Source organism: Rosa chinensis, chromosome 5 (genome assembly GCF_002994745.2).
Source record: "Rosa chinensis cultivar Old Blush chromosome 5, RchiOBHm-V2, whole genome shotgun sequence".
Classification (NCBI taxonomy): Eukaryota; Viridiplantae; Streptophyta; class Magnoliopsida; order Rosales; family Rosaceae; genus Rosa; species Rosa chinensis.
This window is the reverse complement of record NC_037092.1, coordinates 74,747,300-74,819,388: the sequence shown is the minus strand read 5'-3', so window position 1 is coordinate 74,819,388 and position 72,089 is coordinate 74,747,300. Positions and strand designations below refer to the sequence as shown.

Here is a 72,089-nt window from a genome sequence, read left to right as displayed (position 1 = left end):
AAAGTAAGAGAGATGGAGATGAAATGGTGTAGAAAACAAGAACCAAAATTAAATTCATTTCTCTGAAAGTTATCGTGTTTCGTGTGGTGGGTTTCGAGACCACATGCATCACTATAGAGAGCACGGCATTGTTGCATGTAGGTTTCGAAAGTTCCATAATCTCTAATTTTTGGATGATTTTGACTCATTTGTACGTGTTATTGTGTATGAGCCTAGAATTTATGGACTATAAGTTTAGTTTATACTTAAATGGGAATGCATGCAAGAGAATTGTATAAACCATCTGCATAACCCTAAGGGTACGAGTTTGTACAAGAACACACTTATATGTTACATAGTTTGAAGTAAAATCGTCTCTTTAACTGTGTAACCTATAGCAACTCTGAAGATGAAGGCAAATTACGAATCTTGTAAACAAATTGCCTTTATCAATTAATGCCATCTACAATTTTGCCCTTGTTAGAAAGATCAAAAGGCCTCAGTTCTTGACGATCCACTTTCTCCCATTTGCTCGTAGAAGACTAAAGATGAAATCAATAAGTTCATGCCAACTTTGAACTTTTGTTTTAAAACCATAAAACATAATTTGGTTCACGAAATGAAATATTGAATCCTCCAGGAACGGAGGGGGCCAAAGGTTTTTAACAATTTCCTTCATTGACGTCAATGCATGCAAGAGATTTCTTTAATTTTCCTAATTTTGTAGTTGGTTACTTACTAACAAACAATTATAAGGAATTTATTTTCTTACTTTCAAGTTTCAACCTCCAATCCGTCAAGGAAAGAAACCCGTTAACTATCCGGCCTCTAATGACGTGGGACTCATATAAGGGCAGATGGAAGTGAGAGAGATCGCGCTAGTTTGCTCAAAAGGATTCAGTTGGTATGTGTAATTGTGTAGTGTAGTTACTCCTCTGTTTCTACAAAATGCAATGAATGGAGTGTTCAGGTCGGGACAAAGATTCCCCAACCTCTTAATTTATCATGTCCACCAAAAACCATCGTCAACAAACTGTAATGGATCAGAGGCCGTTGGGAAAAGTAAGAAAAAGACACTAACAGAACTGAGAAAAGTAACACCCAGAAAATAATAATGATTGCAACAGAAGTTCAGCTACGAAACGAAAACCACACACCATTTGTTCACCGTCACAACTGACTCAGGAGAAAACAAGAAAAACTAAAAACGCATATCACCACGGTACCATTTGACCAACAAGCTAAAACTTAACCATATTGGTAATTTCCTGCATGCCCAAACAGAACGAAAAGCTCCAGCCTTCACATTTCCAAGGTGACCCATTAAAAATGTTGGTTTCCTAGCTGGCTAGGTACTGGCCAATTGAGAACTTTGGATCGTTCTTGGAGATCAATAGAAGCTAGTAGTGTTGGTACCTTGAGCAAACTGAGAAGAAGACGAAGAAGAAACCATCTCAATCAGATCCATCTCTCTCCTTTCAGTTGCAGAAGCTGCTTGATGTTGATGAATCACCAAATCAATGTTCATGTTATAGTAATTACCCATATGATGATCATGATTCGCGGAAGATGATGATGAACTGGCTCCTCCATTTAAGAGGTAAGAGAGGTAGAGATCAGAACTGGGATGGGTAGTAGGGGGATTAATGGATCGCGGGTCTTCTGTAGAATTCCCTATGTGAGATTCTACATTGTGAACAGCTGCTTGGAAGTTTCTGTTGGTGTACATGTTTGGTTTTGGAGTTGAAGTGACAAACCAATCAGTAGAATCCATTGGATTTGCAGTAAGGCCATTATTGTAATTGTCGATGGGTAATGGCTGCTGCTGCTGATTATGATTGTGAACATTATTGTTGTTGTTGAAGAAGTTCTGCATGAAGAGAAGTTCCTCATCACTGTAGGAATCAGCTGTAATGTTCAATGGAGAGTGTTCACAACTAGATAAGTCCGATGGGTCCGAGAGAAAAATGTTGAAGGGGATTTTTGAAGGTTCGTCCTGGGTGAGAGTGGAGGAGCTGGTAGGGGTAGTGGTGCTGATATTGCTTGGGGTAGGGGTAACATTGGAAGAAGAGTTGTTGTTGGCTTTGTTATTGAAATTCTTGCTTCTTATGTAGTTTTGAAGTATGGAAGGTTGAGGAGGCTTATTTGATGATGATGATCCATTTTTGGCATCTGTCTGTTTGTTCTTTCTCCTTGAATTCTGCCTCCTTTTTGTAGCATTCCAATGATTCTTTATGGCATTTTCGGTTCTTCCCGGAATGCGTTTGGCAATCTCTGCCCAACGGTTCCCAACCTCAGCATGAGCTTCTACTAATATCTTCTCTTCCTCTTCAGTCCAGCTATCTTTCTGAGGCCACAAAAAAAAAACAACAACAACCAAGAAGAAATTGGCATATATTTAATTGATCTCACTCTACAGTTAAGCTAAGGGAAACCCAAATTATGCAATCAATTTCTATAATTTTGTACTGTTCAAATTAATAAAAAAACCCTAGGAAAATTTGTAAAAGAACCCTAGGAAAGTTGAGTTACAAAAAACATTATTTAATTACAAATTGTATGAAACTTTGAAGATATAAGAGGGAATGAACAATATAAACCCTAGTTTTACATTATGAAATTTGACTTACCCAAATGGAAAGAGAGAAAAATCTCTTTAGATATAACCATAGATCCTTATAATGTTCACAATCTATATTTGCCCAGTTGACTTCGCGGACTTAGAGCATAGATTTATCCTAATAGACTACGAACTAGCTAGTAACCAATTAATTATACCAAAAAAATCTAAGAACTAATCCCAAAGGTTTTAATTAGTTCATAGATTTTAGAAAAACAATTGTGAGAATGAAATTTATAACAACATCATAAAAGATTAAGAACAAACCTTGATATCAGGGCGCAAATGATTATGCCACCTTTCTCTACATTGCTTCCCAGCTCTACCCACAAGCTTCTCAGCTATCTGTGCCCATTTCCTCACTCCATATTGCTTCACCAATCTCATCAGTTTTCTGTAATATTTGAAACAAAAACAGACAAGACTCATTCTACATCAACATTTACAGATAAACAAAAAACGGCATGGGTTAAAACATTGTGTAAATGCAATTTTACCTGTCTTCTTCATCTGTCCACTGTCCTTTGATTAAAGGCACAGATGAACCCTTTTTAGCTTTCTTTCCCACCCCTTTAGAACCCACCTTCACTTGATCTTCTTTGAACCCCATGTTAGGGTTTTGAATTTTCTCTGGAGGCCAAGTCATGGCCTCACCATGATCAAGAAAAAGCAGTTCATCCAAGCTAGCCTCTCTGAGACTACTCGGCGGCCAATTCGAACAAGCCTGCAGATCACCCATTGCACCACCAAATGAGGAAAACCCATTTGAGGAGACGAGTCTCTCTTTGTTCTTTGCATTGTTTTGAGACCACAGGAACCTGTCTATGGCTTTCAACGGAGGACCAGGCCTGAAGAGTTGGTTGTGATGCTGATGAGGAGTTTGTATGTGATTGTTTTGAAACCCATAAACACCATGATGATGGTGAAGATGATCAGAAGCAGCACCATCTTCTCCTTCCATGTTTGGACTGGAAGGTTCAAGGAAATTGATTAGAGGAAAAAGGAAAAAATTCAGGCTTGAATTACTCCAGGGGAGGTTTTTGTGGGTTTGTTTGGTTGTTTCTCTGAGAGAGAGAGAGAGAGAGAGAGACATACACCATACCAGAGCTGGGGACATAAGTTTGAACTAAGCCTTGTAATGAGCCACACGGATTAATAGCCGTTGATCTGGAGGTTGATCCAGCGGTTGAGAATTGGTTGAGGCTGTAACTCCTGAGCTTCCTCTATTGTACAAAAGTAGTAAGAATTGGGGGGAGAGATTAGTGGGTTTGTTATTAAACGTAAATCAATTCTATTACCAAAAATTATTTGAAAGTTGGATAAAATTAAGAATAGAAATTTGGGCAGCCCTGAAAATGTTGTTCCTTTTTGGCGGTATTGTGCTGGAAAGACAGATCCATCCCTTACCACTTTTATATCTGGTTCATTTATTAGGAATTTTTCATTGCTCTGAAAACACAAAATATAGAAGAGAAAATCATGAATAAATGGCACTTAAAAAAAAAAAAAAAAAAAAAAAAACCCCACCCCAGTCCCACCCTTGATGAATAAATGGCACTTAAACATTCTTATGATCGATGAAATATGTATTTTAGTAAAAAATGATGTAAACGACACTTTCGTAACAAAAAGGGTTATGTAAGCGTACAATGTGAGTAAAGAAGTGTCATTTGTGTTTTTGTGAGAAATTTACTTCAATTCACAAATGATTTTTGTATCAATATATGAAATATAAAGTCCGATATGTGTATATGAAATTATGAACTCCTTTGGTTTTTACCTTCCAAGAAAGAAAAAAAAAATCTTGAACATAATTGGAAATGCTGGATAGGCAATACAAAATTTGTTGTTATTGAGTCTTTTATGAGATTAAATATAATTAATTAGGAAGATGAATTCAATACAAAATTTGTTGTTATTGTGTCTTTTATGAGATTACATATAATTAATTAGGAAGATGAATTTTGGCAGAATAATTTGCCTTTTATTGTCTGTGTATGGCTACTAAATGCTATAGCAATTGTTGAGGTAATATGCTTGTGAACCCATTCCAATTTCTGTCATTTTAAGCTCCCTCTTTGTGGTTTCGTTTTTCCATTGACTTTAGTCTTTTGGGTTCTATTTGAGCTTTTCTCTTAATTTCAAAAAGAAATATTTGGCTTGCATACTGCCTCCAAATAATCACATTGACACTGTAGGTTAACTTGTGAGAATTCAAAAATTCGATTCACGATTTAATCTTTTTAGGACATTATCAAGTCAGAGACTACAGTAAATATTAATTACTTGGACGTTATTGGAGTAGATGAAGAGATTTTAATTTAGAAATGAATACCATAATAGTGGTTGATATCCAGCTGAATGATTACTCAGAAAATTAAAAGGTAACTTAGAGTAGTTAAGTCTAAAGTTATATTTGTTGTCCCTAATAGGTCTGGTTTGGGTTGGGGATTGAAATTCATGGGAAAGCTATTACTTTGTTGGGATTCCCACAACACTGATAGGTAGCAACGGAAAAGTAATAAGAAAGAAATAGTTGAGACTGCTCAAGTAAATCTCTATTTGTGTGTCTGGCTCAAACTCTAGGTTACTTGATCTAGTAGTAATAGGATTTAATTAGAAGAATCTAGATATTCCTATTCAATGTATGATTACCTTTTCTTGTATGATTCGGATTCTATGCATTGTAATCCTCTATATAAACAGACCCCCATTATCAATGAGAATATACAACGTTTTTCTCTCAATTCCCGTTTCTCTAAAACAAGTTATCAGCACGAGCCCTAACCCTAAAAGCCAAAAAATACTTCACCAGATTAGCCTTGCCGGTGCTATCACTGCCCCCGCAACCCCCGCATTGCAACTCAATGCTAACCCTACCAGGTTAGCCTTGCCGCCCCTGCAGCGCCCACAAGCCCTCCTTGCCTTCTACCCCCGCGAACACTCGGCTTTCCCCTCGAACACTCGCCTTTCCCCGCCCACGCTCGCGGCATCTTCGCAACATCCTCGCGGCCCCACGACATCTCGGCAGCATCCTCGAGACCTCACGAATCTGCGACCTCGACTCCGCAAACCTCCACCAGTGCGACTCCGCGAACCTGCTGCCTTGCGAATCTGCGAACCGGCGACCCCTCGATTCCGCCACCCCTGTGACTCCGCGACCACGCTGCAATCCTACAAGTCTGCTTGCTTGCACTAGGACTGAAGCTCGTCTCCAAATCCTACGACAAGGACCAAATACATTCTGCAATCCTAAGAGGTAAACTTTTCTAAAAGTTCCTGTTTTTTGAAGTTTTTATTCTTTTCTCTTCTTCTTCTCAGGGACTTGCAACCTCCCTTCTTCTACCCCCCTTTTCTTCTTCATAGGGGAGACCAAAAGCCGAACTATGGGGGTTCGTGCTCACTCCAAGTTTCTAGCTTGTAGATTCCTCCAAACTTAGAGTTTGTTGAGATGAAACGATCGACCACAAACATCATTGTTTCGATCTAATCCAATACCTCTTGGAATTGAATTTCTTGAAAGCGATTATGCTAAAAAATTCCTAATTTCTTGGAAGCGACTACGCTCAGAAATTTTATATGTTTTTGTGGTAGCCTTTTACGCTAAAAAACTAACCCTTTTTTTCTTGTTCTCCTTCAGGATGAGTAACCTGAACAAATTGGACTTTGCTCCATTGGGAACAACTAGCTCTGGATATCACAAGTGGGTTGGTGATGTCCGCCAGCATCTCAAGGCTGATGAAATCCTGGATACGATTCTCGAGCCTAGCCAGGACGTGCTAACTGTTGAGCAAGCTCAAGTTTTGGAAGCAAATAGAGAAGCCTTATAGGCAAATAAGGCAAAAGCCACCATCTTAATGACTCGTCATATGGATGATTCGCTCCAGTACGAGTGTATGAATGAAGAAAAACCCAGAAGGCTGTGGGTCTTACTCAAAGAAAGATTTGGTGACTCCGTAACTCCCTGCTTCCTGACCTAGAAGTGAGATGACATAGCCTCCACTTCTGTGATTCCAAGTCAGTTCTTGACTACAACTCGGAAGTACTTTGCATTTAATCCTTAATGGAGTTCTGTGGTAAAGGGATCACATATGCGATGTTGATTGAGAAGACTCTCTCTACCTTCCCTGTCTTTGCATTGATGGTTGCTAAGAACTATCAAATCGATGTTACTGCAGGACGGATCACAAGGTTTCATAAGCTCATTTTAGCTATGAATATCGCTAAAAAGCATGACAACATCCTTGTGAAGAACTATAATTTGAGATCCGTGGAAGCAGAGCATATTCCGGAGTCCAATTATAGTCGCGCCCCTAAGAGAGGACGCCAAGAGTGAAACCCTAATCTTAGGGATACTTCTGGACGTTCTGGTCCATATAATCGCTCTACTTGGGAAGGTAACCGCCAAAATAGGTGAACACGGAACCGAAGAGGTCAACATGGAAAGAAAGAGGGAGACAACATCTCTGGCCATGTTGGTGGCGCCACTAACACTAAGAGCTATCTAAATGACTCTTTCAAAGCGCCTCAATCAATGAAGTCTGAGCAAAGAGATGTATGTTCTCGATGTGGAGTATCTGGTCATTGGGTACACATTTATAGAGCTCGTGAAGAAATTGTCACCGCCTACAAAAGATATTGTGAAGCAAGAGAAGCTCACTATGTGGAACAAGAAGATCAAGAAGATGATCTAGAGTGAAGGGTTGAAGACTACAAATCTGGCTGGGATCAATAGATCACCAATTTTGTCTAAGTCTTTATTTTTCCAAGAGATGTAATAGGCAATTGCCATATATTTTGTAGTAGATGTCAATGGTTTAGTCTTTCTTCAAAGTAGGCTCACCCAAAGTAAGTGTGATGTCTAAGAAGGTTCTGAGATTAGTGGTACTTAAGTGAGCCTTGCTCCACCAACATCTCTTTACTCACCTGGTCATATTTATTTTTGAATTACCGAAAGAAGTTTAGACGACTACCATTGTTTTGCATTAGATAATTTTTTGGATTAGATTTTCTTTGGTCATACAGACAATGATGTAACTCCGTTGGCTTATGAATGAAATTTCGAGTTTTTTTCAATATGATTCCATTTTGATTATGAGTTTATGACTTTGTGACTACGATCGCTGGGCCATCGGTATTAATTCAAGAACATGGAATAGCCCAAGTTCCCCTTGCCAAATGGCACATTTATTACTGTCACAGAAACTCTATACGCTCCTAGGGCAAATTGCACCTATGAATAGCCAACGGATTCCATGCGAAAACACGTGTAGAGAACGGAAATGAGTTCATTTGCAATACCTCTAATGATTGTGAACAAAGACGCATCTTAGAGAAGTTTATGTGTCTCTCTAGTGGACGCTATGTCACTATTCGAGCTATTAAATCCAATAAAGTTATGAGAGAAGATCTCTTGGATTTAGATACATATTGGCTTTGTCACGACATGATAGGTCATCCTGGTCATAATATGATGATCCGTCTACTAAAGACTTCACATGGACATCCTTGCTCTCGAGCGAAATGAAGCATGAATCAAAAGTTGATTCCTGGACTAAGTGTGACCGACGCTGCTGCCTAGGGCATCGCCTCCGTCCACTACCAGCCTAGGGCTGGCATAGTCCCCATCCATGACGCCATGGATGGCGTCCATCATGGTGATGGCGCTGCAGGTGATGCTGTAATCACCAACTTACTTCAAATAGCATTTCAGACGCTCAGGCCTAACCAAAATTCTCATTGGTTGCTTCTAAAGCCACTCGCTCGTTTTACAAAGCCCGTTCCTTAGGGAAATTAGGACTAAGACATTCCTATGCAAAGGATATGAAAATACTCATTATGTTCTTACATAGAATCCATGGGGATTCTGTGGACTAGTTCAACCAACTTGCGGACGTTTAAATATCTCATGATATTGGTTGACACGCAAACACGTTGATCATGTGTTGTGCCATTGTCCACTTGTAATGCTGCTTATACTACATTCCTAGCACATATCATACAACGACGGGCTCACTCCCTGGATCATCCTATTCCGTTAATTGGACTTAACGATGCTAGAGAGTTTACATCGAAGACTTTCGATGGTTATTGCATTAGGACTAATGTTGGACATTATATTCCTATGAACACACCCAAATGGTCTCGCGGGAATGACTATGATGGTAATTCGGACATTGGTAATGCGCACCAATTTCCTTATATCTACTTAGAGTGATGCAATATCGCATGCAGCTATGCTAATTCGTCTATGACCCATTGCCACTAAATCTACCTCTGCGTTACAGCTAGTGACTGGGTACAAATATCGTACTTACGCATATTTGAGTGTGCCATTTATGTGTCAATTAAGCCGCCACAACGCTCTATAATCGGTCCTTATAGACGAATGGGCAACTCAGTTGGATTTGAGACTCCAACAATTTTCTGCCACTTAATGCCCTTGCATGGCGATCTCCTTACCGCTAGATTTGCGGATGTCACTTTGATGAGACAGTTTTCCCGTCGTTAGGGGGTGATAAGAACACAAATGTTTTGTAGGAATGACAGGAATTGTCGTGGCCTGTCCCCACTATGTCTCATCTCGATCCTTACTAAAGTGACGAGATTACACATCTGCTGCAAATATGCCTGCAAGGAACTACGTCCCTATGAGAGGACGTAGCGAGACCCTACAACGGAGGTAGGCATGGCACCAACACCAAAGAGAGTGGCACTCTGGCGTTATAGGCCATGGCCCCAACTAGGATGCGTGGGAGGCCCGTGAGTTCGAATGATACTTTGGCACATTCCAATCCTTTGATCATCGACACTCAAAATCCGTCTCATGAGAATCTTCCAGATTATGGTTATCATTGGGGGACGCCTCAACGTCAGAATCTATTCTTGAGAATGTAGAGCTCTATGAAAATTACATTAGTGTACATGAGACGTGGGATAAAAACTCCATCATAATTGATGATGTAGTTGCGCATTTCATTGCGCATGAGTTTGTTGAGTTCGATGATATTGAACCACACTCCGTTGATGAATGAATGCCAATGTACAGAAATTTGGCCTAAATGGAAAGATGCGATCCAGTTTACGTTGGATTCTCTAACGAAGAGGAAGGTTTTTGAGCCAGTGATGCCAACACTTCCAAACATAAAACCTATTGACTAATGGGTCTTCGTTAGAAAGCGTGGTGAGAAAAAGAGATGACAATTTTGCCTTATGGCACAAGGCTTCTCACAAAACACCCTGGAATCGACTATGATGAGACATATTATCTCGTAATGGATGTCATTGCACTCCACTACCCTGTCAGTTTGGTAGTTTCCGAATAACTGATTATGCAGCTTACAAATGTGGTCACTACGTATCTCTATGGGGATCTAGATACGGAATATACGTGAAGGTTCATGGTGAACTTCATTTACCCAAGTCAAGTGGCTCTAGACCACGGAACGTGTTTACAAAGAGGTTGAAACGCTCACTAAAGTGACTACTGGATTGGGAAGGGATATACCTGCGCGTTTCCATAACAAGTTTTGGATTCTATCGCGGTTCATGTTGGACATGATATTCACTGAAAGCCCTTAAAGAGTTAAGGGAAACCGCTGAACATTAGAAATCCAAGTTTGAGATGAAGGATTTTGGGAGAACACGATTATATCTCAGTTTGAAACTTGAGCATCGTGTTGATAGATGTTTAAGCATTTTGACAAGGTCAAGCCTTCAAGCACCCCCATGATCGTTCGTAGTCTTGATCCTGAAAAAGATCCTCTTCGTCTGAAGGATGATGGCAAAGATGTGCTAAAGGCAGAAGTATCTTACATGAGTACAATAGGCTCATTATTATACTTACTCCAATGCACAAGACCGGACATCTCATATGTTGTGAACTTGTTAGCTAGATTTAGCTTTGCGCCAACACGACGCCATTAGATTAGTGTAAAAGATATCTTTCGGTACTTGAGATGTAAGATTGATATGGGCTTGTTCTATCCCTACAGAGACATGATGGATTCGAACACATCACAAACCAGGAATGCCGCCAACACTGGCCTGCGTCCACTATCCCCATCCCAAAACGACATGTGTTTTGGAAGGTTTTGCTGATTTTGGGTATCTCTCTAACCCATACAAAAGTCATTCCCAAACTGGTTAAGTGTTCACCATGGGTAAAGACCGTGATATCTTGGAGGTCTACGGAACAGACCTTAGTCGCTATATCTTCGAACCATGAATAGATTATTACTTTTCACGAAGTAGTTTGTGAATGTTTATGGATTGGATCCATAATTACGCATGATCGAACAATTATGGTTTGAAGTTTACCATTGATGAGCCTACGAGCATTCAGGGTAATGCTGCTTGTTTTGAACAAATGAAGCAAGGCTACATCAAAAGCGACAACACCAAGGATAATCAGCAACAACAGACTCTCCTCAAAATCAAAGTGAACTAGGTTCAATCTGAGGACAGTATGACAGACTTGCTCACTAAGTCATTGCCTAAATTCCACTTTCGAGAAACATGTTGGTAGCATCGTTTGGGAAGTTATCCTAACTCCAATGACCTTAGTCATCAGGGGGAGATGCAGACATCAAGGGGAGGTGTCTACATGTATGGTCTCGAAACGTGAAGGGTGTGTTGTGGTCTTTTTCCCCTTCGACCGAGGTTATTTTTGTCCCACTGTGTTTTTGTTACTCGGCATGGTTTTTAGCGAGGCAACGAGAGAAGCACCACGTTTGGGTGACACAAGGGGGAGTGTTCAAGTAAATCTCTATTTGTGTGTCTGGCCCAAACTCTATGTTACTTGACCTAATGGTAATATGGTTTAATTAGAAGAATCTACATATTCCTATTCAATGTATGATTACCTTTCTTTGTATGATTCGGATTCTATGCATTGTAATCCTCTATATAAAGAGGCCCCTATTATCAATCAGAATACACAATGATTTTCTGTCAATTCCCGTTTCTCTAAAACAGAGATAAAGTTGATATTTGTAATTGCCAATAAGAATGGTTTACTTATTAAAATGGTGTTTTAAATGCTGAATGTGTGAAATAAATGTCAGAAAATTAGAAGGGAGTCAAGGGACACTAAATTCTGGAAATTATTCTATTCACCGACGGTGCAAATGACCCAACACTTATAAGAAGATCTCAACTCTTGATATTTATAACTTAAGAATATATTTAATATAATCTAAAGTGGAGGGATTCAGCTTTTTGGATCCAGCTCCTCTAAAGTGAGAGGGTTGTGAATTTATTTAAATTTCATAAAATCTACACCTTTTGAGTCATCTAATGGTCAAAGAAATTGCCACATCAACTAAGAGGATTTTTATTGCTTTTCCTCTCAAACAGACGTTTATTTCATTAGACTAAAAAAAAAGGGACACTTCTTCTTCCACGGTTTGTTCTCAACTTTCTTCTCAGGCAAAACTTCATTCTTTTGTCCTTCTTCCTATTTCTTTTTTTCTAAATCCCTCCACAACTAAAATAAAAAAAATAATAAAAAATAGAAATCATTGCTGCAAATCCTCCAAATTGCATAGAGCAGAACAAAATTACAAGAAAAAGAAAACAACATTAATCTATAATCTATTAGCCTATTGATGTCTAAAGGAAAGCTCAAATCGAATCAAAATTACAGGAAAGAGCCATACATACATATATATATATATATATATATATATATATATATATATATATGGACAACATAGCCATTGAGATTCAGAAAGAAGATACAGAATTTAGTTTCAATTCATGAAAGCAGGATTAATTTCGTTTGTTTTGGTTAATAGAGGACGACTGCATTTTTTTTTTTTAATTGAAGAGTCAACGACACCGTTAGTGTCAATTTGAGAAGGAAACCATAAAGTTAATTCAAACTGAAGTGGCATTTTTTTTTACCATTGGTCAAGATCTGTTCCACATGTTCTTGTAAATTATGAAGCGGTTTTCAACGAAGGTCAATCCGGTGGGGTGACACTTCTTTGGGCTGATGGTTTGGATATTCGATTCTGATCGAAGTCGTTGTCCCATGTGGATGTGGAGGTTAAGGCTTCAGACGGTTCCGGGATTGCATGGAGACTGACGGGGCTTTATGGTCATCCGGTTACAGCGAATCGACATCTTACTTGGACGTTACTTCAAGACTTGGCTGTTGATTCCTCGTTGCCTTGGGTGGTTATAGGGGACATGAGTGAGCTTCTACATGCTTCGGAGAAGAAGGGTGGAGTTGTGTGTAGGGAAGGGCAGATGCAACCTTTTCGGGACGTGTTGAACCATTGCGACCTGGTGGACTTAGGTTTCCATGGTGCTCCGTTTACCTGGCGTGGTCAGGGCATGAGAATTCGACTTGATAGTGCAGTGGCCATGCCATCTTGGTCTGATTTATTCCCTGCTGCCCGGGTTACTCATCTGCCTCCTATACACGGATTCAGATTTGAAAGTTTCTAGGTACACCATCAGGATTGTCAGAATGTGATCACGAGGGGTTGGGTTAAGCCGGTTCTTGGGAGGCCTATGCATCAAGTCTCAAAGAGAATCATGCATACTAGATTATCTTTGAGTAATTGGCAGAGGAGTGTTTTTGGATGCAGAAGTCACGAGATCGATCAACTCCAGGCACGTCTACAAGTTCTTTTTGATTCTCCTTTGACCGGGGAGAACCAAAGCGAGAGTGTTTCTCTCTATTCAAAATTGGATGGTCTGTTGGAGGAGGAGAATGCTTATTGGAAACAAAGATCCAAGGTTACCTAGTTAGCTGAAGGTGATAGGAACACCAAGTTTTTTCACCGGAAAGCATCTAACTGTAGGGCAAAGAATAGATTGCTTGATCTTTATGATCATGAGGGAGTTAGGAAGGATTCTATGGAGGGGATGGAGGGAGTTGTGCTCCAATACTTTTCAAAGATGTTCTCTGCTGGGGAAATTGATTATAATCATATGCAGGCTACTATTGAGTTAATCCAACCCCGTGTCACGGCCAGGATGAATGCTGAGCTTTGTGCTTTGTATTCAGCCGTGGAGATTCGTGCTGCTCTCTTCCAGATGTACCCTACTAAGGCACCTGGCCCAGATGGTATGCCTCCATTGTTTTTTCAGAAATATTGGGATATTGTGGGTCCTGATGTTGTGGCTATGGTACAGAGCTTTCTGGCTTCAGGGCAGTTATTGGGTGAGATTAATTTTACTCATATTTGTTTGATACCCAAGTTAAAGAATCCCGAGTCTGTGGCGAACTTGAGACCAATTGCTCTCTGTAATGTCATTTACAAGATCTGTTCCAAGGTGATAGCTAATAGATTGAAGAAAATTCTGGATGTTATTATTTCTCCTTTTCAGAGTGCTTTCATGCCTGGAAGATTGATTATAGATAATACTTTGATTGCAAACGAGGTATCTCACTATATTCACAATTGCTATTCTAGTGCTGAATGGGTTTTTTCGTTGAAACTTGACATGAGTAAAGCGTATGATCGGATGGAATGGAAGTTTTTGGAAGCAATCCTTTTGAGGCTAGGCTTTGATGAATCCTGGTTTGGGATTATTATGCAGTGTGTATTACAGTTCGTTATGCGTTTCTGATCAATGGCCAACCCCAGGGCTACCTTACTCCTTCTAGGGGGCTCAGACAGGGGATCCACTCTCTCCTTATTTGTTTTTATTATGTACTGAGGTTTTCTCCCCTCTCTTGGACAGAAAGGCTTCTATGGGAGCTCTGGAAGGTATTAAAGTTTGTGAGAATGCCCCTGCCATTCATCATCTATTGTTTGCTAATGATAGCTTGCTTTTTGGGAAAGCGACTGTTGCCGAATGTAGTCACATTAAGGAAGTGTTGTTTGACTATGAATTGGCATCGGGACAACAAATAAATTTTGCTAAGAGTAATATTGTGTTCAGTAAGAAGGTACCTGAGCTAGATAAGATTCTTCTAGCAGATTATTTGGGTGTGATGATTGAGAACAAGCATGAGAAATACCTGGATCTGCCTACCTATTTGGGCAGAAATAGGACGGAATCTTTTGCATTTATTAAAGAAAGTTTGAGTAAGAAACTTGTAGGGTGGCAAGGAAAATTACTTAGTGGGGCTGGTAAGGACATGTTGATAAGGGTGGTGGCACAAGCTCTACTATCCTACTCCATGAGCTGCTTCTTATTACTGAAGGACTTTTGTGATTCTTTGCACCAAATGTGTGCGAGGTTTTGGTGAGGCAGTAAGGATGCTAATCGTAAGATTCATTGGTTATCTTGGGAGAAACTTTGTTTGCCTAAAAGTGAAGGTGGGATGGGCTTCAGAGACTTGCATGCACACAATTTGGCGTTACTTGCTAAGCAGGGATGGTGCATCATCAAGAATCCAAACTCTCTGGTGAGTCGTTTATACAAAGCAAGATATTTTCCAAATTCTTCTTTTCTTCAAGCGCCGTGTCCACGTTATCCTTCGGCATGTTGGCGAGGGATCTTTGGTGCGTAGGAGACTATAGCTAAGGGGCTACGGTGGCAGATAAGGGATGGCTCATTAGTTCAGATTTGGGAGGATCCATGGATCCCTCGGCCCTATCTTTTCAGGCCTTTAAGATTTACAGTTACACCTCAATCTCAAGTCAGCGAGCTCATACAAAATGGTGAGTGGAACAGAGAGTTGGTGACAGAGATTTTTAGCCCGGAGGATGCCCTGTTAATTCTTTCCTTGCCATTAAGCAATAATCGGGTGGCTAACCGCTTAATTTGGCATTATGATTCTAAAGGGCGGTTTACGACCAAAAGTGCATATCACTTGGCTTTTGGCTCGGTTGACTCTTCATTGATGGAGGCCTCTAGTTCCTCTGCATCTCCTAGTTTTTGGAAGTGTATTTGGGAAGCTAAGGTTTCGGGGAAGGTCAAAGTGCATACATGGAAGGTTTGCCAAGCTATTCTAGCCACTCTATCGCAGCTTCGTGGTCGAAGGGTTCCCTTGGTGGGAGGGTGTTATTTCTGTAATGAGGAAGATGAGTCTATTTTCCATATCACTGTGGACTGTCTTTTTGTTCGGGACTTGATACAGTTGGTGCCTTCTTTTCATGCCATACTGGCATATTCTTCCTCTAACTCAATTGTGGATTGGCTGCAGTTCTGCTACTCGTCTCTATCTCATGAAGATTTCGCTTTCCTTTTGGTGTTGCTGTGGGCGGTATGGAAAGAAAGAAATAAAAGGGTATGGAATACTAAGTTCCAATCCCTCTCACAGGTTTATTTTCAAGCGGTGACACTGTTTCACTCTTTGAAGTTGGCTTTGCCGACTAGAACTGCACGGGAGGGACACCGTCCTCGATTATGGAGTCCTCCACCCACCGGTTGGCTTAAAGTCAACATGGATGGTGCTTTTGATGAGGCAGGCCATATGGGTGGGTTAGGAGTGGTAGTTCGTGATGAAGGTGGCCAGATTATCGCTGGAGCTTGTGCCAGCGTAAGTGTAGTGTTATCACCAGTCTTGGTTGAAGCTTTTGCTGGGCGACTTGCTTGCCAGGTGGTAGAACGATTTGGTTTGGCCCCTGTTGTATTCGAAACTGATTATCTTCAGCTAGTTAATGCTATACAAGCGGAGGGTGAAGACACCTCAGAGTTTGGTAGGTTGGTGGATGATATTTCTCATTCCATGTCATCTCTTCATAACTATTTGTTTACTCATGTTGTTAGAGAAGCTAATGTTTTAGCTCATAAGTTGGCTAAATGTGCTCTAGGCATAGGTTTGCTGCTTTCCTGGTATGGATCTGTTCCTACCATATTGGAGGCACTCCTCTCCATCTAATGTAATCTAGTGTTTTCATTAATATAGTCTGACGTTTCGGGTTAAAAAAAAAACTCATGTATTCTTTTACCATAAATGTTTCTACTTACCAGACTCCAATTCCCTATTGAATATGCAATATGAGCATGCTAGAACTTTAAGCACACATTAATCATTAGGGTGCCGCTATTGCCACCCTACCATTTTCTTTGTTCACCCTACTTGCTCATTACACCCTACATTCTAATTTTAATTATTAAATTTACTTGTTTAACCCATTTTTCTTTCCAATAATATCCTTATATGACATATCCAATTAAAAAATAAATATTTTTAGCGAAAATCTCTCATTTAATTTATACTCATAAAAAAATTAAAATGTATTAGTTTCTTAATAAAATCATAATCTGATTTATTCCCATTTTTTTAAATTTTTTCTTTCAATTTCAATCGATGTAAAAAGATTAGTAAATTTACAACTATGATCAATGAAGAAGAGATTGATTTTTTTTTACGTGTTTTAAATTTTTACTTTCAGTGTTCACAAAAAATATTGCAAAGATTTTGATGAAGTTAAAGGTAATGGTTTTGTGAATTGAATAATGAATTAACGATAACGAGGCAACAAAAAGACAAAAAAACAGTAATAAATTCAAATTTGGGTGGAGAATATAAAGATTAATGTTATCCAATGAGAAATTAAGTAGTCTTTGTATTTAATTAATTACTTATATATTTATTTTTTCTTACATATTTGAATTTTAGAAAATTAGTGTACTTATTAGTCATTTTGCACTTAAGTAATATAGTTTTTCAACAATTCAAGTGTTTGTAAGGTTGAACTAAGCCTTTCAAAATAAAAAAAGTTAAACTAAGAAAATGGTAGGGTGGCAATAGCCGCTCCCTAATCATTTTCACTATCACCAAATTTAATAGCTAGTGAGAAAAAATTACCATGCTATACACGGGAGAAAAAGGGTTGGACTCAATTCCATTGGTTGGATTTTTTGGCACAAGCTGTTAACCAAATTGATGACATCGCTTTCCATATTTCAAAAACCAAAACCGGCTTGGAATTTTGAAAACCAACATGATCTATTAACTCACATTTCTATTAAGTTTAATTTCGGCTAATTTCAACTATGTTGATGAATTGACCAATTTTTCTAGGGAAAATTTGTTCTTCAATTGTAATTTAAGCAAATTACCACTGCCTACACTTTTAGCCCATAAATTATCATTAGCATGCCTGTTTTTTTGAATTCCCATGTGGTACTGTGCAAGGCCCATGCGCAAGGTATTATAGCTTACTGTCAAATTTCTTCCATTTTTGAATTGTTTCTATCGATAAGTAAATTATGAAATTACCCTTGTTGTTTGGATAATGTGAATTAACACTGCTGAATGTTAGTAGCATTATGAAAATAAAATATTTCTACATTCCATCTTTGTTTTTCTTAAAAAGAACTCATTTATTTAATAATCCCAAAAATTATTTATACATATTACAATATGAAACTTAAATACCATATTATTTATCTCTGGCTTTGTTGCTTTCACATACAAGTTGCTTTGAATATCACCTCTTCTCATGGTGAAAAAATTTCTCCAGCAAGATTTCCTCATGTGCTTGAGGCTCTCTTTGATTTCCTTTTCAATTTGTAGCACATTGTCTACGTAAACACTTCTGTCTCTGACTCCTTGGTTATTTGTAGCTTGTTGTATATAGTTTAGGATATATATATGTTCCACAGTCAAACTACAAAATGATAGAGAAATCAAAGTGAAGGTATTCATTTAGTTAAAGCTACTGATATTCAGTAAGGTAAGTAAAAAGAAACCTTACAGATACATTGCTGCAAGCATATTACATATAGTAGCAAATTAACATTGCACCCTCTTCTTTTATTGCAACAGCCTTCCTATTTGCCATTGCGATTAATCTGTGTATATGACAAATGCAAATATGAGTACTGACTGTTAGTAGTATACTGACCCTCAGTAGTATACTAGTCCCAGTAGTATACTAGCCTGGGTTCTCCTTTGCTCAGTTCTAGCTTTTGAAAATGGAACATGCAGAAAAAATCAGTCAAAAAAACGCTCAAGTCCTAGCATTGTTCTATCTCCCTCGCTATTACAACAGGCAAACCTAACCAATCCCTAAACCACGATTCCCCAACAAACTCCACAAATTACAAAAGAAAACAACTCTAAGGCATGCAAATGCCAACACCTAAAGCTTAGATCCAACCAAAACAAATATGATTATCTCCTAATCGAAAATATACCTCTTCTTTAAAGTCATCGTCGTTCTCGGTCGGCGCGGCCTCGTCATTGGAGCCGCAGGAGTTGTCCTTAGTAGCACCTTCGTCTTCGGGGAGGACAGAGCGAGCAACGACCTCTAGCTCTTCCTCGTCCTCTTCGTCGTTGATCGGCTCCTCCTCGGAATTGGATAGGGCTTCGTAGGAAGAGACCTGGAGCTTCCTTTTGGGGGTCAGCAGCCTCAGTAGTTCCTCTTCGCGCGCCAGATCCTAGATCTGTTGCCTCGCCGCCGGAGCCTCGATTCGTTGCTTTGAAGCAGGAACCATGCTTTTTTACTTCGCAGCTGAAATGGAGGTTTTGAATTTGGGGAGAAATGGAGGTTTCGATTTTGGGGAGAAATGGAGAGAGAGAGATCTGTTGCCTCGCCGCCGGAGCCTCGATTCGTTGCTTTGAAGCAGGAACCATGCTTTTTACTTCGCAGCTGAAATGGAGGTTTTGAATTTGGGGAGAAATGGAGGTTTCGATTTTGGGGAGAAATGGAGAGAGAGAGAGAGAGAGAGAGAGAGAGAGAGAGAGAGAGAGAGAGAGAGAGAGAGAGAGAGAGAGAGAGAGAGAGAGAGAGAGAGAGAGAGCTGATGTATCGTGATACTAAAGTGGTAATTTTCGTAATTCCATAGAAATTTAACTATCATTTATGTCTTTAATGCAAATGAATAGTGACCGCATGGGAACCACATCTCTAGCCTTTGCGCACGGGAAAGAAATATGAGAATTTGTAGTTAATGGTCATTACCTCTTGTAATTTTACATATTACTTATCCAAATAAAGCTAATAAATATCCCAAATTTTACTTTGGAATAAACATGCATTGAAAAACCAAAAATACGAGCGTAACTTGCCTAAAAGTTTGGTTTGTCTGTTCATTTAAAGAACTAATCGATAATCTGCAAATGTAAGTTCGGTAGGGTTTGTTTGTTTTGGTTCCAAATAGGCCACCCGTACACTATTGGAAGATGGCAAAATTATTAATTTCAATCACATTTGAAACTTGTTTTTTGAGAGTGAAAAATGGATAACAATTATTTTGTTTCACTACTTAACATTTGACCGATGTCAAGTATTTAAAAAAAAAGTGCTTTGCTAGGGTTTCTTCCCTAGCCGAGTTTGGCAACTCCGTCGAAGGCGAGAAGCGGTGTTTTGCCACCGAGCCAAGGGTCGCGCACTGCGCTAATCCTTGGAAATGGTTCTAGCGTCGGAAACCAGGGATGTGGGAGGCGAGGTTGCTGGGCAGGTGGATCAGAAGGCCAGTATGGAGGCAGATCGAGGTCGAGCGCGTCAGGAAGGCGGGTTTGCAGACCGGCGTCGCTTGTGGAGGTCGGGCTCGGGATGGAAAGTCTCAGGTAGAAGAAGACGGCTTCTGACCATGGGCAGTAGCGTGGGGGCAGTGCAGTAGACAACGGTGCAGGTTCTTCTGGCTTTGGCTTTGATGGAACAGGAGGTCTGGCCAGGGTCGGCAGCGGGCAACCGCATCTGGGTGTCCAAAGCAGGAGGATATTCAGATCTGGAGGCTCTGTGTTTGGGTTGTTTTTGGGCCCATAGTAGTGCCCAGTTGTTGGGCCTGTTTTCTCCAAGGATTTGGATTTGGGACCCAGGAGGTGCTTTGGGTATCTGTTTGATCAATTGTGTTATCTGTATTATTTCGGATGTACCGTGTTTATGTGCAGATAGGTTGCTCATCTCTACATTCTATAAGAATTCTCAGTATAATATTACTATGAGTACCACAATTGTGTGCCTGGCGAATAGTGATACTTGTGCTGGGATGAATATAGTTTTGATTGATCTATCGATATCTTGCATACCCGGATCGCAGATTCTAATGGTTTTGTCTCCAAATCTCAAGGTCATGGCAATGGTCTCGTTGTTGGTAATTATCTTGAGAATGCTGGGAAGTTACCTTCAATTGTTTGCTAGTTTCTCTATAAGCAATTCAGAGCAGTATTGTATTGTACATGAACAACCCATTGGTGTAGTACACCTTCTGGTTTGTTCTAGCTTAGCTCTAGCTTCAAGTCATTTATGGCTTGTGTCTGCTCCTAAGATTTTTCGGGATGCCATTCTAAACGATTGTAATCGTTAAAGTTTCAATGAATTTACTTTTCAAAAAAAAAAAATTGACCGATGTCAAGTTTAAGGTTGATTATTTTAGAGTAGAATTACTATAAGGTAGTTTAAAGTTTAGCTCTCAAGTTTGACTGTTTGAGTGCCAACTGCTAAACCTTAGGCGATGAATGTGATTAAAAAAAAAAAAAAAAAAAAAAAAATTATCAAGGGTGCGTCTGGGCTACGCAGGGCGTACCGTACCCCGTGTGGGGTCAGCATGCGTGGCCAATTCATGTCCAAAAGTTTTGATTGTAGAGATAACTAACGTTATGAGTTAAAATGTTACCGTTATGGTGAAAAACTCAGGGTATTAAAGTAATTTACATAAGAGATAAAAATCTGGTTAAAATTCGAGGAATGAATCATCCCATTTATGTGCGTATCCTAGTGATTATTATCAAACCCACTATCCCAGAGAGGTGATCACTTCACTCTCCATCACAATCCAAAAATCCCAAATCAAAACCAAGATGTTTGTTTTTAGCAAAATCAAGGCACAGGTAGGAGTCAGAGAACCAACAGCAGCAAATTATGAAACATAATATGCAGATCGAGTGAACTATGCCCTGAATTTGATAAGCGACGGAGCAATTGATAAGTTTGGGTATTGCCACTTTTCGAATCTGGTGATCTCTTCTGGGATTCCCAGAGATCGATAAGTCTGGGTCGTCGGGCTTTGTTTGAAATCCGAGGTCTAAAGCTATAGAAGGCCTTGATTCGTTGTTGGTGGTGCGGTTGGTTAGTGTAATTGAAGATGGAAGGTTAAGGTGAAACGGGTATCTTTGATTTTCAGTTGATTAAAGAACAAAAGTTGAATGGAGTTAATGGACTGGATTTGTTGCTCAAATGGAAATAGTTAGAATTGCCGCGTTAGTTTCTTCTGGTTTGATAGGATATGGTTTTCAGGCTTGTAATTATGAAACAAGTCAATGAATTTATTTTATAGTTAAATGAAGAAAAATTGTACCATCCGCACGCATTGACGCAGTGGTGAGGCAATGTAATTGTTCTGTGTCCTTTCCAGGTTCGAGCCACATGCTTGTATTTTTTTGTTGGGCCTTTTTTTGGGTAAAGTGCAAATAATTTTTTATCCGAAAGAAGTGCCATTTGTTTTGTTTAATTGTTTTTTTTTTTAACATATTTTGTAAAAATCATAATAAACTGCACATTAATTAAAATGCATAATATTCCTTTTCAAAAAAAAAAAAGCATAATTATTCTATAATTAAAAGAAATAATATGCATTATAATTTCAATAGTGGAGATGGACTTTTTAGAGAAAAGAAAATGGACTAGGGAAACTCATCTTTTCTATAATATTTTCATAGGAGGAATGAAATTAGGACGAAAAAAAGTTAGCGTATTTTCACATATTTTGTATAATACAAAGAAAAATGAAACTAAAAATTAATAAATTTGAAATTCTCCAAGTGTTTATTTCGTAGTACTAGATATTATGTAAAAAAAAAATGATCCTATTCGTCGTCGTTTTGACATTATTCAAAGCGATTAACCCTATAAACGCTTATCTATACTATTATTAAGAGAAGAGGCTTTGTTATTCAAAATCTAAAATTTTGACAGAATTAACCTTAGAAGATTAATAAACTTTGAAAATTAATTAAATCACAAGGATAATTAAGACATTTACAAAATGTATTTTTATTAAAAAAAAAACCCACAACCCACTTTTCTCTCTCCCATTTTCTTTTCTCTACAATAACCAACTCTTTTCTTTATTATTTTCTGAAAAAAAATAATAATAACTTGCACATGCAGAGCATGTATGGAGAAATGCTAGTATTTCTCTAAAGGAGCCAAATCACAACGAGATAAACATCCCAAATTTTTGAACTACACAAGATCCTTATAGCCTACTAATGTTGTCTAGCATGTTTATTGGTTGTAGGGAAAAGTATAACTTCCAAAATAAAATAGGTGGATGAAATAGAATTCGACAAATTCGACCGTTCGATATGATCAAGGTGGGGAAATATGGTTATGGTAAAAAAAATCTACATGTTTTTGTCACTGTTTCGGCCTTGATCCTTATGGTCAACCCTAAACTCTAAATAGTTATCAAACTAAAATCTCGTAACTACTCTCTCACAACTTCTTTTTTCAATTTGTCAGCGCTCACACTCTTGTGGGGATGAGGTGTATCAACCCATGTAAAAAATTTAGGACGTTTATCTCCCGGTGATTTGGCTCCCCTTAGGAAAGCATAAGCGTATATTGGGTTGACCCCTTTGACCAATATGAAAACGAAGGCCGACCGTATTAGTTTTTTTATGCGGTACCTATTAATACATGTTAGATACATGGGTAATGCTAAATCAATTGGTTTCCAATTTCTATTATTTGGATCACAAAAAATCTTTATATGCCTACTAGTGTTACATAGCATGTATATTGGTTGTAGAGAAAAGTATACCTTCCAAGACGAAAAAAGTGAAAGAAAAACAATGTGACAAATTTGACCGTTGGATGTGATCAAAGTAGGGGAACATGTATATGGTAAAAAATTGACATGCTTTGGTCTTCGTTTCGGCCTCGATCCGCGTGGTCAACCCTAAATTCTAAATACTCATTAAACTAAATCTCTCCGTAATCACTCCCTCGCAACTCTTTCTCTCGGTCTATTAGCCCCCACACTCTCGAGGGAACGAGATATATCGACCCATGTAAAAAATTTAGGATACTTATCTCCCTATAGTTCAGCTCCCCTTAGGGAAGCATAAGTGTATATTGAGTTGACGCCTTTGACCAATATGAAAACGAATGCCGACCGAGTTAATTTTTTTACACAATACTTATAAATACGTATTAAATACATGGGAATGCCAAATCTATCAATTTTCAATTTTTACTATTTGGATCAAATAAAATCTTTATATGTCTACTAGTGTTGTATAGCATTTTTATTGGTTATAGAGAAAATTATACCTTCCAAGATGAACAAGGTGAAAGAAATAGAATTTGACAAATTCGACCGTTTGATGTATTCAAGGCAGGGAAATATGGCTATGGTAAAAAATTGACATGTTTTCACAATTGTTTCGGTATCGATCCGCGTGGTCAACCCTAAATTTCAAGTATTCATCAAACTAAACACTCGTAACCACTCCCTCGCAATTCCTTTTCTCAATCTATCACCACTCACACTCTCGCGGGGACAAGGTGTATCAACCTATGTGAAAAATTCGGGACGTTTATCTCCCTGCAATTCAGCTTCCCTTAGGGAAGCATAATCGTATATTGTGTTGGCCCCCTTTGACCAATATGAAAACAAAAGCCGGTTGAGTTAATTTTTGTTCATGGTACCTATTAATATGCGTTAGATACATGTGTAATGTTAAATCTATCGATTTTCAATTTAGTGTTTGCAAATCGCTAGAAATACCTATGTGTCTACTAGTATTGTATAACTTGTATATTGTTTATATAGTGATGTTGACTTTTCAAAAACAACAAATAGGTGCAAATTGAATTTGTTTAGACCGACCGTTGGATGAGATGATTGAAATATTTCATGTCTATTGTAAAAAAATTAACCAATTTCATCATCTTTTTGACTTCGATCTGTATGATCGATTGATGACAACTTAATAACAATATATTTATTTATTCAAAAAAAATAATAGCAACTATATTTATTAATTACATTCCTCTAAATATGTGAGATTTCAAAATTTAGGTTTTGTATTTTAAATAGGAAAAATAACTTCGAGCTATTTTTGCTTGATTTTCTCTTAATTACATTCCTCAAAAGTCTTTAAGATTTTGAGAATTATTTAAATTTTAAGTTTCCCAAAATTTGTCTTTCGAGCCTGTATGATTAAATAGCAAATTACTACTAACTACACTTTTAGTCCAGTATTTATCATTAACAGGCCTGTTTTTTATATTTCCCTTGCGGTACTGTTTCTGACCCATGCGCAATGCCCAAACCCCGTGCAGCCTATTTCATGACGAAAATGTCCCTAAACATATTAATAGAGGAAGATAATCAATAAAGAGACAGATAAAGATAGAGATGGAGATGGATGGAGAGAGAGAGAGAGAGAGAGAGAGAGAGAGAGAGAGAGAGAGAGAGAGAGAGAGAGAGAGAGAGAGAGAGAGAGAGAGAGAGAGAGAGAGAGAGAGGGAGGGAGAGAGAGATAACAGATCTAGATTGATATCGAGATCGAAATCAATCAAGACGATGAATTTGAAATTCTCATTCAAACTAGAATTTAATAGTAAATGAGAGAGGGGGAGAAGAGATCTAGATCGATATCTAGATTTGTATTGAGATCAGAGAAGCTAGGCGAAGAAGCGAGGCATCGATGAGATAGGAGAAGCAAGGTGGCGAAGCGAGATGGTGAAGCTAGGCGGCGAAGCTAGACGGAGAACCTATTTTTTGGTCTTGGCCTGCAAATCTACCGGCAAGGAACGCGGCGAAGCTAGGGTTTGTTCTCAGCCTACAAATCCACCAAAGAGCGAGGTCAGTATCAATTAAGATGAGTTGCTAAGGAGGGAAACTTGATGTTATGTGACTGATGATGAATTGTATGAGCTTATTGAGACTCAGTACCATTAAAATGGTTGCAATATGTGCAATCTATGATTATTGAGAGTCAATAGCACTAAAATGCTATAGTATGTGCAATCTATGATTTTATGGACCTTCTAAAGATCATTAACTTTAGTTTCTGAGGGTCGGTAGCTTTCTGAGATTTGCTTGTTCTGATGGAAAATGATGAGTTTTGTGACTCAATAGTACAAAAGAAATTGTATGAGCTTTAGTTTCTAAGGGTTAGTAGCCTTAGCTTTATGATTTCACTAACACTATGTTTATTGTCCTCAAACTTGTGTTAGGAGAATAACGATTGGTTCTGGTTTTCGTAATTGAGTGTTTTGAATTGGTATGATGATGTTGCTGGAGCTTTGTAGAATAGAGAGGCTGATTCATTCTATTTTTTTGTGATTTTCATAATTGACATGATCTGTTGGAGAATGTTGTTGTAAGTCAGTTGGTGTTGCTTAGACAGGGGGTCTTAAAATGTTTGGATACAAAATGGTGCCGAATTGTATTGAGTTTATGTTCCATAATGATTACTTCATTAACATGTCAAGATCATTCTTTGAGTGAGATCTTTAAGTTTCTAGTATGCAATTATGACATATGTGCCTTTCTGTATGTGATGATTGATTTAAGAGGTTTGAGATTGTGAATGGTATAACTGAAGTTAGAGAACCATGTGTATTGAGGGTCAGTATGCTATTGAGGATTAGTAACCCTATGTGTATTGCAACCTCATTTGATGTTTATATATGAGGATCAATAGCTTTAGCTTCATGAGTACATTCGCTTAATTGCATGAGGTATTCAACTCAAATCTATTATCGGTTCAGTTGAGCTTGCAATTTTGGACAGATTTGTTAGCTTTACTTTATGGAAGGGTCATTGAAATTATGTCTACCTATAGGCTCTATGGATGTTTGATCTTATTACTGTTGTTAGTCTTCTTTTTTTTTGCTTGAAATTTTGGTTATTGATCTGCTGCAACTGTGAGGATCTTTTAATTAGGTCTTTTGTATTCTTATAAACTACAGTGGTTTTTTTAATCAAATTGAGGGTCAGTACACTATTGAGGGTCAGTACTCATATATTTGCATTTATCATATACACAGATTAATCGCAAATGGCAAAGAGGAAAGCTGCTACAATAGACAAAAAGGATGTACCGATTGAAGAACATGAGAAGAACCATGGTGGAGAGATTCTTCACCTTGACAAGAGCTGGTATTCGAAAGTATGTGATAATTGAAGGCAAGCAAAGACCATGGGTTGGATTGGATTGGGATTAGGATTTACATTTGATCATTTTGAATCGTTTTGTTTTATTAAGTGAGATTAATAGTAAAATGTTGATCTTTTGCGGATATGGATTTGTGTTTATGAGTTGATAGGATTTTGATGAAAGTAAATCGACAGAGATGCAGGCTTTTTGAAGTGTTCTTTATTAGTTAATGTTAATGGATCGATTTTATTATTGAGTTTCAAACAAAAAAAATGGTGCAAGGTCACATAACTTTTGCTCTTTTATGTGTATACAAATAATTCAATCGGTTAATCATTTAGAATTGCCTCTAGAAACTGGAAACAACTGCAAGTTTTGTATGTCAGAATGATACTAAAGCTCAATACATTAAATCTGCAATTCCTCGGAATGATACTGAAGCCCAGTACATTAAGTCTATAGAGGTTATTTTGGTAATTTGGATTCAGCTACAGTACCGCAAGGGAATTAGAAAAAAACAGGCCTGCTATTGGTAATAAATGGGCTGAGATTGTAGTTATTGGTAATTTGCTAATGATTAAAATAGAGGTCGCTACGAGTTTGTAGGAATTTTTGGAGGATTTTCGGACTCCCGAGCTATTTTTAATGATTTTTGGTATTATCCTATAATTAATTTAAAATAGATTTATGAGGCGGTTTAATCTGGAGCGTCCATCTTAACCTCCGCAAAACCTGGAGCGTCAGATTCAAATACATATAAGTTTGGATGAGCTTGAGAAGCACAAGATTGCAATCCCACACAGACCCGTTTCCTCGACCAGTTTTGCAGCGACTCGACCCAACGTCTCAGCGGCGAGAAGCGACCCAACTTCTCGGGTTCTCCGACCTAGTTTCCAACTCCGGCCACGGCTGCAAGTGAGACCGGTGGTGGTAACTCGTCTTGGCGAGGTGAAGAAGCGTGTCTTATCCTATTGTCCATCCATCAGCTTGAGATAGAAAATCGAATGGGAGAACTTTCTGAGATCTCCGGCGAGTTTCCATGTTTTCCAGCTTGAATGGCTTCTAGTATCACTGCTCCCACCTTCATGAGAAGCTGCACCGTAATGCTGTAGACGAGCTACAAATTGGGGACCCATTATTCAAAAACGCCATTTTGCCATTCTGCTCCGAGTTGCACCCATTATTCCCGAAATCCTGAAACTGTCGCCGCTGCCACGGTTATTTTCCTCAGATTTCTCTTGAGAAACAGAGAACCAAATCAACCACAGCCTTGAATCTCAGGGAAACACAGAGACTCCTGAGCTTTCAGAGTTTCAGAGCTCTTCGAATCTCAACCTTCAGCCATCATCATCATCTTCAACCTCCGAACCTTCATCTTCTATCTCATCGCAAGCATCTATTCCTCATCAGACTTCTCAATTGCTGAGATACTTGATTGCCGCTTGCAGCAACTTACCTTCAATTTCGGTGTGGATCGCCGTACTTCAGAGTTTTTGATGAGATACAGCTTCGACAACACAACTTGGCAGGTAAGAGGGAGTGGAATATTAAATGACCACTTCGTCCCTCGTTGAGAGGGATGGGACCGCAGTAAAGGGTTTGTTTTTACCCACTCCATCTGGCTTGTCGTTTGTGTATTGTTGAATGACCATATTGACCTTCCGTTAACCGCTGTTACAAGCGTAATTTACGCCGGGCGCAGCCAAGAATCATCCAATTATCAAGCAATATTTCATCATCCTATTATGGAGACGGTTGTCAACAGAAGATCTCTGGACCCAATATGATCAATAGGCAAGAATGATCATTTGACCAGAAAAGACAGATACTGTTCAATTAACAAAACTTTAGCTACGTACAAAGTATTACATGTTTGTTGATAATAAGAAGTTGTGCATGAATATGTTCCTCTCTTGCACTATAATAAACGAATAAGCAATAGTCTGTTTAACTAGTAACCGTATAGAGCTGCTATTTCCTACTCCTGTAACTCATTGGTGGCTTGAAGCTATATGTTTGCAGAGGAAGGAAACGTTTAGCCTTCTTCAACCAAAAGCAAAGAAACCAAGTTTCCAGGAAATTTGTGCAGCCATTTTTTGTCTTGCCATGAGAAGATATATTACGATTGTCTATGGAACCGTTTCCTTCATCTTCACCCTAATAATTTCTTTCTGATCGAATCAAGTCATTTTTGCCCTGGCGAAAAATATTCCAGCAAATAAACCTGTAAAGGAAAATTCATCACTGCGTGAGTAATTAAATCACTATGTATAATGGCCTTCAGAGTTGATTATGCTGAGTACCAAATAGTATGCTGAAGATGTTTGGTAGACTGAGAGGCACCCTGAACAGGACTAAACCAGCAATAGAGATAGGAATCTTGTTTAAGGAACCCACCAGACTGTAAAGCAGAAGCACATTAGAAGTTCCTATACATCTCTCTACTCATGACTCATGATTCATGAGAAGTTAATTTTGAGCTTAATCAATTAGACAGATATTACCTATAGGTGGTTGGGCCAGTTTGATGTAGAAACCACATGGAAGTGAAGCTAATGGAAAGTCCAAGCAATCCACTAGCTGTTGCAACAACCCAAAACACTGGCAACTTAACTACATCCCTGCATATTGAAACCAGGACATTAAGTAATGATCAGCTAAATGTGCTTTGGAAAAAGAAAAAGAAAAAGGAACCACATGAATTTATGTTCAACTAGTTAAGCTTACGCATTGATCACATATTCCCATTCATCAAACAGAATAATCAAGAAGGCAGCAAAAGGTAGAGATAGCAAATTATTCAGCAAGACCATTGAAACTTCATTTAGAGATCCGGATCTTGTGTACTTTTTTGCTTCATCCATTACTCGCCGTAGAGTGAGCTATCACAAAGAGAAAAGTCTATCGTGCTTATAGAACTCCAAACCAAACTAAAACGAAACTGATCTCCAGAACTTAATAATTACTGCTTACTGAGTAGCTTGCTGTTAGGATGCAGTTTGAAAATTGCCAAGCATAACCTACAGTATCAAAGGAGATATCTGTAATGCCACTGCTGATAGCAGAGATAATCTGCAATACATGAAGAAAAAAGAGATCAGAACTCCACTAAGAATATACAGTATATACATTTCATCTGTATGGAAGAATGTATATGATCGTAAGTGTGCTTGCAGTTTTCTGTGAAATGATAAGTAAAATACTGATTACCATCATAAACATGGCAGTCCACACTTTCTGATTCTGGTGTTTCCGGAACATGTATAGTTCTCCCAGTGCTGTTAAAATATTTGTCACATTCTTCAGAATGGTCACCATTGCAATATTTACGTATTTCAAACTGAAAGAAAAAAGTTGAACCACAATACAGTAAGCTTTACATGTACGTTAGACTATCTTTCACTGATAGAGGATATACAACATCAAATGAACATATACTGTGGATCTTATCAGCAATATTCTCTTCAGAATTTGTCATCTTCTATTTCTTTTTATTTCCAGGCATGAACAGATAATAAGCTCCAAATGAAAAAGATAACCTAAAATGCAAACAATGAAGCACACCACTTACCTATACATGCCTGATACAAGCATGCCGATGAAGATTACATTAACAGGGATCCAGACCTTAATCAGTTTCCAATTGAGCTTTTCCACAGTAACAACTCCAGAGAAGCCCAAGAATACAACAATTACAGTACTTATCAAATTCTGCAGAAATCATATGGAATCAGATTCCATTATGGTTGGCTAAATTTGTGGATTTGCATAATGATCATCAAAAAAGAGATAACGGTCAACTATCAGCCTACCTAGAAAATACACACAACAGAAGGACGCGTAACAAAGATGGTACTTTTATCCTAAAACTGATAATAAGACACGTTACATGATTCAGTGTGGTTGAAAAGGAACTAAGTGAGCAGTAAAGTAGGTGACATACTTGATAAAACATCAATGATACTCCTGCATTGAAGTTGTAACTGGATAGAACAACTTTATTCAGCAATATCATGCTGCACGATGAAATGCAATATGCTGTCCCAGACAACAGAGGTCCAGATTTCTTTGCTGACCCATGTCCATGCTTTTCATTTCCGTCACTCGGACTAAAAGAGATGGTGTCACCATGCCCTGCTCGATTCCCTCTAAACAACCTGCTTGAAGAACCACAAAGCTTGCATATCATGCCCCTTTCACACTAGTACTATACTTAATCATGTATTTAATTTACAGTCGATCATTTCATCAATTCAAATACCGAGTGGAGCTTATGAGTCCACCTATAGACAACATGTTTAAGAACCACAAAGCTTGCCAATTGATATTCTCCTTTCACTATATAACTACAATCAAAGCGGACAATTTTATCAACTACACTACATGACAAAGCAATCCTGATTTTTGTCAAGCTTCAGCTTACAAAACCAAAGGTACCAGCTAGCAATTTACATATGAAATTATCATGTACTCGAGGAATTCACAATGGCAAATTTTTTTAGTTGAACTAGATGACAAAAGAAATCCCGATTTTGCTGAAACTAGTAAAAATAAAGAACAATACTGATGATGACTTTACCTGTCACTGAGAGTCATAGTTCTTCGCTCCGCAAGAATATTATGTATTCCATTTGGAGAACCAACTTCTGGGTCCTCAATTTCGTGGTCTTTAACTCCCTCTAACTTGAAATCAGACGACATGTCTCAAACCTGCAAAACCAAATACCCAGTTGTAAACTAAACTCCAATTCTCATTCGGTGCAGCTAATTTCCATTTCTGTTCCAAATTTATACTCTCACCAATTAAATCCTTGTACGCTTACTATTTCACTTTCCAGATAAATACACTACGGAATTCACAGGGAGTAATGAATACGAAAGCTTTTGCTTAGCCGAAACCCCAAATAAGTTTTTAATCAAAACCAGAAAGGGAAGATCAAACGCGGCTAGAAGGGTGTCGAAAACGTGAATGCAGAAGGTTCTATCTTTTTCAAGAGCACGCAAAGGGTTAAGAGTAAACTGAAGAATAAGAAGAAGAAGAACAAGTTGTGGATCTGAGCCATGTGAGAAGGAAAGTGAGAATTAAGAAAGGACGGACCAGACTGATAGGGCGTCAGATGAGGTGTGTGCACACCACCATGGAAATTGAATATTGGGGGAGGAACACTTCCCGAGGACTCCAAAGTCAAACCCATAGCCACAAACTCTATATGATCTGTCTCTGTTGCCTTGTAGCTGAATTGAATATCACTGAAGACGAAGATGAAGGATGTGTTCGAATTTGGGGCGATGGGAACTGGAATTGGGAGGATTTTGTAGCTATGATTTGGGATTTGGTATGAAATTCAAACGGTTTGCTTTTTGCGCGGAAATTATGGGACCATTTGGGCTTGGGACTACATAGTTGTCTGAGTTTGGGCCTGATTCATGAAGGTATTCGGAACTTGGGAACCAAGTAATCAAGGTTTGTAGAGGCATTCTGTCCCAACACATTGTGCTATAATTACATATCGTCTTGGTGTTAATTTACTTAAATGAGCTGCTTGGGCTCTATAATTATATGGGTAATTGGACGCAGATCAGGTTGTTGAAACCGAAAAATTCACAAGTCCAATTCGAAAGAGGCTACATTCAAAAATTACATAGTGGTGGTTTTTCAAAATAAATCAGAAAAGTGGGAGCCCATTGCAATATATGTACTTGTATAGTTTGACTTGGCCACCAAATCAACCGAACAAATTCATCCAAAAGCACAAGAATGATACAAGTCCAATTTAAATCTCAACTCTTGAGTATGGTTAGTTAGTTGGCCTTCGTTCTTATCTCCAGAAGGAAGAGGAACAGTATGGCGACAAAGAAGTCATCATATGCTGCACTTTGTACAGGCTTTCAAATTCAAATAACATATTGAAAGTTGTGGATAATCCCCACAGATACAAATTTGAATGTGGAGGTGGTTATCATCATCTGAAGATCATTTCAATTTCAAAACAAATTGAACTCAACCAACATGATCTCTTATCCTTCTACGTTGCTTATAAAATGAGGCTTTTAACAATAATTCATGGGGGGCAGAAAATACTACATAGAGGAGAGCATATATAAGAGAAAGACGCACCAGAGGAGGAGAGGCATAGAGCAAGAAATACATAGACTAAGAAAGAAAAGAAACAGAGAAGAAGGTCGGACACTCCAACTTTCGCTTCCAGAGAAAGAAGGAAAAGAATTGCAGGTATACATCTACCTTCCCTCCAATTAATCCTTTTGTGTCTAGTGGTCGATCTTTCGAGACTCTAATAGGCCGTTCATGAACGACCAAAATTATTAGAGTCTTCCCAAAATGACGCTGCTGCTCTCAAACACTTAACGCATTGAAACAAAACGGTTGTTCATGAACGGCCTCATTTCAATGCTCAAAGCTCCCCCTGACGAATTGGAATCAATTGTTCATGAACAGCTCAATTTTAATGCTAAAAGCTCCGGTCATGAAGTCCAAAGCTTTGAAGCTGACGACATGCTATGGACAGCAAGAAATTCATGCGACATCTTCACCTGTGAATATGAGCTTCAATGCTCTTTTCTCTGTTCAAAGGAAAAGAGACAGCACCTGGTTTGTTTCTAATTGCTCCAACGAGTATTGAACAGAGCCTCTTGGTTAATCACACATTCAAAGGCATAAATTTCAAGCTCTATTTCTTGTGGCATGTGGCACCGACTTGAAAGGCCAAACGGTGGAGAGCTTCCCTTTCTAAATAATATGCAAAGCAAAGAGGCTCAGTGGGTTTGAAACAAAAACAATGAGAACAAAAAAATATGAAATTGTTGGCTTTGCTTTTTGTTAATCCATGCCTACATGCCAAAACAAAAGCTACACCTAACCATGAGGTTTGCATTAATTAAAGAAGTTTGCCTATTACATGAAAGTTGGGTGCAGCATGTCTCTTTTTGAAGTGGGGGTGCAATGCAAGATTACTGGTGAAAACAAACTAAACTAATGGAAAACAAGATGTTTCAGTAATTTCAATTTGAAGACCAGCATGGTGGAAAAGTCTTCGGCCATCTCGAATATAACTGGAAGCAAGCCTATCTCATATATCCGGTTCAAAATAAATGATCAGACGCTTCACCAACATTGCTTGTCCACTGAAAGTGACACGAGTCACTGGGCCTCCTACGAAAGAAACGGAAGCAAGCCCAGTCTACAGAGGTTCACTTCAAATCTTGAGCTCTGAATTTAAAACTCGACTCGTCAAAATGTCAAGCAAGGACTCAATCTGAAGCTCAACTCTTCGTAATGGTGTCCAAATCACTTATTTTCTTGAGCCCATTTACTTTGAAGCTCGAGCCCGGTTAATTTGTTCGTTGACAAGAGCAGAGGCAGCATATAGCCCATTTCCAAATCTCAAGGCCCACTGCAAACCTCGGTATATCTGGTTCGAATCAAATCAACAAACACTCTACAATCTGAATGTCTGCAAAAGAAATACATTTAATGGGTTCAAAATACATACACCCATCGAGCCCAAAAGTTGGTAAAAAACTAGAAATACAAATTCCTGTGAATTACGGTCGGTTTGATCCCACAATAGGTAAGTAGGCAATCTAGCAACCTACTAGATGCAACCACAAATCCAAACAGTATCCCTGACTCCATCAGTCAAATTCAACCAGTCCTAAATTGAATCCCTAACTCCAGGCAAATTCTCCCAACACCAGAAATACAAACTCAAGAACTACAATGGTTTGATCCCTTCTTGAGGGTATGTAGGCAATCTAGCGACCCACTAGATGCAACCGCAAGTCCAAACAAAAACCCTGACTCCCTGGTTCATCTAATTCGAATCCCTAACGTCATCAGTCAAATTCCGCCAAACACCAGGAAATGTCATAGGCTCCCCAAACAAATCCAAAACAAATCGAATCCCTGGTTCACTCACACCAAATTCGTCCAAACACTATTCCTATTCCAAAAATCCATACCCTCCAATGGGTCATTCACCCATTGGAAATCTTGAACTAAGAGTGGCTTGATCCCTCTCCAAGGGTACATAGGCAACCCATTCAAATATTCGGGTGCAGCCGCAAAAACAAACAAACAAACACACATCCCACAATTGGTTTCTTCATAAGTGGAATCAAAGGGTGTTTTCGTCTAATAAGAGATTGTAATTAAAAGACACATTCTGTCTTGAATGGATCGAACCTAAAATAATTAAAACTCTATTCTTTTAATGAATACGAGTGAAATTATGTTGGGTGACATTTACGCTTACTGTGTGCAGATTTTTACTCAACAGAGGTATATAAGGCAATTTGTCTTCATTGTAAGAACTATCGATGAATATGAATCTTGCTTAGTTTATTTCCTTTTAATTTCTTTTAATTTACTTGTTTCAAATCCTTTTATAAACTTTGATCCCAACATTTGGTATTAGAACCCTCGATCCAATATGGGCAAGGTGTGGTTTGCTCTCGATGATTACCTAAGTGGAAGCAGAGTTCACTAGTTACTTCACTTTTACCATGCTTGGGCCATGCTTGTTGGTTTAGTAATGCATGGTATGGCTGACCGGGTTCTTCAGTTGTTTTCGAAAATGCGTAAATATGGGATGGAGCTTCATGCTATAACTTTTATCGGAATCTTGAATCATGTGGCCATGATGGATTGGTCGTTACTATCTCAGCATGATGATAAAGGATTATGGAATTGAACGCACAGTTGAGCACTATGGTTGCTTTGTAGACATTTTATGTCGAGCTGGCTGTTCAAGGAGTTTTTCTATTGATGAAGTAATTGATTTTCTCAAAATCAATTCAGGGTTCTCTTCTTCGGACTTGGCTTCTCTGCTAGAACTATAATTTGCTTGGGTTTCAATATCAGCCGTTCATTACAAGTTAAGGGCTAATAAGTCGCCACCTCATCAAATGGGTATTAGATAAATAAATTGAAATGTTTTCCGTTAGGGCCAGTCCTGAGCTTTTTGATGCCCAGGGTGAAATTTTTTGTGTGTGCCCAACTGGCCTAAATAAACATGTAACAATTCTTACGAATGTTATACTCTAAATTCTTTTTTTAGGTATTTGGAACCTAATCAAGCTGGGCGGCTCATCCCCACGCCGATTTAATTACATAAAGAAACATTATATAACAGGGGGTACATAAAACCAAAACCCCGTATAAAAAAGATTACAAATTTTTTCTTATCACATAAAACTCCTAGCTAACCCAAAAGATCACACATGATGTAGCACTTCGACACAATCACACAAATAAGAGACATGGTAACGCGTGTCTTGGTAAAACTTACGAAGAATTCTGAATCAAAAAAGAAAAACCATATTCAAAAGTTGAACGAACAAATAGAAATGACTTAGAAAATAATAGAAATTATCGAATATATACTTACTCGTGGTCGTCCTCTATGAATTATATGCTTCAACAAGGAAGCCAAATAGATATATTCGTCCAAAAGATCAGTAATGTGCATGAAGTTTTATATTCAATAAAACCAATTGAAAAAGGACTAGTATTTTAACTCATCTTGAATATGGTGGCTGACCCCCCAAATGAACAGGGTGCTTACAACATGAAAAGTAGCACAAAATAGCATTGCAATCCCGAGCCAAATATGATATCTTACTCAAGCTTCAAACTGAAAGTTGGCCAACAGCTTTTTTCCTTGTTTTTTCTTTTCTGATCTAGATTGACTTGCAAATCCAACTTCTAATTGCACATAATATTGAAAATTGAAAACCGATGAATGAGCAGGTTATTAAAAATCACTTTGAATGATGATTGATAAACACTGGAGCACAGAACAATACCTGGAAATTTGGAATTAGCTTTTTTCCTTCTTGTTCTTTCTTTTCTGATCGAGATTGACTTGTAACTCCAACTTCCAATAGCACCTAATATTGAAAATTGAAATTCTTACAGATCAACAGAACTCAAAAAACAAGTAACAAGACTTTTGATATCCAAAATTTTCATTAAATATTAAAATTGAAGAATACCAGGAGAACACCCAATACCTATTTTGATTTGTACCTCAGCCTACATTGATGGAAAGCTGAAAAATTCGTATGATCACCGTAGAATAACAGAAACATAGAGAGGAGAAAGATTGAGTGATGGATGAGAATGAACTGAAGAATTGAGTAACCATTGAAACCAATTTAAAGAAAAAATTTTCTCGGTTTCAAGGTTTGAGACTTGGGAGAGAGCAAGAGACACTTGAATAATCAATTTTGTACTCCCGTTGCGCTTTGGAAGAAGAAAAAGAAGTAAAGACGCGATCTGCGTCTAGAAATCTGAAATTCCTTTTTTTTTTTTTACGTTGCAGTTCCTATATATACATATATAATTATATATATATATATATATATATATATATATGTTCCAAAGAGGACGTCCGCATTTTTGTTAAAGTGCGGACGGCGCTGCTGCAGCTCGGCTTGGGGAGCGACGGGGCTTGCCGGACAGACGCCAGGGATCGGACGGAGCGGTCTGCACTCGGTGGAGTCGCCGGTGACGGGGGTTGCAGCTCACTGCAGAAAACCTGCAGTTGCAGGTCGGGTTGCTGCCCAAAACCTGCAACCCTGACCTCCTCCGACCTCGAAGGCTGCCCAGAATCGTCCGGGATGCCTCCTGCAAGCCGCGGGCTGCTGTCGCCGCCTGGAACGCCTCAGCTGCGTCGACAAAGTGCGGACGTCCACTTCAGAATGGGCCCGTATCTGTCAACCTGAACCGTACTAACTTTAAGGCACTTATCAATGCCTTAACGATCATCATTTTGGCTGAAATTTTTCAGAGACGATCTATACACTAGTACCTAAAAACTGAACAGTCGAGATGTGGATATGCGACCGAAAAGTCGAACTTCACACGTTAATTTTCAAAGCGGAGCTCCGCTCTGGATAGGATCTATATATATATATATATATATAATATTTTGTTTATAAAATCTGGTGCCTCCTTCTGTGTTGGACTAAACTTGAAAGAGCAAGCAGGTGCTCACGTGATTAAAGCAAAATATGCTATACGATATGGAGTGCTAGCCTACTAACAAACAAAAATCTGTTACTGAATGTATGTAGCTAAAATGCAAATGTTCAGATGGTTGACAATACAAGAAAGGACAAACGATGAATGTGAAAAACTTGTTAATTTGATGCTCAATATAGTAGAATGGAACAAGCGAATCATGCAGCTGACCACATGTAGTTGGAATATGTACTACTTGGCCTGTACCTGCCCAGCATTCTTGCCATTGAAGAGGCAGGGCAATACAGGTGAGATAACAAGAAAACAACAGTATGTTCAAAACTATATCAAATGTATCATGTTACACAGTTGAATATGCAGAATGTTTGACTATAGATAGCATACTCTCCCACCAAGAAAGAAAATGTGTATGGGGACTGAAGAAAACCATGGGTCTATCACATACAGTGGAAAGGGTTGGAACTGCAGTAGGATCAAACTCCTCGCAACGGGTGATATCAATCGGAACACAAACACGACCTAGAACAAAGAAACTATCAATAGAGCAACCTTAAGAAGATTCAACTGCCTATTAAAATATTAAGCGGTTGAGTTCCTGAAAACATTCACAAAATACAATCAATCATATCTGGTAGCAAAATTAAATAACCCAGGCATTAACCCGTCTTTGGATATACACAGAATGGTGCCTTTAATAAATGGTTCATATGTTTTGAAACCTACCACAAACAAATACATATCATGAGAAAATGTACAAGGACATATTTCTGAAATTAGTTTACAGTTTAGACACACTAAAGAGTACTCATACTGTAAAGGATGTAGCCATGCTAACTAGTACACAGTGTAAAGTTAGTTTAGAGTAATATTCGTAGTTTAGACACACTACTTCAAGAACCGAGACTGTACACTAAGAATAGTATAGTTAGTTGTTGAAACTTGAAAACTGAAACTAAGGAGACAGTAAAACAAAGCGAGGGGTTATCGTGCAAACCTCCATGTCAAGTCTAGGGTAGGTATAAGAGAACATAATCTCCTCCACGCATCTAGGCAGTCCTTGCATCTTAAACAATCAATTAGGTAGACAAAAATTAGGTTCAGGAGGTTAATTGAAAATGTAAATATCAAAATCCTACCGCAAAGACAACTCTTGTCCCAGGTAATGTACTTTTAAATAATGAACTTACAAGCATCTGCTATATTGTACCTTCTGTTTTCCAGATTGCAGCAAATGTTTCAGCTGCTCCCAACGAGCAATATTAATGTCTTCTTTTGCATTGGAGGTTCGTCTATTATCTTGCCACTTTCCCCGGAGCTCAGAAGTGACAGCTGCAATGATAACTGAACTATTATAACTTGACCATTAGTTCTGGATGCAGCACAAAAGACACATATATAGGACATGAAAAAATTGTATACATGCATTCATCAGGAATCATATCTAAGATCTTTTCATATCTCTCTGCAGTAGAAAATATCTTTTGACTGGAAAGCGATGTCCTCTCAAAAAAAATCCTTAAGAACTTCAGTATATGATCTCCTGCAGAAATGAATACGTCTTGGTGAACCGTGAAAGCAACAAAGGATCCAGTATCTACTAACCCAACAGTCTATGTTAACACTTACACAAGGAATGGATGAAGAGCAGAGCCCATCAAAGAAAACCTTTTATGACTGTTTTCGTTGCCCTGAACAAAGCATATCATTAACAACTTTCACAAAATATATTGAATAACATATAAGATGTCTTTTAACCCAAATGTATTTCAAACACTATACCACCTTGTAGACACGAAAATAGTTAGCAATAGCTGCTCTCAGTTCATTTGTGAGCCTGCAAAAAAAAAAATCACTATTTAAGTGTGATGACATGTCTTAGCAACCAAAAGTACTACCGAGTGATTTACCTTCTAGCTTTCCATCACAAACCCAACAATGAACATCACGTTGGCCACTATAAACCTAGGAATGTGATTGAAACCAAGGTCATCTGCAGAAAAGAAGTTCACAAAAGTGAAAAATCAAGGGTTCTAACAACATATATATACATCAGATGCCAATGAAAAAATTCCTACCTCGAAGGGCAGTGTCAGTCACTTTGATAACAATTGTCATAAGCGGCCAGCACTCCAGGCACACATCAGCTCCTGAGCAGCAGTATCTAACATCATTGTAATCTGACATATCCTGTGAGAAAAATAGTTTGTCAAACATGTGGTAAAGCATTCATTGTCAAAAGTTCAGTTAGACTCTGACTATTTACAATCTTCACAAGTCAAATGGTTGATTCACGTACTATATCAAAAATCAGTTCCCTCTCCTCAGGGTAGCAACCATTTTGAGCATAGGAATGCCTCTTTGCAGGCTGAAACATAAGAAAGATTAGAACTTAAACCAGAGACATGGCCTTATCAGAAACACAACCATACACTAACGGTTAAAACCAACCATTTGAAAAAACAAGCGAAAATAAAAGACACCATGCATAGGAATTGTCTTTGATCTATTGGTGTGCATTTTTTTGAAACTTCAAATAAATCTTGTTTCTATATGCATTCCAAGATCGACATGATTCACCTATCTATAGTAAGGGCCTTTTCTTGCTCGTTAGCGATTTAGTTTTGAATAAGAATATTTAGGCTTTTCTAATAGAATATATAGGGCCTTTCTCAGTAATTCATTGAGAAGACAAACAGGATGTACGTACACACAGAGAGTATAAAAATTCCAAGTCATGAAGTAAAGTTTGGTTAACAATATGAAAAGCTTACATCAACATTGTACACAGGCCCAATATCTATTTTGACGGGGCACTTCTTTTTTATAGAATTTTCAAGCTCAGACACGGAGTTGAAAGTTTTTACCGCAGATAAACATCATTATCCAGTGTGAAAGAAAATTCTATCTGGCCAAAGAAAATTCATATCTATTGCCTTACAAATTAAAACCACCAATCCCATCGACCCGACAAGAGAAAATGATGGATCTGCTTAAATCTAACAATTACGTTGTTATTTTGAGTAGAATTGGAATAGAGATTGTTTACCATAGTAAATTTTGAGATAGTGAGAGTTAAATCCATCAGGAACAGCAGTCACTTGCTTCTGTTCATACTCATCGATCATCATGTCATCGTTGGCAGGCATTCTTGAGCTAAGTACCTACTGGCCGGCCGTTATCCAATTAATGCCGTCAATATATTCCAAAAATTCACATAACCTAATTGCAGTGATTCTGAAAATTAGTTATTCTAACTAACAGTATCTATTGGAGCCATAGAATCAAAATTAACATCAACAGAAATCGAGAGGCTAAATTGCGCGACCTTTTGAGATCTCGGAATTTCACGGCGCCGGCGAGGATTCGGAATCGGGACTATTTTCTGAGGACACGTGACGGTGGATTGAGCTGTGGCAGTGGTGGAAGAGGCTCGCCGTTATGCTTTGGTGTTAAAATGGCGGGAAAGATTGGAAGAGTTGGGATTTAGTGCGGCGCGGGATCACACATTCACACCGTCCTCACTCACTAATGACTAAACTAGTGGGCTTTAGACAAGTGGGCTGGAATGCTGGATTGGGTAGTTAGACAATTTGTCAACAGAATTTGACACCCAAAAATTAAAAACTTGGCTCAATCTCTATTATTCCTCTGCGAAGATTATACATATCAATCTCAGTCTCTCTCTCTCTCTCTCTGCACTGAAACACGAAAGCGGTGGTGCTGATGATGATCATGCGTCCTTTTATTAATGGTAGGATCGTAAATATATTTAAAAAATGATAAAATTATAATTTTCTCAACTCGAGCCTGCATTGTTACTAAATCGATGAATGGTGATTAGTTGATTGCCAAATTTAGTATATAGTATAATTCGCAACCGCATACGTTTTGTTATAAATAAGCTAAGTGTGTTATGACAGCTCATTTAATCAATCTCTAACAACTACCCTAAAGTTTTGCAAACTAACTTGATCGATGTGGTACCACTATTGTTAAGACTTAAGAGCTCACATTCACATGATGAAGATGAGAAGAGAATCTTCTTCCTTTGTACACCTGGCAGTGCGCACATCAGCAGATTGTCTTGGCACCACTCGGCTCCAACGTCCAGTGATCAAGTTATTTAGTTAGCAAGAATTTAGGAGAGGAGAGTTGTTACTTGTTAGAGTGAGTAATGAGCTGTCATATTGTTATTGGGTATTTGGCTTATTTAACGATAGAAGGGAAGCTGTCGAAAAAATCAAGAGCATAGTTTTTTCTCAAAGTTCATCTTCTTCCTGGTTTTGATCTGATAGTTTCAAACATTCAATTACAGTAGATTCATCGTCTTTTGAATATTGAGGCTGGTAAAAAGTGGTGCCTGTTCAAGCCCAAGCTTGTACAGGAGGCCTTCTCTCTTTCAGCCCTTACTGTTTCTCTAACATATTCACACAATTAAGAAATTAGCCAAATGGGGCTTTTTCACATGTTGCTGCTTGTATCATTGATCATGATCCAGGTAGATATTCTTTCTCAAGTGCTCGATCTTCTTTGGTTAATTTCTTCAACCACAAGCCTAAGATGACCAAGCCTAGAATTTCTCTTTATCCAAATACTATTTTCTTTCACTGAATTATAAAACCTCGATCGTATCCTTCTTTTTTATGTATATGCATGCATGCATGCTTATAGTTCATAGAGTTTATCTTCTGATATAAGGTTTTCTACTTATTTGTTGACGATGATCAAGAGTCAAGACTGATACTTTTCTGCTATCACCATTTGTATATAGGTGGGGAACATCGATTCCAAGTGCTTTTCTGCAATATTTAATTTTGGTGACTCCACTTCGGATACGGGTGAAGACCATGCAGCCTTTCCAGACCACCTGCCGGTACCTTATGGGTCTACATTCTTCAAGAAACCTGCCGGAAGAGCTTCAGATGGCCGACTGATCATCGACTTTCTGGGTAATTAATGAGTGGAGATTTACAATTGTTTTTCTTTCATTTTGTGGCTTAACAACACAAACTTTGATCTTGTCCCACTTCTTTCTGCTTGTTATTCTTATCTTGTGTGAAAAACTAGCTTCATGCCTTTTCTCTCTAAAATTAATTTTTGAAATTAATGATGGAATGATGTTGATGAACAACTTGGCAGCTGAAGCTTTGGGACTTCACTTTTTGACCCCTTATCTGAAGCCAGAGGGATCATTCAAAAAAGGCGTCAATTTTGCCGCAGTGGGAGCCGCTGCGCTTCCTCCAAACAGCTCCTTTCCTACTTTGTTTCCTCTCAGTGTGTTCAATCTGGGTGTCCAGCTGCAACAAATGCGGGAATTCAAGTCCATTGTGGAAGAAGTCCATAAGCACGGTAAATACTTATATATAGTACATTATATTAAACATATGATGATAAATTAAGAATACATCCTTGTGTTTTCTGATAACTTGGTTTCTGTTCCTTTAGGGTCTAAGAAGAGGTTTCCTTCTCAGAAGGTCTTTGGAAAGTCTTTATACATGCTCTATATAGGCCAAGCCGATATAGTATCTCAAGTGGAAACGCTTGGTGCTGATGGAGTGAAGCAATTCTTTCCCCAAATGGTCTCCTCTATTTCTCACACTATACGGGTGAGTGACTACTTCGACAATCTACACCAAGACATGTTAACGTATATGTCTTAATTAGTAGACTTCTGTGCACAAAAATATTGCTCAAATGTCTTGATAACTAAACAAGATGGCTTAACTATAGAAGTGCGTTTTTGCGTACTCTCTGGTAGCTAAATTTCTGAAACTATGTTACTTTGGTTATCTTGGTTTGTTGGGTATTGTTATGTTTTGCATCTAGAATTTTCTGCTAGGTCTTATGTTATTGTGACATTTTGGGTGCATACCTGCCATAGTTTGGGGGTTATCTGGGTCTCTACTTTTTTCTGCGAACAATTGAATCCGAAACTTGCACAGGGGATGTGTCTCTAGCTTAATCTGCTTTTGTTTATTCTCTTAATTAGTTGAAGTTTTTGAGCCTTGTTGGTTGAAATTTTAGAGCCTCATGCTTGTCTATTAGCATCATCGATCACTAGCTAGCTCATTGATTTACTTATCTTTCTTGTTTGCATCACTTAGCAGTTAGATTAATGGAAATCTGTCGTGAAGGTTTAGACTTCATGCAGTGTTTTGGCTCCTATTGTCTGCCATACAGACACTTTCTTATTCATTGATGGATTGATGTGCTTGAATATATATGTTGCTTTTTCTAGGAGCTGTATGGCTTGGGCGGGCGTACATTTTTGGTGTTCGGTGTGGGACCTGCGGGATGTGATCCTATAATTAGGGTTATAGTGAATCAGGCCGGTTCTTATCTTGATTCAGCTGGATGTTATTTTCCTTTGAATGATGCAGTTTCGGAGTACAACAAGCTGTTACGGGAGTCACTCTGGGAAATTAGAGGCGATAACCCAGAAGCATCCATCATATACGTCGACACCTTCAGCGTGAAGCTAGATCTCTTTAAGAATCCGACACACTATGGGCTCAAATATGGAGCAAAAGTTTGCTGCGGACATGGAGGAGGTCTTTACAATTTTGACCTCCATGCTCCGTGTGGGTTTCCAAATGCAACGGCTTGCAAGGACCCATGGAACTATGTTTCCTGGGATGGAACACATTTAACCGAAGCCGCAAACAGAGTGATTGCTAGGGAAATTCTGAATGGGTCACTCTTCGAACCCCCGTTTCCCTTGAAGAAGCTCTGTCGCATCCATGGTTCCACCTGATTCAGAAGACTTATTTGGCTATCAATTATTATCTAGACATACGCTTATATTTAGCTCGTTGGATAGGTTTATGTTCTTATAATTTAATGGACACATATCCTACACTAAAGGCCATCTCCTGTAAGGGATTTGGTCCAGAGCTTTAAATAATATTGTTTATTCAAGTATTGATGGATCATCTCTAATAGAGAAGGGCAAAATTTTAGCCCTCTAAATTTTTTTTATTTTATTTTAAATCATATTTTTAAAATGGGTGGTTCTATTTAGACCTCCAAATTTGATATTTGGACCTCTCCTGCTTATTAAACCTCCAAATCACTTTTTTGAATACTTATTTAGCTAATTAGACCTCCTTAATTTTACCAAAACACCTTTACACAACTAACATGAAGAAATTTTTTTATTTATAATCATGAACTACATACAATAACGTGAAGTTGAAACAAGTGATCTCAATCGAATGGAAATTTGGTCTAAGCAAGTTAATCTTAGATCTCCACCCACAACCTTTTTACCATCCTTTTATTAAAACCTAGATTCTATATCTTCATCTTCTTCCACCATTCTCTAACCATCATATTCATCTGACTCAGTGATTATGGAAGTCGATATGCCCTCTTTATTTATGTATTTCCCAACTATGGGGTTGGAGTTTCAAAGACGGAAGTATAATTCATCAGGCAGTCTCTCAAGATGTAATTTTTGTTTTTGTACAATTTGGAGAAGGTCAGAAGGACCTTTGAATTTGGAATCTTAAGTCTCTGTTTGTAAGGTGGGTTTGGAGACGATAGCCATGATTCCATGAATTTGCAACTCCAAATTTTTTTCTTGTTTTGGGTCGATGGTACTCCAATTGGATTGGGTTGTTTTTGCAATCATATTTGGGATTCAATAATAACATGAGTTAATGTTTTGGCGTTATCTTTTTTCTCTCTTTGAATGAAAACAGAAAGAGTAAAAAAGAAGATGATGGAGGAAGAATATATATACTTTGCAAGTAAACAGAAAAATTGAAGAGGTCTGTCATGGAGGCAAGAATAATATGTGTTTGAATATATATATATATATATATATATATATATATTATAAATCCTTATTTGTCATTTCACATAAGTTGACAAAATCTAATAAAAATTAAAGATGGAGGTCCAAATATTAAATTTGGAGATCTAACTAGAACTTCCCTTTTAAAATTTATGATATTCTGTACTTATGATTTTTAAATTTCCGTATTCAATCCCACCCTCCCTTCTCCAGGACCCCAAAAAAATTTAAAAAATTTAAAAATTAAAAAATTAAAAAATTAAAATTAAAGCTTCAACCAAAAATTATTTTTTCATATAAGTTGTAGATTTGGTAAGACAAAAGGGTGGTTCTAGTTGGACCTCCAAATTTGAAATTTGGACCTCCATTTTTTTTTAATTATCAATAGATTTTGTCAACTCATATGAAAAGACAAATAAAGACAAAGAGAGAAAATTTTTCTTCTTACCTCCCTTATTAATATAGCATTCAATTTTTTTTTTTCAAAATTCCTTATATTACCTATATAACTTTATAATTTACCTAAAATAATTAAGTGAAGATAATTAATTTCTATACATGGCCCCATCATTTAACACAAAAGTAAACCTTAAAAACAATATGAATTTGAAATTTCCTTAAACTAAATTTATTGAATATCTTGGTCTAGTTATTACTAATTAAGATCCAAGCTTTTAGTTAGATTTAATCAATGTATATACATTATTTTTTTGAGAACCAAAGTCTTTTCCAGAACCATCCATATTGCAAAACAAACAAACAAAACTATGATTTGGATTAATAGAAAAATGTCTATAATTGTCTACTTGTTCGGATTCTCCAAGAATCACTTTCTGGTTCCATCAAAAGTACACCAAAAATATAGGAAGCATATTCACACAATTCTTCATGATTGAATTGATAGAGATAAGAAAAACAAAAAAAAACAACAACAACAATAAATTGTTGATGATACATATTTAATTATTCAAGGGTGTTTTGGTAGAATTAAGGAGGTCTCTACTTAGTTATTTAAGTATTCAAAAAAGTGAATTGGAGGTTTAATAAGTAGGAGAGGTCCAAATATCAAATTTGGAGGTCCAAATATCAATTTTGGAGGTCCAACTAGAACTTCCCAAGACAAAAATATATTTTCATAAAGAAAAAGTTAGAAAATGTGGTTTTTTTTTTGTTGATGTTGGAAGTATAGATTTTTTTTTTAAATCAAAGAAAATGTAGAAGTTTTACAATGCCCACTAGGAAATTGTGTGTGAAAAAATGAAAAAGAAATAAAAACTTTAAATTTAATTAGGATGCTTCTAATTTCTTACCTTTGTGTTTGATTGATTTTGGACCTCAAAATCAATTTTTACAAATGAGAAACCGGTGGCAGATTGCCATGTGGCACCCCCACTTGATCAAAATGCTAAAAAATTTTAGCATCTCTCTCATTTCATGATGTGGTCCGTGATATGAACCTGGTCACCTTCAGGGCCAGACTTTGCCTCTTGAGGCCATTAGGCCCTGGCCTCACTCATTTAGCTTTGAAAATAATGCTTGTTGGAGTCCATAAAGTGCTCAAAAGGGTCAAAAACCTTGGTAGAGTCCTCTCATTGGAGATGGCCTAATATGTCAGTGTTTAAACTAATTCCTTGCTTCAGAAATTGATGTTAGTTTACTAAGCTACCTTAGCTTTAGATATGAGTCTCCATGTCGGTTCCTTGCTTGAGATATTATTAAATTATATAACTAGCTAGCATTTTAGGGGAGCTTCTATTTAGCTATTTTGTTGTACTTTCTTTCATCAAAAATAAAATTATATAACTAGTAGGTACTGTTAAAAAAGTAATTAAGTATTTGCTATATTCAAAACATAAATACAGAGTAATTTCAAACTTAAAACAGCAAACAAAAAGGGAAGCAAAATGTTTACAAATAGTGATCGAGTCTAGAACTTAGTTCTATCTTCTTAAGACGAAATTGCCTCCTCGTCGGTGCTTGAAGGGTTCTTGACAAATATCTCCCTTGAGTACAACAATCAAACTTCTTCTAGAGGAAGCACTTCAAGCTAGAGGATGGACGAATGTTGATTGTGTCTATTCTCTCTCAATCTCTTAAACTCTAATATGGAATGCATAACGATCCTTTGAAGACTGACAAAATTTCTTATGCAAAAGATTGGATGCAAAGTGGTAGGATAACATTTGTATATATATGAGTCTAAAGCATCTATTGAAAGGACATACCATTTGTCATATATATGGACATGCACCAGCAACTTCCATTGTATAAGGTTATAATGGTTCGTTGCTTTTAGTTTGAAAGGCCATCTCTAACCCCAAAGGGCTAAATTTTAGCCTTGAATTCTGTATCATTCATCGATGTGACATCAACCGTCTCCAACCCGTCAATGCTAAATTATAGCCCTAAAATATATTTTAACATTTTTGATATGTTATATATATGTGTGTGTGTGTGTGTGTTCTTATTTTTTATCAGCAATTTAGTTATAGTAATTGAAATCATTTTTATGATAAAAAATATTTTTTCAGTTGTATTTTTTTTTTGGGTTAAATACTGTTTACTCCCTGTACTTATAGGGTTTCATCGTTTCAGTTTTGACCTTCGAATTTCACCTAAAAAGTCCATGAACTCCTAATTTTCTCCCAATTGGTCCCTGCCGTCAAGCATCCGTCAAAAACTCCGTTATTTTCTCCTAAAAAGTCTATTATACCCTCAATTACTTTTTTTCTTTTTTCTTTTTACCTCTTCTTCTTCCGGCTCTCTCGGCTCATTCTGTTCATCTCCTCATCAAGATGGTTCCAATCCATAGACCTTCAAGAGGTGAAATGAAAAAAAAGAAATAAAAGAGAGAGAAAAAAAATTAAGCGAGGGCATAATAGACATTTCAGCAACTTTAACATAAAATTTTGACGGCATGCACCAATTGGGAGGAAATTGAGAGTTCAGGGACTTTTTAGGTGAAATTCGAAAGTCAGGGACTGAAACGATGAAACCCTATAAATATAGGGAGTAAACAGTATTTAATCCTTTTTTTTTTAAGATAATCAAAAATATCTCTAGCTGATTTTGAAATGGAATAAAACTAATTTCAAAATGGAATAAAGCTGATTTCGAAATGAAATAAAGTTGAATTCGGAATGGAATCATATTCTCAATATTTATTTTATTCATGACAAAAGCATTTAAAAAGGAACACAACAAATTAAGAAAATACAAACACTTGTCAGTGACAACCCTGACAATTATTAAAATCACAAATTGAAAGCTTTGAAAACTCAATCACATAGCAAAGATCTAATTCATGGTGCCTTTCCAGATCCTCTATGTTTGGTGCTCGAAGATATCGTTGCTGGTACATGGTGACGATCGTACGACAAAATTCACCGAAGTTTTCTATAGCAGTAGATATAGCCATCATGAAGTTTTCATCAAGAAAGTCTGCCACTTGTCCGTAAGCCATCATTCGGAGTGCGCAAGTCAATTTCACATGAGGCGAAAAGCGGAGTTGCCCTTTATTGTCACGTTTTTGCTTGAAGTAGGGGTTAGCTGACTGGACATCGTCTAGTGGGCGAAGAAAAAATTCACTCCTCATTCGGTAGCGGCGTCTGAATATTTCTGGTGGGTACACCGAATTTTTGACAAAGTACTTTTGCAGTAGATCATCGTTCGCACCCGAATGAAATCGAGGGATGTATTTGCGCCCGGTAACCGACCCACCCCATTGCGGTTGTGGACAGAGTTGATTATTTGCCAACCAACTAGCTACCGTCGTCATAACTTGTGTTGCATGCATTTCCATCTCTTCATCCTCTTCTGCGCGTAACCTTTCTTGCCACTTATTGAACCAATTAGAACTCATTTCGAAAGTGTTTAAACAAAAAAGAAAAAAGTATCAAGCTGATGAAGGTTTAGAATAAATGAGAGATTAAGAATAGGGAGAAAATGAAAGATTTAGAATAGAGAGATACATATAAGGAAGTAGATGGAAGATGTGAAAAAGAAGGTTGAGGTGATATGTATTTATAGTGTAAATTTTTTTTTTTTAAATTGACCAAAGGCTATAAACAGCTATAAAAAAAATATTGACCAATGGCTATAAACGGCTTTAAAAAAAATCCCAACGGTCAGCAACTAGCCGTTGCTGACGTCATGCTTATGTCACATTCCACTCCCAATTCATGGGCCACAACTTTCTGATCCAATTTTTTTAAAGGGCATCTTTAGGGCTAAATTTAGCCCTTTATACTCACCTATAGCCCTAATTTTTAACACTTTGACCTTTAACTTGTTGGGTTGGAGTTGGATTGGGCTAAAAAATGCCCCTTTAGCACTTTGTCTTCTTGGGTTGGAGGTGGCCTTATAACCTCTGGATAAGATGATCAGTTACTTCTTTCATATATATATATATATATATATATATAGGACATCCGCACTGTTGCTAAAGTACTAACGTCGCCGTTGCAGCTCGGCTCGGGGTTCGACGGAGCGGCGGGGCTTGGCGGACGGAAGGCAGGGGTCGGACGGAGCGGTCTACAGTCGGTGGATTTGCCCGCGACATGGTTGCAGCTTGCTGCAGAAAACCTGCAGTTACAGGTCAGGTTGCTGCCCAGAACCTACAACCCCGACCTCCTTTGACCTCGAACGCTGCGTAGAACAGTCTGGGATGCCTCCGGCCTCCCTCCTGCAAGCCGCGTGCCGCCTGGAACTCCTCAGCTGCGTCGATGTCGGCACTTTAGCGAAGTGCGAACGTCCTATTCAGAACCGGACTGTGTATATATATATATATATATATATATATATATATATATATATATATAGTGCTTCTTGGGTGCGGACATCTGTACCTAAGTAAAAGGTACGGATTTCCATTTTCCCCCACTTTCCGATCACACATTTACATCTTAACCGTTCAGTAAATTGCAGTTTTGAATGCCTAAACGATCACTAATTTAGCTGAAATTTTGCATAGATGATCTATACATTATGACCTAAAAACTGAACGGTTAAGATGTAAATGTGTGATTGGTAAGTGGGAAAAAAATGGAAATATGTACATTTTGCTTAGGTACAGACGTCCGCACTTGAGATTGGCTATACACACACATACACACACACATATCCTATATAGAGTGGAGATCCGTTTTGGAATTAACGTGTGAAATTCGAGTTTTGGGTTACTTTTCGGTCGCATGTCCACATATTGACCGTTCAATTTTTAGGTACTAGTGTATAGATCATCTATGCAAATTTTCAGTCAAAATGATGATCGTTAAGGCATTGATAACTGCCTTAAAGCTAGTACGGTTCAGGTTGACAGATTCAGTCCGTCTATTGGTTTAAGCTAGTTAGATACCTTAACGATCATCATTTTGGCTGAAAATTTGCAGAGATGATTTACACACTAGTACCTAAAAACTGAATGGTCAAGATGTGGATATGCGACCGAAAAGTGACCCAAAACTCGAACTTCACACGTTAATTTCAAAGCGGAGCTCCGCTCTGTATAGGATATGTATATATATATATATATATATATATAATTCAAATGAACTTAATATTTGGATTAAATTTACTAACAATCCCCTACATGAATGAAAATTGATAATGGAGATGTTGAGAGAGTACGGTTGGTAAGATATCATATCAAGATAGCTAGTTTTTGGCCTTGAATCTTCTCTAGTGATGTACTATCGGCTAACTAAATAGTGAACATGTTGTCTTATACTATTCAGCCGTTAGTGTAAACCCAGACAATAGTAATCACATAATATCTTTCCAAACACATCTTGTTCTATCGTTGTGTCCTTTCGGCCATAGACAATACCCATTATTCATCAAAGGTTTAGAGAATTTAGCCCAAAATTCTCAAAGAAATGGCCTCATTTCTCATGATATAGGTGACTTCCTGCTTTAGAGTATTCTGCTATACTCCACTTGAGTTTTCAAATCATAGGAATCATTAAAAGCTCAACTTATCCTAATTCACCTTGCAGACATAGCACTATTTCATCATCAGAGTGGGTAGGAGAAGTTATCTCCACAATGCTCCATTCCATCATGAAGATTTTTAATTCATAGGCTTCAATCTCATTCCTCTCAATTAATGATTTACAAACTTGGTCTTTAGTCAAACCTTTCGTAAATGAGTCCACTAAATTATCTTTGGACTTTATATATTCAATGGTAATTATACCATTTGAGAGTAGTTGTCTTACAGTATTATGTCATCAACCTATATGTCTGTACTTACCATTATACATATTCCTATGTGCCCTTCCAATAGCTGATTAACTATCACAATGTATACAAATTGCAGGCACATGTTTTGGCTAATTTAGAATATCTTCTAAAAGCTACGAGGCCACTCGGCTTCTTTACTAGCTTTATCCAAAGCAATGAATTCAAATTCCACTGTGGACCTTGCTAACATGTTTGCTTTGTAGATTTCCAACATACAGCCACACATACACCTCCTAACGTAAAAACATATCCACTTGTGAATATTTTGTATCAGAACTTTCAATTATCCTTGCATATTCCAAATGGGATATGCCTTCACCCATATTCTTCATTAAATGAAGGTTAACGTCATGTGGAGTTTTTGATATCATACTTACCAAACTTATTTAGTATTTTCTCAATATAATGTGATTGAGACAAAACTAATCCATTAGATGTTTTGGAAATTTTGATTCCCAATATAACATCGGCAACTCCGACATCTTTCATGTCAAATTTACTAGTCAATATTTTCTCGATAGTATATATTGATCATATTATTGCTACCAATTATAAGCATGTCGTCTATATATAGACATACCATGACGTAACCATTTTGAGTGCTTTTTGTGTAAACACAACTATCATTCTTATTGATCTTGAATCCATTTGATAGCATTACATTGTTAAATTTTTGATGCCATTGTTTTGGTGCTTTCTTAATAGAGATTTTGCAAGCCTATATACTTTTCTCTCTTGACTAGGACTATGAATCTTTCTGGTTATTCCATATATATTTTCTCTTCTAAATCACTATTTAGAAATGCCGTCTTAACATCCATTTGATGTATTTCAAGATTGTAAAGCAGCAATTGCCAAACATTCTAATGAATGTGATTGAGGAAATGGTGAATAAGTATCGAAGTAGTCTAAGCCTTCCTTTTGCTACAAGTCTCGTTTTATACTTGTCAATTAATCCATTAGCTATCATCTTCCTTTTAAAATTCACTTGTATCCTAATGGTTTATTTCTAGGAGGAAGATCTACCAGTTCTCAAGTGTGATTCTGTAAAATGGAATCAACTTCAACATCAATAGCCTATTTCCAACATGGAGCTTTTGGAGAAGACATGGATTCCTTATAACTTTGAGGCTTATTTTCTAACAAAAAAAGTTAGAAAATCTGGACCAAACGACTTTGATGTTTTTGCCGTCTTACTCCATCTGGTATAGACTTTTAGATCCTTTTGATCCAGCTTCTCATTTCCTTCATTCATGATGGCTACTGTTAGCATCATCATAACTTCTCTTCAACTTAGTTCTTGTGAAACTTTACAAGAGAAACATTCTCAAATTGTTCAGCATTCCTTGACTCAATAACTGTATGCACATGTTTATCTACCTTTTCTAATTTATGCACTAGGAATTGATATGTACTACTATTAGAAGCATAACCAATGAATACACAATTAATGGTTTTGGGTCCTCTTATAACCTTGTTAGGTTTAGGAACTGCTACCTTAGCTACACACTCCCACACTTTGAGATATTTATAAGGTCTTCAACCTTTCCATAACTCGTATGGTGTTTTATCCAACTTCTTATTAAGTAATTTTTGAGAATATACTTAGCAGAAAGCAATGCCGAGAATATAGTTAGCAGAAAGTAATTCTGGGGTGCTCCAGAACTTATCAATATAGCTTTCATCATTGATATCTTTCAATGTACGGTTCTTACGTTTAGTAATACCATTTTGTTGGGGAGAATAAGGAGTAGTGGCTAGATTGGTGAAAGATTCCATGTTGAGCACAAAACTCAGCAAATGGTGCTTCATATTCACCACCTCTATCACTCCTTAAGACCTTGATCTTTTTACTAAGTTGATTCTCAACTCCGTTCTTGTAAGTCTTGAACATTTGTAAAGCTTCATCCTTCTTGAGCTTGCACACGATCAAGTTGAAGATGATGCTAAGATAAAGGCTTGTGACTATAGACCTCACAGTTATTTGCTTGGTCCATGACGGCACCTCCATGTTTCTGCATGCCTTTTCGATCGAGTCCTTAGCCTGAACCATTTGTTTTCTAGCTTGATCGTCGTCGAAATCGTCAATCTCTATGACATCAATTGAAGTTAATTGTATTGTCTTTCTCTCTTCCTGTAGGATGTGAGATTTTCAAATGTTGTGCTTTTGCTGTGAAGAGGCCTTGCATTTATAATAGTAGTATCTGACTACATTCTACAAGGATTTGGCGTCATGCCTAGAATGGGAGTAGAAATAAGTTTAGACACTTTCTTTTTTCATTTGGATTTCAAATCTAGGTAGGAATGCATCTCATCTTACAAAAAGAAGAACATAATAGGTTAAAATATGATTAAAAAAATAAAAAAATAAAAAGGAGAAAAATGCACAAACAGTGTCTGGAGACTCTGAGGACTGTCAAAATGATACCTGGGCTTATATTTTGTTGTCAACGTTGTACCCACGTCAACTTTCCATCAAAGCTCCGTTAGTTTGATTCATGTGTGACACTAGTGACCCCCAAAAAGAGGGCTAAATGGACTTTTTACTCACATCAGCCCCAAAACTACTCTATTAAAACTTTAACTCCCTCCAAACTACCTACAGTATTTACACAGAGAACTTGACCTAAATCATTGATAAGAGCATATTTATGCGATGTTAATAACGTTAATCTCTATACTTTCTTTGTTAGTTTAGTGTATTTTCTAGTTATTTACTTTGTTTATTTGTTTTATAGATATCTTGGAGTAAAGAAGAAGAAAAGAAATAAAAAATGGATTGAAAGGCAAAATTGGCAAATCTGCCTGTGCAAATTAGTCAAATTCGACAGATCACTGAGACCAGTTCCGGCTAAACCAGATACTGATCTTTATGCTCGGATGTCTAGTTTTCAAATCTTTTTGCAGCTTGTCAATATCATTTTTCTAGAGGAAGTTATTGCCAATTTAGTATAAGAAGGTCAGGCTGCGCGTGAATCTAAGGTTGGACGGAAATTTATGTTTCGAGGTCCAAATCACACCAAGAAGCCCGAGGACGAGTTTGTGCTTCATATTTAAGCTTAATATGGACAAATGGCATGATGTGAATGGTTGGAATAAGTCATCAAGTTCAAGAGCCAATAGGAAAACTCCACCTAAGACGTGAACCCTAATTCTCACTACTACAAAAATTTAATCACACAACATTAATCATACAACGGAACATAAATCTTATGTTGTGTGTTTAAGTAAAATCTATTGTACAATGGTATTAGTAATGTTCTATTGTGTGAATGTCAACAAAGTGATAACTTTTTTTCTTAGAACTACATTGCACGTACAACTCAATTAAGTATTGTCCGTTGTCTGAGTCTTAAAAATTTAGCGGCAAATTTCTGTCCACTCTCGAGCCTTGGTTGCCTCTTGAAATTTGAAATTTGGGGTACTTAGTACAACGGTGCTTGACATTTTCCGTTGTGTGATTGAAAACTAGACGCCAAATTTTGAGGAAGCTTACTTGGATATCTTCCACTAGGTAAATCTTGTGCAAGCTGTAGAAATTAGACAACAGAAGTTATACTTTTCTGTTGTGTGAAGTGGGAACATAGGTGGCAGCATTTTGGCTCAAAATGCAGCAGGCGGCATATTTCCCTCCATGTTTTGACATTTTGATTTTATGTCATACACTCTTATGACAGTGTGTTGTGTTTCTGTTGTGGGATCGACTTGAGAAGTAATATTTGAAGTTCAAATCATTTCTTTTCCTTTCATTCTCTCTCTTCCACACTCAAGTCAAAATAAGACTTCTACCCGAACATTTCCCCTCTTCCATCAAAACCTAAAAACCCAATTTTTCATCTTCAATCCTTCCCGGCCAAGAACCCAGCCAGTTCTAAAATCACTCCATTTCAACCTCAAACTTTGCCTTTTCTTCCTGAGCACGCCAAGCTCCGTGACGGCCATGTCCCTCATTCTCTCATATATCTTTCTCTTGTCATCTCTCTCTTGTAGTTTTGAAACCCCAAAATTTTCCTGAAATTTCATGAATCACTTTGAAATCTCAAACCACCCAAACACCCAAAATGCTTTCAACCCTTAAAACCTTCACTACTTCTTACTCCTCCCCTGCACGTAGACGCCTCTCTCTTCATCAAAAAACCCTAAAAAGGAAGACGATGCCTTTCCGATTCAGAATTTTCTCCGAACTGTGCCATGAGGATTTCGTCGTCACCGTTTCTATCAACTTGGAAGAGCAGCTGATGGATTTGTCAACACGGTCTTTCAAATAGTATGGGTTACTGAGCCGAGGAGGTCATTGGTTGCAATTGGTTAGCTTCTCTATTGGGTTATTCATTTTAGAGTCTAAATTGGGAATTTTTTATCATGAATTTCGTTGGAGATGGTGAAGTTCAAAATTTTGAAAGTTCACTATTTTGAATGTTTTTGCTATCTTCAGATTTTTTGTCATTATTTAATTCAGTTTTTGTGATTGTGTGAAATTAACCTTACTTAATAGAGGGGCAACGATGCCGGGAAAGACTGGTTTTGATTTCAATGGTGCTTCACAATCGTTCAATGTCTTAGCTGAATACGGTAACGTACTTTGAAATTTCTTCCTTTTTAATTTTGAGAATTTCTCGATTGTCCTAATGATTTAGTATATAATGTTTTGTCTTAAACTCTTAATGAATCACTTAATGCCAATTTTTTTTCTTTTCTTTTTCATTCGACTGTTACCTTGTTCTTATGCTTTTCTAGAATACCACAGAGGAGAAAATGGAGATGAGCACACCAGTTTTTATTCTTAAAACTCAATCCGATGGAGAGAAAATGGAAATGACAACTCCAATGATAACAAACACTTGTAAAGGCATAGACCATATTGCCAAGCTTTGCCTTGAGAAAGCTGAGTGGGATAAGCACAAGGTGCTATGATTCTCGTACCCAATTCTGGTTTAGTTTCTGTTTTCTCTTTCTGGGTTTATGTGGGTTCTGTATGAGATTGGTGAGGGATGCAGAAATTGGTTACTGGCAGATGGAAATATGGATTATAAATGTGTATAACATTTAGTGATGTAAATACTTATGTTGTGGATTGAACTTATGTTGAAGGGTTTTTGTTTAAATGATATTTTGCAGATATATATATATGTGTGTGTGTGTGTGTGTGTGTGTGTGTGTGTGTGTGTGTGTGTGTTTGTTTTGTTGACAACGCGGCATAGTTTGAAGAATTGCAAAAAGAAGAATGAGAATGATATGGAGGGAGGTTATGTTATAATTGTGGGGAAACCGGGCATTCATTTTCTAGATGCCCCTTACCTCTTCAAGATGGTAAGTTACTGCTATATTTAGATTACAGATGAGTTGGTTTGATCCTTATGTGGTGTTTGCAGAATATATTAAGGGGCTAGGTTTTAGTGTGCTTGCTTAGTGATGTATTGCACATCTTTGATGAACTGATTTTAGATCAACATGACAGTTATGCTCATGTCATTGTTATGTTATTCATATTTGTTCATCTGGTGATGTAGGAGGAACTAAATTTGCCAAGTGATTCATCTATAACGAGACTGGTCACCTGAGCAAGGATTGTCCTAAGAACCCTCATGGGATTTATCCAAAGGTAAATGACTTACATATGTGATCTTCACCTTACCATGTCATTGATACTATATTATTAATCTTAATAGGGAATCACGTTCTTAGGAGAGGTTATTGATTTATGTTTGTGCTATTTTATTTCATACAATTATGTTTTTAACAGAAACATTGTGCGTTTCATTTAGCTGACCATATAGTTTGAGAAGATTTATCTTTCTTCATTCATGTCAAATGCATTCTCATTCCACACTTCAATATTTATATCTGCTCAATTGGCACTCAATCTTTTCTTTCACCAGATACTCATTGACTCTGTAATGTGTATGTAGGATAGCCCACTCTCAATTTTGAAGGCAAGGTTTATATGTATTTTTGGTTGGGATGCTTCCCTGGTGACAAAGTTTGGGTTGTATATAGATAGAAGTTGAAAACAGTAATTTGCAGCCAGTACCAAAGGAAGCCTTGATATTGCTTTTTCTTGTGAGCTTAACAGTCATTGTTCCCAGTTTTTTGCTGAATCAGTTGTGTCCTTATTTTAAATCAAACCAAAATTGCTTTATTTAGATTCAGTGATAGCGTCTAGCAGCTAAACTTGCAGTGATTATTCATCGCTTGCTACTTGGTAGGAGGCCTAAGTTAGCCATTAGGTGAATGATATCGTCTTCTGTCTGCCTGATCCTCATGTTTGGGATTTCTTCAGTATATTTATCAATAGCTGATTTGTTCTGTTATTTGAAAACTTGGTACATATAGTATCTTGATTACCTTGCAATCTGAGGTTCCTTTTTCTTTTGTTGCCATACATTTACAAACACAAGCACTCCACTTGTACGCATACAAGAGTATGTACACCAGGTGTGCAAGAGTTATTAAATGTTCTCAAGGACTCTAGAGTAGTTGAGGAAATATTTTAAGGATATTCACTAGTTTGTCTCTTTGAGGTTTCTCTCTGGTGGTTGGGAAACCCCTCACAAGAAATACGAGTTCATGTTTTCTTTAGTTCCTCTATAGAATGATTCCATTATGTTTAATGACATCATCACAAAGGCTCGAGTTTATTTCTTTGCTGTTTTTTTTTTTTAGCTTTTATTTGCTCTAGGTTATGAGGCCTATGGTTCGTAAGTTTTTCCAAGTTATAGAGGTGTCTGTTTTTGATGTGTTACTTGTGCTAGTTTAGTTTGTGTCACTCTGTATATTTCTATTGAGCATATTTTGTTGGTCTCTCTATTCCAGTAGTTATGTTTTCCAACATACTTTAGTTGTTAATTTCTTTGGTAACCTGCTAAGTACTCACTCAAAACTTGTGTTCAACAGCAGCATGCAATTAATGTCATTTTGAATGCATGGCCACAAGAAACTAATGTAAAAATTTATTATAATCTGCATGGTTGCAGACTTGCAGATGTATGGGTACATAATGGCACTGTGGACAGAGCATTTAGGACTTGTTGAAGAATGTTTCAATCAGCTAGAGTCTTGAATGTCTTCAAAGGGTAAGGTCATTGGGTGAGCAGAACTGGAGTCAATATTAGAGCTTTTGCAGGGTCCTTGTCCATCATGTGTAGGATCGATGGCTTAAGAGATTGAAAGATTGCTTATCATCTTTGCCTACAAGAGAGCTTCTACAAGAACAAATGAAGGTGCATTAAAGGAAAGCAGCAGTAATCTATGTAGTTTAGGTCTTCCTAGCTAGAACATTTTACAAGTACAGACTCAATTCTCTATGTTGTCCTAGCTTGAATTATAAGGATTATAGTACTGTTTCTATGGTCATATATTGAGCATTATTTCTGGAAAAAAAAAAAAAAACTTTTATATGGATATTCTTCTTGTTGTCCAAATTTCATTCATACAACACAATACAAAATAATTTGTTGTATGACTGTAAAAGAGTTCAAAATTAAGGCTTTTCCCACAACAATTATTAGTTGTTACCCAAGTTGATTACGTTATTCACACCACAGCTAACCAAATATAATTGTTGTGTGAACTAACAACCAACAACAAAAGAAAACAAAATTTTGTTGTGTGAGATTTATAACACACAATAGAAATAAAATAATCTATGTTGTCTAAGTGAATCAACAGACAAGGGAGATAATTTCACTTTGGTTGTGTGTTAGATATCTCAGACAACAAAAACAGAGTTATATCTGTTGTGTGTTACATATCTCAGACAACAAAGAATGAGTAAAATCGGTTGTGTGTTATGAACCTCAGATAACAAAGAATGAGTTATATCTGTTCACTACTACAAAAATCGAAACACACAACACTCATCACACAACAGAACTAAAATTTGCTGTTGTGTGTTAACACAAACTCTATCATACAACGGTACAAATATGTTTCTGTTGTGTGAATGTAAGAAAATTGAAAACTTTTTTCTTAGGAAGGTATTGCACAACTGAGTTAAGAAGTTTCCGTTGTGTGAATATGAGGCCTAGATGGAGGGAAATGAGCACATAATTCCCTCCCAGAAGGACCTCAATTTGAATTATTCACACAACCGTTTTTTTGATATCTGTTGTATAATGAATGTTGCATGAACCTTGAGAAATCCTCTAGGTACACCTAGTGCAAGTTGCACAAATTTACACAACAGATTGTCATAGTTCTGTTGTCTGAGCATGGAAGCAAATTGCACAGCGTAGCAAAATTAATTTAACTCAAATGAAACGAGTCACAGGCGGCAAATTTTCCCTCTCAGCCTGTTTTGTAATCATATACTCATACAACGGTCCATTAATTTTCTGTTGTTGGAGAAACTTGAAGTCTCCCACTCAAGTGCTAAACAACTTATGTAGTCTTTATTGAAATCAATACTCTCGATCAAGGTTCACTCCACCTTTCTTATGCCACCTCTCGTTCGTCTTCTTCTTCTACTATCTTTCTTCCGTTCCTAATATCCCTCTTTCTGCCCTCTCTCTCTCTCTCTCTCTCTCTCTCTCTCTCTCTCTCTCTCTCTCTCTCTCTCTCCAAATCTCCCCCAAATTTTCGATCTTTGGCCCTAAAGCTTCGAGCTATCTTGAATCAACCATGGATCTGGCCCCGAAAGAACTTCAATTTCTCGACCTCTCCCCCCAAACAGTCCCCCAAGACCTTCTACCTCATAACCCTAACCCCCAATCCTAGCCCATTCTCTTTGAAGGTAGTGTTCAGTTGGAGGTTTTTCCCTGGAGGTTTAGCAATGGCGTATTCGATATCATCAATCTGCAATCTATGGTTTCTCGACACACTCACTCTCTCTCTCTCTCTGTCTCTGTCTCTGTCTCGTGAAACCTTTCTCTCAGTCTTTCATCTGGTTCACTCCACTTTCTTCCCCGATATACCGACCCAAATCCCCACATCTCCTCCACCTGGGTTCACTCATGTTTTACTTTACCGATGGATTCTGATTCTCTGACCACCACATCGCTCTATCCAATAGGGAATGAATCCCTTTTTTTTTTTTCCCTTTCTATTGAAGCTGATTGAATTCCAGGTATCGATTAGCAATGGCGGTGAAGCACGGGCTCCACCGAAACAGAGCCGCCAGATCTCATTCCCTACTGCGGTATTTATATTTGTCTTGTTGTTTGGTTGATTTTCTTCGTCAACCATGGCCTCTACAGCTCCGATTGGTCCTTGGCACCCTTTCAATTTATTTACTTTGAGAACAGTGTGTGTGTGTGTGCATAGTTAAATGATTCTGTGGAATTTAGGTTTGCATATCTCAATTAGGTTTTGCTTTGGCTTTGCAGTTGGGGGAAAAATTACCTTACTTGCTTACAATTGCTCTCTTCTTTGCTTTAGAGAAGCAGAAAGAGTGAAAATTGAACGTCCTCTTGTCAAGATTATCTGAAAATCAGGAATGCTACTTTTCTTTCTTTCTTTTTTTGGCTTTTTGAGCTGTGAGCAATGCACATTTATTACAAACTTTGCAAGTGTGTTTTGTGTTTTAAGATAGTGAGTATATGAGTGCACATTGCAGTATTAGGATAGACAGTTTAGCTTTGTCTCGGTACTTAGATGGTCAAGTTTTAAGCAGATTTTGGTGATTGACAACAAATTGTGGTTTGTATCTACAACTATATAAATATATATATATATATATATATATATATATATATATATATGCCTCTGCTTCTAGCCTACATTGAGGTCTTTTTGATTGAATTGTTCATAGGTTGAATTTGGTTTTTTATTTTTGTAGTCTGTGCTTAATCTGGAGGTTGTACATATTGAAGGGGGAGAGGTTTGTACTGGAAACAAGAAAAGAGGTTGGGCTGGTAATTTTATTCATCTTTGTTGTTATTTTGTGAACTGTACTGGTTATGGTTTTCAGTGGAAAATATGGGGTTTATGAGACTAGACTTGATCAGGCCAAACTGTTAATCTTTTCTGCTTAAATCAGGTTGCCGTTTCCTATCTTCATTGATGTTTTTCTAAGTTTTTTTTTTATTTCTTTTGATTGACTGATAGCATTATGTAGGAACATGATTTGCAAGGTCTTCAAAATCTGTTAGCACCAATTGATATTTACTTATTTAGCTTTCTGTCAGTTTTTTAGTTCACACTATGCCAAAAAATGCTTCAGACCATACCCCTCAGACGACAGAAGAGGTTTTTTCTGTTGTCTGATTTTTTTGAATGTCTTCAGACGACAGTTTTAACTATTTCTGTTGTCTAAATAGTATCAAAATCAATACTAGATCAATTTTTTTTTAGTTTGTTGTAATTTAGAAAACTCAGACAACAGAATTCTGTTGTCTGAGTAAATGAAGAAATTATTTCTTCTTGTGTGGACAAAAACCTCTTTTTGGCTGAACTAAAACTTATTATCTTTTAATAGACCTAGACCCCCCACCCCCCCCCCCCCGGTGCTTTCCCACACTTGGTGAAAAAAAAATTAGAAAACTCATTTTCCATCTCCCAGACCCAAACCTAGCAGCACCTCTTCTTCGATGCTCTTCCACCCTCGTTGGTCTTCCATATCGGTCTACAAACCAACAACCAAAGCAGGGTCAAGTCAAGTTCTTCAAGGAAATAGAAATTGAAGCGTAGAGATGAGAGAAGACAGTACGAAGAGAGAGAAAGTAGATCTGGTTTCTCAATTCTCCATCTTCTACCTCCGAACATCATCCGGTGACATCGCCACTACCAATGGACTCTTCGGCCTCCAATAAGTTGACCCAGGCTGCGTCATCCAACGATATCGAAAGTCAGCACCACATGCTTCCGACTGCAAGTCCGGATCTACACCCTCAGCCTCTATTCGAGATTTCTACTGACCCTGACCCTCAGCCTCTCTTCGACTCACTCCCTCTGTCCCTCAGTTTCAGTTGCCGCCGACCCACCGTAAAGTTCGACGGTTCGGCCTTATCTCTAAGCTAGCTCTAACCTCTCAGTTAGTCATCTCACTCCCTTAGCCTCTCAGTCTCAGTCTTCCTATTCGTAATCTCGAACCGCTGAACCGCCGACCCACGGCTTTGCTTCGACCCACTGTAAGTAAACCTTCTCTCTATACTTCATTGTTGGGATGTTGGTCTCCGACCCATCGATCTCCAGTTAATAGATTTGATTATTTGAAATTTCACAACTCTCAATCTCCCTCAGTCCCTCATCTGAAATTTCATGAACCCAGTAAGTCAAGTAACCAATTATTTCAATTTTCAACCCAATCTCAGTAACTAACTCTCTGTTTTTGATTAAATAGTCTTAAATCTTACTCTTGGAGAGTTGGAGTCTTGGGGAGAGCGGAGGCCGGAACTCAGGAAGACGAGCAGTCGGAGTAGACAGGAGGAAGGAGGTGAGAAACTGAGAACGTGCGGACTGTGAATCTGTGAGTCTTCATTTGAAAATTGAAACTGCTTTGTGGGTTGTGGCTTCTTTGGTTAATTGATTATATATTTATATGCAGCTAAGCAGCTTGATCAGTTTTTTTTTTTAATTATAATTTATATGCTTGATTGCTTGGCTGCTTCGTTGAAAGACAGAGAGGGATGGAAATTGCTTTGTGGCCTTGTGGCTTGTTGGATTAATGAATAATGATTATATATTTATATGAGTCTGTGTCTCTGTGTATCAGTGTATGAAAGACACAAATGGTCAAATGGAATTGGTCAATTGGATTGGATAATTATGTTTGGTCATGGAAATGTTTGGTTAATTGGATTGGATAAATATATATATATATATATATATATATTTCTGTTTGTAGTGCAATGCCATCAGGTTTTTCATTCCTTTTTCTGTAAATATTGTCTCCTAGAGTTCTTACACATATGATTTGTCAATAGAGGGAAACAACAAGATATTGTTAACCTTCTGGGAGCAACCTATTCTGCTGTTCTTTTCCTTGGAGCGGGAAATGCTTCTGCTGTGCAATCTGTGGTTACGATTGAGAGAACAGTTTTCTATCGAGAAAGAGCAGCAGGAATGTATTCAGAGTTGCCTTATGCATTTGCTCAGGTAATCTATTCGAACATAGACTCACTTTTGTATTTGTTTTTGCCAAACACCAAATTATACATTCTGCTTTGTTATTTATTTATTAACTTTTTATGAACATTTTGTGATGAAGGTGGCCATTGAGACGATTTATGTTGCTATACAAACCATCATTTATTCCCTTCTTTTATTTACCATGATCAGCTACGAATTTAAAGTTGAGAAATTTTTGTATTTCTACTACTTTATATTCATGTGTTTTACATACTTCTCAATGTATGGAATGATGGTGGTTACCCCAACTCCTGGCCATCAAATCGCTGCAATTGTCATGGGCTTCTTCATGAGTTTCTGGAATTTGTTCTCCGGTTTCCTCGTCCCCAAACCGGTATGTTATAATTTTTCACTTTTTTTGTTTTTTGTTTGTTTGTTTGTTTTTTGTTTTTTTTGTTTTTTTTTTTTTTTTTAACGAAAGAAAATAGTAACTATTTTCATTGTCCTTACTCATACTTAAAATTAGCCTAACCCATTTTGCCATCCTGGTTCCGCCACTGTCTGTATATCGTATTTGATCAGCGAAAAAAAAAAATCAAATGCTCATGTTCTGTGGTTTATGCTCCATACCTTATTACGATTTTGTAAAACTGTATACTTGAGTCACTTGCTTATAGATCCTTACTCCACTGGTTTAGAGGGAGAGAAAAGAGTTTGTTTACTGGGATTCTTTTTGCGCAGAAATAGAGGACATTGTAATATAACAAGAAGAGGATAAGGGCCTCTGAAGAGTTATTATTGTCTGTGGACATGGCAGCTCGGAGAGTCTCCTCCTTACTCTCTCGCTCTCTCTGCTAGGTCTGCTTCTAAGCTTCTCTCTCAAGGTGACACCACCTTTACCTTTGTATTCTTTACTTTTTGCAGTCTTTTGTTTAGCTCTCGTGGGTTTTTTCTCTTTCCTCTGTTTACCCTTCACAAATTTATGTAATGAAATTGTTTCTGATGTGATCTTCAGGGAGAAGTGTTAGTAGATTTAGCAATGCTGCAGTAAGTGAAGAGTTGATCACCCCACCTGTTCATATGAATTGGTTAGTTTGTTTCACTATACTTTTTATAGAGTGCTAGTTATCTTGGCTCCCTGTCTCACTTCTAAGGTTTTGGTTCAACTTGGGAACAGAACAGATTGGCATCTAGATGAATTAGGCTGAGATACATAATCGTTGCAAGGCTCTTTGGGCTGCTGGTAATGGATTTGCAGAAGAGATTAGGTTGGTGAGGATTTGGTCTTAACACTACATGTATTTTAACTTCGTGAATTTCATGTATTTGAATATTGGTGAATATGTATTAAATTGATATTGTTTTGTTTCCTTTTTCCTATAACTGAGTTGGCCTTTTTTGTTATATATTTCCTAAAAGTCATTTGTTGTTTCTTTCCATTTTGTGAATGTACAGATGGTTTCAACAATGAAGAAGTCGATCTTTGATGAACAAACTAACCAAGCCTTAAGGAAATTGCAAAAGAATGCTCAAAAGAAGAGAAGGCATCATGATGTGGTTCGAGCTGAATGGGCAAATCATGTTATACAGTTCTAACTTTGGTTCTGTTTAAGGTAGATGAGTAGCACTTGGAACTGCTTTTGTGCATTTATATACAACTGATGGAAAGTGTTGATGAACTTAAATTATGCATGCAGTTGCTCTGTCTAGCTACTCTTTCTTTACCTTATAGGTTTTTGACTTGGTGCACTAGGTAAATGATCGAGATAAGATGGTTTTTTGGTTCTCTCGATCATAATGTCACTGTTGGCTAGGTTTAGAGTTGGAACTATGGATTGTATTTTGGATGATGTTGATGTAATTAATGAAACCTAGCCATCATTTTCAATGCTGGTTTTAGTCCAATTTTATGGTTTTGATGATTGTAAATGACTGATGTTGAAATGGTTGAAAGGCAATAGATATATGAAGGTTTATGTTGTATCAAGAAAATACAGCACAATTTATGTTGTATCAAGAAAATAAAAACAACATAAACAAATGATCATCTGTTGTTTCTACGAAGTTCAAACAACAGAAAAGTAGAGTTCAAAGAGCTCTTAGACAACAGAAATAGGCGGTTGATATGTTGTTTCTACCAAGTTCAAACAACAGAAAAGTAGAGTTCAAAGAGCTCTCAGACAACAGAAGAAGGTGATTGATATGTTGTTTCTACCACGTTCAAACAACAGAAAAGTAGAGTTCAAATAACTCTCAGACAACAGAAGTAGGTGTTGATATGTTGTTTCTACAACGTTCAAACAACAGAAAAGTAGAGTTCAAAGAGCTCTCAGACAACAGAAGTAGGTGATCGATATGTTGTTTCTACCAACTTTAAACAACAGAATTATGTTGTTGCATACAAAATCAGTCAACATATAACTGTCGTTGTTTTTCAAATCAGATGACAGAAGCATCAACTAAGCTTAATAGTAGTTCAATCAAACGACAGAAACAACAAAAACTCCGTCATCTTACATTAACTACATCGACAGATATTTTTTGAATCCGTTGATGAAGTGAATTTCCAACAACATTAATATGTAGTTGTATGGTGTTTCAGACGACAGATAGACTCCGATTCTTCAATATTAGGTACTTCAGACGACAGATTACTGTCATCTGAGTGCATTATCAACGACGGAGAATATTTGTCGTCTGAATGGCTTAGAGACGGCAGCCACCTAGACAACAGATTTTTACTTCATCAGACGACAGATATAATCTGTCGTCTGAAGGCATTTTTGGCATAGTGTCAAGTTAGAATTTTTAACTATATGATATAATGCTTTGGGTTTCATAACGAAATTGTTTCAGTTGTCTTTATTGAATTTTGTCCTTTGATAATTCAGATGTTTGAAGCAAGGTTTGAGCCTATTTTTGCTGTTATCTGCTGTTAGAATTGATTGAAGATAAGCCATTAGGAAATCAATCAGTCAATGATCTCAGGATGACTTATATTGGTCATTGTTTTTGTAGCATCAGAAGGAACAAACCCAGTCCAATACATCAATTTATTATTAAATCGTTTCTGATATGAAAATCCAAAGTAAAACCCAACCCGACGTAGTTAGGATAACCGACTTAATTTGGGATATAGTAACATTCTGATTGTTTAATAAAAGTTCATTTGCAGGCATGATGTTTCTGAGCTGGAACAAATGCTTGCAGAACAAACAAAGATATTGTCAAGTCTTCAACAACAGGTTTGATGATTTGGCATCAGAGGTTTGTTTCTTTTTCCTTACATATATCTTCTTGCTTTCAAACCAGTAACCATCCTACGGTTTTCCATTGTTTGCTTATTTTCAAATTGTAGTGCTGCTGTATCTTAGTGTTATTCTGTAATTATTGTGGTAGTTGAAGTTGTTGCTTGTTTGCTGCTTTAAATAGCTTTCCTTAGTTGATTAATCCAGCGGGCTTATTGCCCATTGCTCTGTAGTCTGTTCTGGTTTAGTTTCTCCACAATCGGGTCTTTAGGTTATGAAATTGTGATCTATGATTACATAGTTTTGTTTAATTGAAACCTGTTTACCTGAAGTTCATATTATTCTATATATGCAGTGAATTTTCATCTGGTCTATATAACGATTTTCAACTAACGAGCCAATGATTTGTTAAATGGTTCTTCAAAGTTATATCACCTAAAATGCAGTTTTAGATAACATAGATTTTCTCCTCAAGAGTTTGTCTAGTTATTATCCGAAGTTTGGAAAGGGATCCAACTGTTTGTTCCTTTTTAAATCACATACAGTCCTTAGTTTGCTTCATCTACTCCTTTTATGTGTATTATTAAATTTTGCAAATGTTATTCGTCACTGACGATTCTCCTCTCAGGTGGATCCAGCCAATGTAAGGCCAATTCAAGAAGGGGCTGTCAATGCATTGTTGGAAGCGGAAAAAGTTGCTGAAGCTACAAAACAAGCAATCAAAAGGAAAATTGCACAAGCTGCTTCTGTTGACTTCCAATCACGAAGCCTACCGGCAAAGCTTCGTATAGAACCGGATGATCCTAAGGATGTGGTAATTTTTCCATCTCTATCATTGTATAATAAACTAGATGTGTGGGTGTGGTAATGGTAGCTCTAATGGGGTCCCTCTATCTGCTGACAAGACTCCCAGAACTTTTCTCGCCAAAAAAATGACCCACAGAGCATTCCTTTTGCAAGTTTGCACTTTACCCCATCTATGTAATATGGGAATAATACAATGTTCAGTAGTTCACTATTAAGTACTAATCTAACTAAAAGCAACTTAGGTTTGGAGCGTTGCAATTTAGGGTTTTTTTTTCTTTTTTTCACAATTCACAAAGTTTCTGGTGGGTTGAGTCACCAAACTAGTTTGTAGGGTGATTGAAATTATTTTGTGATCTATCATTTCCTACAATACCAGAAGTTATGGTACAATTTTTGAACATCTTTCTGACTTTTCTTTTTATACTGATGCTTGCCAACTCCAAAATCTGCAGAAAATTGGCAAACGCAAGAAGATACATGCTTTTAAGTCAAAAATGAGGATGGAGCAGTTGGAAGTCACTCAGAACAAGCATCAAAATGCTTGGCAGCAGTTCCAAACTACCAAAGGCAAGACTAAGAAGGTAAGTTGGTATTTATGCGTTTCATTCTGCTTGCAAAATTGCTCTGATCTTTATCAAGTTACAGTAATCTACAGTTACCATTTTATTTATGCACGTATTTGATTCCCCATTATTTTTTGGAGTGAGGGAACCAATATAAAAAGGTACAGAAACACAATTTTTTATTTTTGCTTGTATTATATTGCGGTTAGTGTTGTTTCAGGTCTACAATTTAGTATATATCTAAAATAAGTAAATCTGCAGTGCTCAACTTTAATTGTAAGATAACTTTGCTATGGCCGTCAAGACATTATGCATCAAGTATAAGTATACTCTATTTTGACAAACAAAAAAAAAAAAGAATACAAGGCAATAGAAAAAACCTTCATTTACTACTACCGATTGCACATTCTAGATTTGTAACTTTTTTTTTTTTTCAGAGTGGTTATTTATCTGGACGCAAGCGGGAGAGCATCTTCAAGTCTCCTGACGATCCTTTTGGAAAGGTTGGGGTGACTGGCAGTGGGAAGGGTTTGACAGACTTTCAAAAGAGAGAAAAGCATTTGCATCTCAAAGGGGGAGCAGCTGAGAATGATGATGAGGCTCCTTAGCTCCAAATCTACCTTCCCTGTACCTAGTCAAAAAGGTCCAATCTGAGCTTGTTAGCTAAAAACCTTTGGTAGTATTAAAACCTGTAATGCTCTTACGACCGTGGTTATTGTTGCTGTAATAGTTTGCTTCTCCTATTGAATATGTGTTTTTGTCTATAAATGAATGAACGGTTTCATATCACCAGAGGTCAGAGATTTTTTAGGGGCTTAGGTAGAGCTTTCCTTGTTGAGCCATCTTTGTTGGTACTACTCTGGTTCCCAGGAGGGATCATCGCCAAATGGCAGAACATTGGTCTATATGGCCTTGCATATTGAATAGCTGGGATGGGAATTGACAGGAGAAATGGAATTAGAATGAATATAACCAGGAGAAGGATGCATTGCTCATTTCTGGCACTATCTCCAGGTCTAAACAGTACAAACAAGAAGCTGCAAAATTTAAAGCTGAGATAGGCATTCAATGCTAGAAGCTTAGTTTTTTTATTCATGTGTAGCTAGCTAAGAATGCTCTTGGTGCATTATCTTGTTACTTGAATGTATTGATGCTTGAATAATGGTTCTTGAATGATATATATGGATTAGAGTATTGTTTATATGGTAATATATTGAGCATTATTCTGGACAAACATTTATATTGATATTGTTCTTGTTGTTCAAGGTTTAGTCATACAACACAATACAAAACAATGTGTTGTATGAATGTAAAAGAGTTCAAAATTGAGGCTTCTCCTACAACAGTCACTAGTTGGTACCCAATTGATTACAGTATTCACACAACGGATAACCAAATATAGTTGTTGTGTGAACTAACAACCAACAACAAAAGAAAACAAAATTCGGTTGTGTGAGATTCATAACACACAACAGAAATAAAATGATCACTGTTGTCTGAGTAATCAACAGACAAGAGAGATAATTTTACTTCAGTTGTGTGTTACTTACCTCAGACAACAAATATTAAGTTATATCCGTTGTCTGTTAGTAGTCTCAGACAACAAATAATGAGTTATATCAGTTGTGTGTTATGAATCTCAGACAACAAAGAATGAGTTATATCCGTTGTGTGTTATGAATCTCAGACAACAAAGAATAAGTCATACTTGTTGTGTGTTATGAATCTCAGACAACGGCAAAATTTCATCTTCTGTTGTCTGAATGTGCCGAGGCATCGCCGCGCATGTCATGCCAGGCACATGCTGCGCAGAACTCACACAACGGAAATAGGTATTTCTGTTGAGCAAACTATTATCACACAACGGTGAAATCACCGTTGTCTGATTTTTCAATCACACAACACTCACTTAGACCACGGTGAGCTTGGTCATCACACAACACAAATTCACCGTCGTCTGATGACCTTTTTGTAGTAGTGGTTGTGTGTTATGAACCTCAGACAACAAAGAATGAGTTATATCTGTTATGTGTTATGAATCTCAGACAATAGAAAAATTTCTTTCTGTTGTCTGAATGTGTTGAGGCATCCCCAAGCATGCCATGCCAGGCACATGCCCGCGCAGAATTCACACAACGGAAATAGGTTTTCTGTTAAGCAAACTGTTATCACACAACGGTGGAATCACCGTTGTCTGATTTTTCAATCACACAACACTCACTTAGACCACGGTGAGCTTGGTCATCAGACAACAGAAATCCACCGTTGTCTGATGACCTTTTTGTAGTAGTGTCTTTTAGGTTTTGGATTTCCTACACAATAAGAAAGATGAAGACAACCTCTAAGCATAAAAAAGGAGATCAATCTGCAGCAGCTCTCTCTCTCTCTTCCTCCTTTTTTCATTATTTTGTGTTTTTTATTCCAATTATGTGTAACTAAATTTCCAATAGTTAGGGGGCAGTTGAAGCCCCTAGACATGATCCATAACATGCTTTGACATTCAATTTATTTTCCAATTAATAAACTTGAGGTTTTGTTTACCAATTTCTCATTGATGAATTCTATGTTTGTATGCTTTGGAAGCCTTAGTATGCATGCTAGGGTTCTAATACTTTGATTGCTTGATGCCTGGATCAATAGTTGGATTCCTCAAATTATCTAGAGAAGTAATTGGTAGTTTTCACTAGCAAGTAAACAAAACCCTAGGTTTAGCAAGGCTCTAAGTTATTTGTGATGCCTAGTGATTGCTCAAACTCTTTTCAAACTTAATGATCTCTGCATGTTTAATCTAATAAACATAACTTTAGGTTGCATTGCTTGGGAACAATCTAGGTGTAGAGCACTTCCTGCCTAGTGTACAAAGTAAGAAAGGGTAATAGGTTGTGTTCAAGCGTACCGAGCCAATCTGAGCGTCTTCAACTAAGTTAATTGGTGATAAATTGGACAAAGTGTGTTGTGTGTGATTTTTGGGGGTGGATACTTCCTTCCTAGCTAGTTTCATTATCTTGATCTCAACCATTTTCAAATCAGCTTTTCTTTATTTTACGTTCTGTTCTCTGTTCTTCTGTATTTATTTAATATAGTAAACGAACTCCAAAAATTCCCAAATTTTGTGTGCTGGACGCTTGTGTGTCTAGTACGTCTCTGTAAATTTTCGTATTTTTCTGGGCTGTTTTGATTAGGTTTTTAATTTATTTTTCGACTGCCGTTCAGTAGGAGCTGCAGTCACGTTTTTGTGACTTTTGTTGAAGCATTTAGTTTAACTTAATCCTCTGCAGGAGACCCTTATTTCCCTACACTACAATTGACATATTTGCAGGAGAATTAGGAAAATCAATAGCTTTAAATTTAAGCTATCAATCATACCCAAACTCCCGCTCCAAAAGTCAACAAAACTGAATTAACCGGGCTGGAAATGATTCGATTCCATTGGATTCCCGACAAAAAGTGATCGATGGTGAAGATGTAGAGATTTTTCAGAGAATCTGGACTGAGTCGCAAAGATATAAGTCTCACTTTCCTCTCTTTCCTTCTAAGAACAGTGTCGGACATGGTAAAAAAAACATCTGCTTCAAAGAATATGAGTCCAGATTAGGGTTTTGATTAAGATGAAATTTGTTTAGGGTTTCAGGATTTGGGGCTGAATTTTTAAACTTCCAATTGGAAGTGGTCCATGTATTCTATTCCCTCTATTTGTCGTTTTGCATTGGAATCTTGACATTTGAATTTCCAGAACAGTTTTTAAATCTTCCGATTACATGAACTGCGAATATTATAGAGATTTACAAATGCTTTTTCTACCAATATGCTAGGGTTAGGCTTTATGTATGCATTTTCGAT

At 37.4% G+C, this 72,089-nt stretch overlaps 4 protein-coding genes and 1 pseudogene across 10 annotated transcripts; 2 read left to right on the top strand and 3 right to left on the bottom strand.

Annotated features, from left to right (window-relative positions):
- Window positions 1-1,369: 1,369 nt before the first annotated feature.
- LOC112164054 (transcription factor MYB64) lies at window positions 1,370-3,560 on the bottom strand. The gene is made up of 3 exons (XM_024300297.1): window positions 3,097-3,560; window positions 2,867-2,993; window positions 1,370-2,326 (listed from the first exon to the last, which is right to left on the bottom strand). The coding sequence occupies exons 1-3, from the start codon at window positions 3,558-3,560 to the stop codon at window positions 1,370-1,372; spliced, it is 1,548 nt and encodes a 515-aa protein (XP_024156065.1).
- A 23,423-nt stretch (window positions 3,561-26,983) lies between these two features.
- LOC112167537 (GDP-mannose transporter GONST2) lies at window positions 26,984-33,330 on the bottom strand. Of its 7 annotated transcripts, none has more exons than XM_040505614.1 (10): window positions 32,698-33,330; window positions 31,159-31,289; window positions 30,523-30,736; window positions 30,151-30,290; window positions 29,790-29,919; window positions 29,553-29,651; window positions 29,307-29,461; window positions 29,084-29,200; window positions 28,883-28,980; window positions 26,984-28,803 (listed from the first exon to the last, which is right to left on the bottom strand). In XM_040505614.1, exons 2-10 carry the CDS (start codon window positions 31,278-31,280, stop codon window positions 28,760-28,762), a joined length of 1,119 nt encoding a protein of 372 aa, XP_040361548.1. In that variant the 5' UTR covers window positions 31,281-31,289; window positions 32,698-33,330; the 3' UTR covers window positions 26,984-28,759. The 7 variants fall into 7 exon arrangements, with proteins under 7 accessions (XP_040361548.1, XP_040361546.1, XP_040361549.1 ...); XM_040505612.1 differs by lacking the exon at window positions 32,698-33,330 and adding an exon at window positions 31,678-32,061; XM_040505615.1 differs by lacking the exon at window positions 32,698-33,330 and adding an exon at window positions 31,403-31,663.
- Window positions 33,331-35,883: 2,553 nt separating this feature from the next.
- Window positions 35,884-40,730, bottom strand: LOC112164053 (annotated as a pseudogene).
- A 1,158-nt stretch (window positions 40,731-41,888) lies between these two features.
- Window positions 41,889-44,353, top strand: LOC112202528 (GDSL esterase/lipase At4g01130). The gene is made up of 5 exons (XM_024343536.2): window positions 41,889-42,082; window positions 42,356-42,533; window positions 42,724-42,933; window positions 43,030-43,190; window positions 43,823-44,353. The coding sequence occupies exons 1-5, from the start codon at window positions 42,035-42,037 to the stop codon at window positions 44,336-44,338; spliced, it is 1,113 nt and encodes a 370-aa protein (XP_024199304.1). The 5' UTR covers window positions 41,889-42,034; the 3' UTR covers window positions 44,339-44,353.
- Window positions 44,354-67,495: 23,142 nt separating this feature from the next.
- Window positions 67,496-69,201, top strand: LOC112164051 (survival of motor neuron-related-splicing factor 30; the record flags this gene model as incomplete). Its single annotated transcript, XM_024300296.2, has 3 exons — window positions 67,496-67,693; window positions 68,139-68,267; window positions 68,687-69,201. Coding segments are annotated over 3 exons (498 nt in total), but the record flags the coding sequence as incomplete, so codon positions are not given.
- Between the last annotated feature and the right edge of the window lie 2,888 nt (window positions 69,202-72,089).

What these genes read in the sequence shown, in the direction of transcription:
- LOC112164054 (XM_024300297.1), bottom strand. Translation starts at nt 3,560, where the DNA reads ATGGAAGGAGAAGATGGTGCTGCTTCTGATCATCTTCACCATCATCAT. An exon ending in TGGACAGATGAAGAAGACAG is followed by an intron (nt 2,994 to 3,096) that starts GTAAAATTGCAT and finishes CAAATATTACAG; the next exon opens with AAAACTGATGAGATTGGTGA. An exon ending in ATTTGCGCCCTGATATCAAG is followed by an intron (nt 2,327 to 2,866) that starts GTTTGTTCTTAA and finishes TTGTGGCCTCAG; the next exon opens with AAAGATAGCTGGACTGAAGA.
- LOC112167537 (XM_040505614.1), bottom strand. Translation starts at nt 31,280, where the DNA reads ATGTCGTCTGATTTCAAGTTAGAGGGAGTTAAAGACCACGAAATTGAG. An exon ending in ACTATGACTCTCAGTGACAG is followed by an intron (nt 30,737 to 31,158) that starts GTAAAGTCATCA and finishes TTCTTCAAGCAG; the next exon opens with GTTGTTTAGAGGGAATCGAG. An exon ending in TCCTAACAGCAAGCTACTCA is followed by an intron (nt 29,462 to 29,552) that starts GTAAGCAGTAAT and finishes TCTTTGTGATAG; the next exon opens with CTCACTCTACGGCGAGTAAT.
- LOC112202528 (XM_024343536.2), top strand. Translation starts at nt 42,035, where the DNA reads ATGGGGCTTTTTCACATGTTGCTGCTTGTATCATTGATCATGATCCAG. An exon ending in ACTGATCATCGACTTTCTGG is followed by an intron (nt 42,534 to 42,723) that starts GTAATTAATGAG and finishes ACAACTTGGCAG; the next exon opens with CTGAAGCTTTGGGACTTCAC. An exon ending in GGAAGAAGTCCATAAGCACG is followed by an intron (nt 42,934 to 43,029) that starts GTAAATACTTAT and finishes CTGTTCCTTTAG; the next exon opens with GGTCTAAGAAGAGGTTTCCT.